Source organism: Magnolia sinica, chromosome 10 (assembly GCF_029962835.1).
Source record: "Magnolia sinica isolate HGM2019 chromosome 10, MsV1, whole genome shotgun sequence".
In the NCBI taxonomy this organism is placed as follows: domain Eukaryota; kingdom Viridiplantae; phylum Streptophyta; class Magnoliopsida; order Magnoliales; family Magnoliaceae; genus Magnolia; species Magnolia sinica.
In genome coordinates, this window is record NC_080582.1 from 3,966,515 (window position 1) to 4,038,603 (window position 72,089).

Sequence of the window (72,089 nt, forward strand, 5' to 3'; positions counted from 1 at the left end):
AGCCAATCCGTTTCCCACATCCATAGAAGCTTTAGGTGGACAACTATGTTTGAAAAAAAAGGCCCACTGAAGAACTTCCATCAAATTACAACAAGAGCTCTCATTTTCTTTTCTTTTGCCTTTTCAATCTCAGGAGATTTCGTTCCATTATCGAAGAGAGATATCACAACCTAAACCACGGGAGCGGATTGCGTAGTAACTCACCACGCTTAGCCTACTGAGTAAACTCTTTGAGGTCCACCATGATTTATATACTCTATCCGCTTCGTCCATCCATTTTAACAGATGATTTTGATACTTCAACACAAAAATGAACCATATTCAATCTTCAAATGGACCACACCACAGGAAAGATTTGAATTGAACGTCTACAATTGAAAATTTCGTAAGGGCCATAGAAGTTTTGGATCAAGCTTATATTTTTGTTTTGCCTTCATCCATGTCTGTATGATCTTATGAACAGGTTGGATTAGAAATAAACGTCACTACGGAGCCTAGAAAGGTTTCAACGGTGGAAATTATTATCCCCACTGTTTCCAGTGGTATGACCCACTTGATCTTTGGATATGCTTCAATTTTCGGCTCAACCCCTTAAATTAGATGGAAAAACATATGGACGGCGTGGATAGACTACATACATTTAAAGTGGGCCTAACTGAGTTTACTCAGTACGATAAGAGCACGTTGAGTAACTCAGTACGCAATCCGATTTCCCAACACATGAAACCTACCAAAATCCGAACTCTTCCAATTACAATCCAAAAAATATCACTCACTACCCTTCCTTCTCTCAATTGAATTCCTTGCGTAGTAACTCAGTACACGCGTACTGAGTAAACTCTGTGGGGTATACCATGATTTATATATTTTATCCACTCTTTCCATCCATTTTACCAGATAATTTTAGGAGTTGAGCCCAAAAAAAAATTCATATATAAATCTCAAATGGACCACACCATGGGAAACAGTGTGAATTGAAAATCTAAAGTTGAAAAAATCTCGAGGGCCACGGAAGTTTTGGATCAAGGTTAAATTTATGTTTTCTCTTTCATCCATGTTTTTGTGATCTTATGAACAGGTTGGATGACAAATAAACGTTACTGTGGGGCCCAGAAAGGTTTCAACGGTGGAAATCATTATTCCCACTGTTTCCTGTGGTATGGTCGATTTCAGCTTTGGATATAGTTCAGTTTTGATCTCAACCCATTAAATGATATGGGAAAACGGATGGACGGTGTGGATAAATCACATACATTCAAGGTGGGCCCAACATAGTTTACTCAGTACGATAAGAGCCTACCGAGTAACTCAGTACGTAATCCGATTTCCTCGGTACGCAGTCCGATTTCATTGGGGGCGCGGATTAGGTACTACCCTCGCCTGTTCCGAGCTCCGAACAGGCGGAGGCTTCGAGGGGCCACCGAGGTGCCATCATGATGTATGACTTTAATCTACACTGTCCATCCATTTTTCATATCAATTTAGAATAATAACCAAAAAAAATAAGGGAGATATAAGGCTAAAGTGGACCACACCACAGGGAGAATCAGTGCTAAGGACATCCACCATTGAAACCTTCTTAAGGCCCACCATGTTATTTATTTTCCATCTAACATGTTGATATGATCTTATAAACATGAATGAAGTGGAAAAACAAATATCATCTTAATCCAATACTTCTGTGGTCCCTAATAAATTTTCAACGGCTAGAATTTAATCAATTATGTGTGGTCCACTTGGTTTTGAATGTTTCCTATTTTTTGTATAATATTCTATAATTATTTGAAAAAATGGATGGATGGTGTGGATGGAATCCATACATCACGCCGGATCCTTGGAGCCCAGCCTCTCCTGAGCTCGTAACATGCAGGGTAGTACCGAATCCCGTTTCATTGACATCTACTCCGACTCCGACTCCGACTGCTAACTGGACGCGGATTTCCTTCGGTCACTGCAGCGGAAACTTAGGTGAGGCCACCTTGATGTTTGTGATAAATCTAACTCATTTATTCATTTTTTAAGCTCATTTTAAGATTTGATGTCAAAAATGAACATGATCCAATACTCAAGTGATCTAAAAACGTGAGGATTTGTGGTGCAGATCCTGTTCAATCTTTATTTCAAGTCTTAAAATGAGCTAAAAAAAACGGATGGACGGCATAGATTTCTCACAAACATCACATTGGCCCCCACCTAGGTCCCTTCTCTCTTTCTCTATCTACTCCCCATCTCACAATCAATATATATACGTAAAAGCTACGATATTTCTTCTGTGTGAAATTCATAAAATCCAATTACATGTTTTTTATTATTACAATGCTTGCCATCTTTTTTATCTTCTTTTTTCCTTCTCTCTCCCTCTCTCTCCTTTCAGATATCATTATCGAGCCTAAAAGCTTCCAACAACTCGATCTAGGCGGTCTGGCTGGGCCAGAGAGCATAGCCTTTGATCCATTGAATCATGATCCTTATACGGGTGTCTCAGACGGTCGAGTTCTTAAATGGCAAGGCGCGGCCCGCGGCTGGATTGAGTTTGCGGTCACTTCACCACGCAGGTAACAATTAACGGTTGTAATTATCAGCAAACGTGTATATTGATGTTGTACTAGATTTTGTACATGTGGGGCCTATGGTTTGATCATTCAAAACTTTCATCTAATAGGCCACATTGAGGATGGGGGATGGCCTGAAAATTGAGTGAATGTTGAAAGATCATACCCGATAAATGGACGATTAAGATAAAGAAAAGAGGTTGAGTCCACTACAAAACCGGAGGTTAAGCTTAACTAACAACCCAACTTGTGGGGTCCATCATGATGTGTGAGTAACATCCAACATCCAATCCGTCCATTGTGTGATCCCCCTCAGGTTGTCCTTGGAAAGAAAAAATTAAGTTGATCCAAAAATCAAGTGGGTCACACTATATGAATGGCATGTGGATGCCCACCATTAAGAACCTTTCAGATTGTGTGTGGGATCCACTGTGTTTTCTTACCTGCTATCTAATCCAGTCGTGAATTAGGTGAATCTAGGGTAACAGCTTAGTCCCTGACCATGGGGCCCAGTCCCTGACCATGGGGCCCACCTTGATGTATGTGTTGTACATCCACACTATCCATCTCTTCTTTTAACTTGTTGTATGGCATAGCAAAAAAATATAGCTGATCCAAATCTCGAGTGGACCACGCCACAGAAAACAGTGATTATTGACCATTAAAAACTTCTTCTTGGGCCCAAAAGTTCGGGATCTAAGCTGACATTTGTGCTTCCGCTTCATTTATGTCTGTGTGACCTTATTAACAAATTGGATGACAAATAAACATTATAATGGGCCCTAGGAAATTTTTTTATCGTGGGCATTCAATGACAACCATTTCATGTGGCGTGATCCACTTGAGAATTGGCTCTACTTCATTTATGGACCATTAGTTAAATGGCTTGGATCTGTATGAGTCGGCCCATTAATACAATCTAGGAACACGAGTGCATTTGTCAAATCCTCGGGCCTAAGATTATATGGTGTCAAAGAGAATTGGGTTCTTACAGGTGGGCCCGTTGTTCTTTGATATGGACCTTTGATTTGATGTTCCCTGGCATGGATGGGCCATGCACGTACTCGTATCAAGGATCATACGCTTTTGTTTTGTTGCAATTAGGAACGAGGAGTGTAACGGCCATGATAATCCTTGGTTAGAAGACATGTGTGGTAGGCCACTGGGCATGCAATTCAGTAAGGCCACCGGCGATTTGTACATTGCGGATGCCTATTATGGGCTCTTTGTGGTGAGGCCCACCGGAGGATTGGCCAACCAGCTAGCCAGTGGGGCCCAAGGGATCCCCTTTCGCTTTACCAACGGTCTGGATATTGACCAGGCAACCGGGATTGTTTATTTCACAGACTCTAGCATGATATTCCCAAGGAGGTACTATTCCATCGCTCATATCAACTATTGTATTTTCTATATCAAGCTTGAAAATTACTTCTTTCTTGCTTAACCGATGTCGGATATCTAAGCATTTATGAGTAGCTAAAGCAATTTCTATAATTTGTTTACCTTCCATAAATGTCCTTACTAAAATTTTGTAAGAACTTGCGAGAAGCTTAATTGGCATCCTCACACCCTCCTTTTTTAGAATAAGAGCAATAAAAGTTGCACTCAGTTCTAAAGCTAGATGGACTACTATGCCGAATATCTAAGTATTATGAGCAATTAAAGTAATTTCTATAATTTGTTTACTTTCCATAAACGTCCTCACTAAAATTTTGTAAAAACCTTCGAGAAGCTTAATTGGCACCCTCACACCCTCCTTCTTTAGAATAACAATAATGAAAGTTGCTCTCAATTCTATAGCTAAATGGACTCTTACAAATTCATTTACAAAGTTCTTCAAAGTCCAACTTCACTGCGTAAAAGAATTTAAAAGAACATAATAGAAAAGTCATCTAAGCTGGCCACTTATAGCTGCCTAGCTCCTTCATTGTCATTGTCGATTTGAATTCTTCCCCCAATATTGGCTTTTTCAAACCATTTCACCTCTTCTTGAGAGATTTTATTGAAATGAAGATTGTTAAGGTGTGAGTGGCTCTAATTAATCTTTTACAAAGAGATTTTTTTTAGAAATTGACAATAGCGATGCTCACACTAGCTTTGTTATGAATCTTGTTTGAAGAAGCTTCGATGCTCACAATTACATGAAAGAATTTTATTATTATTATTATTGTTGTCCCCTTCTTTTAACCATGTAGCTTATGAGTGTTGGTTTTATTTAATTTTTTCATCTCTCAATTTCATATAATATTTGGCCAGGTAGTCTTCCTTGTTGGCCATCTCCTCTTCTAATAAAACAATGCTTTCATCTTTAATATCTAGTTCTTAGATTTTTATTTTTATTTTTCTAAACGTGCTTTGGATTTGGCTTCACACTTTCTAAGACCCCTTTCCTCCAATCTTTAATCTTTTCTTTCAAGAGCTCTAACTTCTAAAATAGATTGAAATTGGCAAAATCTTCTACTGAGAATGATTTCCACCACTCATTTACAAGAAGCAAGAAATTTTTTGTTTGGAGCCATGCTAATTTAAATTGAAATGGGCACGGCCCCTAGTTATCTTCTTATTAAATACCAGGTGAGGGAGGTCTCTTTAATGTACTAGAGGGAACTTCTCTACACAATCCACTCTTTAATATACTAGAGGAAACTTCTCCACCCAATCCAATGACATTAAAAATTTGTCAAGCTTTGATTTGATAGGATTGCCTAATCATTGGTCTATATGAACATCACCATGTACATATAAGGAAATTAAATATTACATTTTTTATGATAAAGCAAGAATATTTGGACAATTTTCTACTATTTTTATATTATTTCTTTATCCCAATAAGATTTTTATAGAGTACCATATACATGGGAGGAAATAGTGAGGAAATTGAATATTACACGGATCTCCAGCTATTGATAACTTCAGTTAGACCATAATTCATCAAACATTTTCTCTTGTAGGGATAACACATTGGTCATTATAAGCGGCGATCGGACAGGAAGATTGTTGAAATACGATCCACGGAGCAAAGAGGTGACGGTGTTGCTTGAAGGTCTTGCCTTTCCAAATGGGGTGTCAATTAGTAATGATAGCACATTCCTCCTCATTGTAGAGACCACCACTCAAAGAATTTTGAGGTTTTGGCTTCAGGGTTCTAAAGCAGGAGCCCTTGAAGTTTTTGCCCAGCTATCAGGATACCCAGATAACATCAAAAGGAACCTTAGAGGAGAATTTTGGGTAGCTATCGCCATTGGTAGTGAGTCCATCAACGATGTGATAGGAATCTGTTTTAATGAGAATGGTGAGATCACGGAGGTATTAAATGATAATTTTGGAATGATCACTTCACCTCTCAGTGAAGTAGAAGAAAACAATGGGAGTTTATGGTTGGGATCTGTGGTCGCTCCCGATGTAGGCATTTACAGGCTTTAGATACTTATATAGTTGATTTGTTAGTAATGTGGTTAATTATAACATTTGTTTATGTTTTCATAAAATTATATTTTGTTCAATTTATTGAAATATTGAACCTATGCTCATGGTTTGAGTTAGTTGCACATTAGACTCTAAAACTCACTAACTTAAAATCAAGTCAAAGTAAGTCGCTCGCTTAAGTTGACTTTTATATTAGAGTTTTGAACTCAAGATCTCTAATTAAGAGAGAAATGTCTTTGACCAACAAGTAAAGCACCAAATAATTACATGTTCTTTCATTATTTATATTGGAGAATGTAGCATATGCGACCCATGTGGAGGGAGGGAGGAAGGAAGATAGAAATTGAGACTGTCATGTGGAACAAACATGCATCAGATCTACGTTGTCTATCAGTGGCCGTCACATTTTCACCATGGACCTGAAATTTCAATAAAATTCAAAAGTAACAAGACCACACTGCAGGGAACATTCCAAAAACCTTTAAATTCACTTGTGCCAACATAAGCATTAGAATGTCTTAGTTTTCGAGGAATATATATGTTAATCCCGGTGTGGAATGGGAGTGAGTCGATTGGATTGCATATAAGCACCACAGTGGACCCCACATGCAATTTGGATTATTTTAATGATGGGATTTCCCATCTTAGTTGTCCTCCATGGTGTGGCCCACTTGAGTTGAATTAACCTGAGTTTTGGAGCCCTAGTCCAAACACACGGTGATGCACTTGTTTGATGGGGTGGATCTCATCCACATGAAGATGTTCCCTCTTGCGTTCACATTGGAAATTGGATAAAGAGAACATAAACAAAAAAACTCCATTAGCTAGCAATGTGGGTGAAATTTGAGCTTTCAGTTGGACAACAGTTACATTTCCAACTTCTTAAAATATTCTACCTTTGATTCAAAAACCTTATCATATTCTTTGAATATTAGAATCCTAAAAATTAACTGTGAGGGTAAAAATGCCCAAACGTTTCTCATGTTTTGTGGAGCATAGATATTTTACCCATATCACTATTTACAATATTTATAAATAATATTAATTTGATTATTAAATAACGAGTCAGAGTCACGTAAAAACCCATTTAAGTCCTCAAGTCAACCCATCGGAGCAACACTAACCGAGTCAACTCCCAACACACAGACACACATACTCCCCCCTCAACTAGCCGATGATTTAGTGTTAGCTATTTGGGGTCCACCACTAACTAGATTCCCAGTTTAGCCCATGGCTTACCATTAACTAACAAGGCCCACCATAAACTAGATTGTGTGTCAGGCGCACCATGGCCTGTATCCAACTTGTTCACAAGGTGAGCCCCACCAAGACAAAGGGATGCCTCAAAAAACCAAGCTGCCACATCTTGAATTTATAGGGTTAGGCACACTTTTACATTGTGTTTTTATGATATGGCTCACTTAAGTATTGCTTAGCTTGATTTTTGGGCATCCCAACTTCATGTTGGGGTGCATTTGATGCACAGTTTGGATGCCATACAAACATTGCAATTGGGCCCACAGACAATTGAAGGCATTTGGTAATTTATCTTCATCAGCAATGGAATGTCGAAAAATAGGCTCTTTTGAACTTAAGCTTTCAAAAAAAAAAAAAAAACAGTTTTAACATCAATCTGAAAATCTAAAATGTCCTGATAAGCATTCATATATTACCAAGTTCACAAACAATTCGAGGGGTATGGTAATTAATCTCCATTGAAGAATAGGTTCTTTTAAACTCATATGAAACATAGAAAAGCAGATTTAACATCCATCCAAATATCCAACATATTTTGATCAGCACTTAAACATTGTGTGATTGCAGTGAAGCTTAATGATAAAGGTGAGATAATAGAGGAATTAGATTATTATTTTTGAAATTATTGTGATGACTTTAGTGAAGTGAAAAAAAAAAAAAAAAAACAAGGGGAGCTTATGGTTATGATCTAAGGGTCATGCATTATGTTGGTATTCAATAGCTAGGATCTATGGTCATGCCTTATGTTGGTGCTTACAAGCTTTAGATATTTATATGTGTTTTTCATGGATGATAGTGGATAACAATATAATTATTTCCCACTAATGAGTATTGAGCACTGGAGGCCCCCTGAAGTTATGGATCAGGCTGATATGTGTGTTTTCCCTTCATCATGGTAGAAATTACCTTGTGAACGGATTAGATGGCATATAAACATCATGGTGGGCCCCAATAACATTTCCATGCTGGGCATTCAATTCCTGCTATATTTTATAGTGTGGCCCATCTAAGTTTTGGATCTACCTCATTTTTGGGATCACATCCTGACATGAGCCGGAGAAATTGATGGATGCAGTGGATGTCACACAAGCATCATGGTAGGCTGGCATTGTGTGCAATCGGTGAAACTGTACACTTGGCAAAATTGTGGGGCCTACTTTGGAGGACGCATACTACTAAATAACACTGATTAGGTGATCTTAACTGTCCAACTGATTTGGACTGTTCACCATTTTTCTCTAGAACCTCCCATTTAATGTCTATGATCAGATAGTTAAGATTGTTGGTTTCTTGTCATTTATTCAATTTATTCCACAGGAAAGAAAAAAAAACATCGTATGGACCGGTAAGATCTTCACTCCAGGCCCAGTGGCCACAAACAGGGTTCCGGGCTAGATTTTGGGAAAGATCATAGCTTGATTATAAAGCCCACAAACAGAAACAATGGACCACCTTACCATTTGCCCAATTGAATATAAGTGGGTCACAACACTTCAATGTTAGGATATGACGGAGGAGCAAATTTTCGGTGCTTCCGTTGGATAGTTAATCATACACATATGATAGTTAGGGCCGGCCAGTCAAGCTCTAGGGCTTGACCTACTTTGGGTTAGATTTAGTCTGGCATATGTGACTGGAGGGCTGAGCTCAGGCCCAAAAGTGAAGCCCATTTTTTAATGGGGTTGGGCCTTAATTGTGTATAAAGGCTCATAAAGCCCAACTTAAGTCATGCTCAACCTAGTCATTTATGGTTTCTAAGAGAATATTCATGACTAACATGGTAGAGCTATGTAGCGGGTCAAGTCGGACCGAGTTAGGGCTGACCCAACTCAATCTGGTTTTGAAACAGACCTTATCTGACCTCGTCCCGACTTAGTACCGAGTCCAACATGCTTGACCCGATCCGAGTCTGGGTCTAGCCTAGACTAATCTGGACCTACTCCAATTCGATCACAAGTACCAAGTTGGGTTGAGTCAACACCAAGCAGGGTTGGGGGCAATGGGTATCCATGGGTTGAATTCACAACTCAAAACCTGGATGTATTTGTCAGAATTGCAGCCTCCAATAGTAACACAGCATTTCATATTCGAAACGTCATATCTGAGTGTTATAAATATATATATATATATATATATATGGTATCCGTGCCGTGACATCACCAAGCTCTGTGGACCCCACCATGATGCGTGTGTTGTATCCATACCATCTATCCATTCGGAGAGATTGTTTTATAGAATGAGAAAAAAAATGAGATAGATATAAAGTTCAAGTGGACCCTACCATAGAAAACAGTGGCTACAGTGACATCCACTGTTCAAAATTTCTTAGGGGCCACAGGAGTTTCCTATCAAGCTTACATTTTTGTTTTCACTTCATCTATCTCTATGTTAACTTATGAATATTCTGGATCTAAAAAATACACGATGGTGGGCCCTATAAATGTTTCAACGGTGGGTGTGACTGATCCCACAGTTTTCTTTGGTGGGTCCACTTGAACTTTAGATCTATCTCATTCTTCTTCTCATGTCATAAAATGATCTCCAAAAATGGTTGGACGGTATGGATACAACACATGCATCATGGTGGGGTCCACATAGCTTGGTTACGTAACTTCAGTGGTGATTTGGCTACTGACGTTGTCCGTATCTAATCCGCGTCAGTGCATCCTACTGCTACCGGAAGGTAGGTGGGGTCCACCCTGATGTTTATGATAAATCTATGTTGCTCATCAGTTTTTCTAGATCATGTTAAGATATGAACCCAACATTTATATAGGCCCTAAGGATGTGATTCATGTAACAGACCAGAGACTGCTAGACGAATGTACATGTTAGGGCTCGCTTTTCAAGTTTTATATATATATATATATATATATATATATATATATATATATATATATATATATATATATATATATATATATATATATATATATATATATTAATTTCAGTCCATCCTAGCAGGAATGACCTCACTAATGATATGGATGACAATTACACATCACGGTGGACCCATTGAGGTTTCAATGGTAGGAATTCCTCTATCCACTTTTTCCAGTCGTGCAGTCCACATGAGTTTTGTATCCGATCTCATTTTTGGCCCATGTTCTAAGATGATATGGAAAAACAGATGAACAGGATAGACTTATCACAAACATAACGGTGTACCCACCTAGCTTCCCATCGAAGGAAGTTTCTAGTGACGGCTTCAGCCGTCCATTGGAAACGGACACCTAAATCGCTGCCTAGGAAAGTGGATTAGGGGATTAGGTACTAATCCCGCCCATCCCTGGCTAGGAACAGGCATGGGCTCTGAGGGGCCACGGTGATCTATGAGTTTCATCCACATCGTCCATCTGTTTTTTATATTATTTTAGGATGAATTTCCAAAAAAACAAGCAAATCTAAGGCTCGGGTGGATCACACTAGTGGAAGCAGTCGGTGATAATGACATACCAATTGAAAAAGTTGGGAGAGACGTCCAATCCTGATTTCTACAAAGCCCACCCTGATGAGAATGTAAAATCTACTCTAACCATTAGCTACCCCACTAAATGATAGGCCTTGTACCCAAAATTCAGGCCCATATGTAATTCAAGTGGGCTACACCAAGAGAAAGAGTTTAGAGGGTAAGCTTTTTATCTATACTTTTTTCATTTGTGTGGTCCACGTGAACAAGGGATGGGGCTGGTCTTTTTTGCATTGGGTTTAACATGCAGTGACTCACCTAATGATTGGGTGGATTTCACATTAATTCTACAATGGAGCTCACCCAAACAAATAACTTCTTTTCATCCATTATATGAAAAAAATTATTAACATTAATTGCTTATTAAATGATACGGCTAGTTGGACTAATTTCAATCGTCCAACTAGTTGTGTTTGCATTTATCACATATGTGTGTGTGTGTGTGAACAACTATGACACAAAACAAATGAACAAGGTCAACCGACAGTGTAAGCTGATTAATGAAAAATGAACAACCATTGCAGTATGAACCTTGCTCGGAGAATGCTCGGAGGATGAGAGACTGTCAATTCTGGGTCGGCCGTCTCCCAGCATCCGTAGGCCTAGAACCACTTATCCCTCCAGTGCTTATTGGAGGAGGGAGGATTGGTTATCAAGGCTCCACCGGTATTTCGCCAAGCCAAAAAATAATACCAGCCAGGCTAAAAGTGTGTTCAGCTTTACTTGATACAAGTGGAAGAATTCATTCACTAATAGCTCAGGCTGTTCTAACTCAACCCATAAGACTGCACAGCCGAACAAATCCATCCACCCATTCGAAGTCAGTTGTCCCGAGGCCAAGCCAAGGCAGGACAAAAGACACTGAACAATTCCTTGGATGGGGAATCATAGGCCGCATTGTAGGGCGACCTGAAAAATCGCTACTGCCCTTTTAGGAGGTCGGTCCAGGAGTTCGTCCGCCAAAGGGAGCCTAAGAATCACAGACTCAGGGATGTGATACCAGCGCCTGATCCGGACTAGCTCCTCCTCAGATAGGGTTGAAGGCACTGGCCCCTTCGAATCCTCCTCGCCATCGGGTTCCCCTGCTCCATCCCCATCAACTGGGTTGCACGCTTTAGCGACTTGCTCAGTCGTCGAGGGTGCGTTCACTTCCCTTGCTCCAAGCACCGTCTCACGCCTGGGAGACAAATTCAATGCCCCAGCAGTGGGCGTCGGTCTCTGCGTCGAGGATTGCTCCAACGATCTCTTTGACGATGAATACCGAAAAGCGGCATTTGCCATCACCACCAGTGGCGAAGGTGGGTTCAACATTACTCTAAGGCGACTGCTCGCCCCACTTTCACCACTGGAAATCCCCTCCCGCGAGCTCAGAGCCAGACATGATGATCGAATAGAAAAAGGAAAGGATGAGGGGGAAAGGAGGCTCACCAGAGTTGCAATTGACGAAATTTCAACTGGATTGCGGCAAGCACAGTTGTCAGAACGCACACAAAAAATCGAGAAAGCAGAAAGGGGGAGAAGATGAAATGTAAAAGAGATGAGCCCTAACCGTTAGGGCTCCCCGTAAATAATCGAGCCACGTGTCAATCATTTAAAGCACTCATCAATTCTGCAACGTACAACGCCCCATCAGCTACCTTGACTCGACACGTGGCGTGACCCGAAGCTCCACTAGACCCTAATATCAAGTACGACGCCACGTGTCGCAACCTCGTTGGATTGTCACTAAAGTGACGGCTTAACACCTCACGTGACCTCGAGCCACGAGACGACATGTCATGCTTATAGACTGACAATGCTTCGACTACTGTGTTGGCCATCATACCTGGCATTAATGACAACGTGACTCAACTTATTTCATGCATAACCCGACCTAGTTGCGACCGAGCTTGCTTTTCGAACCTCCGTTCAAAAAGCAAGGGGGGCTCATTGTTGGGTAAAAATCTATAATTTCGTAAGTCGGCTTATGGAATGGACCAACTCTACTGAGCTAGCACGGGCCTATGGGAATCCGAGCCTGACTAGGCCTCCACGTCCAGAAGCAGAACTATCTCTAAGGAGGCCAATGCAATTATAAGGACACACAAAGAACTTACAAGCTCACACAAGTGGTTGAAATACCGACCTAATTTATAGGTTAGCTAAAGGATGGTTATAGAACGCCTATTAATTAGCCACGTGTCGATTACGAATCAACCATAACTCGGTCATATATCAATCACAGACCGGCCATAGCTCGGTCATAGATCAATCACAGATCAATCACAGACCGGCCATAGCTTGGTCATAGATCGGCCATAAATTGACAAAACCTTTGGCGGGGTCAAAAGGTCTCAACACCCAAATGAAGGGAACGCGAGCCTTCTGACTTGTCTAACGGTCGAAAATGGTGAATACCGATCTATCGATCAAGACAGTATTATTCATTCCCAACTCAACACCCGCCTTGAGATCCGACCTAAAACAGAACTACAGGTTCAAAGGATCATCTTAAGACTTAAAGATATCTCCCGATATCTTCGGAAGATAAGATCAAATCCCGATAGTCGTGGAAACCTACAATCTCTAGAAGATCCTGGATCATATCAGATCTCTAAAATATCAAGAAAGGACTCCCATGGCGAGGGATCCTCTCTCCTATAAATATATGAACATTTTCCACCGTTGGAGATACGTTCACAAAAAAACCCTAGTATTCAACTGGTCTCTTTTCTGAAGACCCTTCAAAGACCTCAAGTCTGACTTAGGCATTGGAGAGTCCTCTGTACAAGACAAGGCTTCCTTTGTCTCTCACCTTTGCCTGTGCAGGTACAAAAAAGGTGCGCTACGGAGGGTCTATTAGAAAACTGCATCAACAATACCATTTCCAAGCACACACACCATTATTTGCCAGTGAAATTCACTCCAACTAGTAGATGTGTAATCCAATATTACACCCATGGCAAAAATAAAATAAAATCAAGTTAACTTGTGATTCACATGGGCCGTACCAAAGGAAATGATTGGGAGAGAGATGAGACATCCACCGTTGATTTTTAACAATGTTCAATGTGAAGATTAGCTGAAATTCACTCTTTCCATTAGATGCAATAAAAAACATTTAAACCTGGCCCCAAGAATCAAGACAATCAGCGACTATGGCAGACGAAAACATCAATGGAAATAATTACTTTTAAGGTTGGTAGGCATCACTTGTACTTGTTTTCCATTTACATGATCCCCTTAAACTACAGATAGAGCTGCTTTTCTTTGCCACAAATGGTGATTGGTTAGATTTTGAAAATTTTCCAATTTTGTTAGGTTGGCTTCCACCGGTTCCCTAAACTTTTTACCTACATCCATCTCGTTAAAGAGCTTTTTGTTAAATATGAAAAGTCAAAGAATATTCTTAACGTGCACTCTAAGGATTTTTGGGTTAGGGCTTCCTCAAGCGGAAATGGTGTGATACGCTTTAACCGTACAATTTTCTCATAAACGTGGGGTGTGGATTGGGTTCTACCCGACCTACCCAGAGATGGATGGCTCGGAAGGGGCTCTGTGAGGCCACCGTAATGTATTTGTTTTATCCACGCTATCCATCCATTTTTATTAATCATTTTAGGACATGAACCCATCAGGGGCGGCTCAACATTTTTGGGGCCTTAGGCAAGTCATGAAAATGAGGCTTAGTATTTAATTTTTTTTTGAGAATTTAATTAGCAATAAAGTAGTAGTTGTGGTCCTAGGTTTTAGGAAAAGAATTTATTGGGAATGATGCTATTATTTTGAAAAGAGACAATAGAGTTAGACTCTTATTATTGATAGTGCTAGCATCTAGGATTCATTTTTTATTTTCAATTTCAAATTTGTAAACTAATTTTTAGATGTTCCTATTTTGTAGGCATTTCAATAAGTTTTATTTTAAAAATTTTAGAATTTTTTTTTTCTTCTTAATTTTAATTTTGCTATAAATAGGACCTTCATAATTAAGAAATTTTAATTTTGTTATAATATAGGGCGTTCATAATTAGGAGGACTTACCCGATTGCCTCACTTGCCTACCCCTTTCAGCCGGCCCTGGAACCCATAAAGAAAGCAAATTGAAGGCTTGAGTGGACCACATCATAGAAAGCAGTCTTGACAATGATGCTTACTGCTGAAAGCTTCCTATGGCCCACCATCATATTTATTTTTTATCCATTCTGTTCACAAGGACATCCATATATGGATGAAGGGTAAAAATAAATATTAGCTTGATTTGTGGTCCTTCCGTGGAAGTATCATTTTTCAAAAAACAAAAAAACTTGTATGGCTCCCAAGAATGGTAGTTTTCAACCTTAGGTGTTCAATCCCGCCGTTTCCCCGTGAGGATTAGCTACTGACAGGTTGGGTAGAGAGGCTTTCCACCGAAGTGACATCACTAGGTTATGTGGGCCCAACCATGATGTATGTTTTGTATTCACACCATCTATCATTTGGAGAGATCATGTTAGGGCATGATCTAAAGAATGAGTTAGATCAAAATCTCAAGTGGACCCACCATAGAAAATAGTAACGGAGAGAGTGACTCCCACCATTAAAAAGTTCTAAGGGGCTACAAAAGTTTCCGATCAAGTTGGTATTCGTGTTTTTCCTTCTTTTAAGTATGCTTTAACACATGAACAGGTTAGATCTCAAAAAAACATCATGGTGGACCTTTGGTAGGTTTCAACGGTGGGCGTCACTCTCCCCACTGTTTTCAGTGGTGGGTCCACTCCAACCTTGGATCTGCATCAATCTTTTGTTCATACCCTAAAATGATCTCTACAAATATATGAACGGTGTGAATACAAAACATACATCATAATGGGGCCCACATAACTTGGTGACGTCACTTCAATAGCGAGTCTCCCTACTCAACCTGGCCTAGCTAATATGCGTCCACTATTTACATAATGCGGATTAGCTAATGACTGGTTCATTAGCAATCTCCCTACTGAAGTGATGTCAGCAGGTTTTGTGGGCCCCACACAATGTGGATTAGCTAATGACTGGTTCATTAGCAATCTCCCTGCTGAAGTGATGTCAGCAAGTTTTGTAGGCCCCACCATTTTAGGACAGTAGGCCCCACCATTTTAGGACATGAGCTAAAAATTAAGTCAGATCCAAAGCTCAAGTGGACCCTACCATAAAAAATAGTGATGATTGAACGCTTGCCATTAAAAACTTCCTGGGGCCACAAAAGTTTTTGATCAAGCCCATATTTGTGTTTTCCCTTAGTACATGTCTGTCTTGGCTTGTAAGCATGTTTGACTTCAAATAAACTTCATGGTAGCCCAGAAAGGAATCAACGGTGGGCTTCTCTATTTCCTATGGTGGGTTTACTTGATCTTTGGATCTACATCATTTTTTTTTGCTCATACCTTAAAATGATCTCTTCAAATGAATGTACAACAGGGATATAACACATAGATCATGGTGAGCCCCACAAAACCAGGTGACGTCACTTGGGTGTGGTCTACTCAAGCCTTCGATGTGCTTCCTTCCCGGGCTCATACCCTACCATGATCCGTTAAGATGGATGGACAAAGTGAATAAAACACATACATGAAATTATGGGGCCCACCATGAAGTTTGTGAGAAATTTGTCCTGTCCATCAGTTTTATGAGTTCATTTTAGGACCTCAGACGAAAAATGAGTGGCATCCGAGATTCTAAGTCGGTGGGCAGGGAAATTCCTACTGCCATGCTTATGTTTCATAAAATCATTTCTACTGAGATGAACTGCAAACACAAATATTAACATGATTCAAAACTTCTGGGGCCCGTGAATATTTCAACTGTAGAACATCAATCTTCATGTTTACGGGAAACGGATTGGCTACTTCCCATTCCACCAGCCCCGTGGCTGATAGTCGGTGCTAAGTGGGCTACACCATGATGTATGTGTTTCATCCATTTCATTCATCTATATTTAAAGATAATTATAGGGCTTCATCCAAAAAATTTAGAGGGATATTAATCTCATGTGGACCACACCATAGGAAAACAATAGTGATTGGATATCCACCATTAAAATCCTCCTGAGCCTCACTGTACTGTTTAATTGACATTCAAACTATTGATTAGGTCATAAAGGTCTAGATGAAGGAAAAAACAAACATCAGCTTGATCTAAAACTTTTATGCCCCCAACAAGTTTTTAACGGTTGATGCTCATTCAACACTGTTTCCTGCAATGTGGTCCACTTGAGATTGAGATATAATCATTTTTGGTATCATACTATAAAATGATCTGGAAAAATAGATGGACGGCATGGATGAAAAAAGTACATCATGATGGACGGCACATTTTTGGCTCCATGTTCTAAAATGATTTTAAAAAACTGATGTAAAGAGTGTATTACTCACAAACATCGTGGTGGCCCCACCTAGGTTTAGCACAGGAACTTCCCGCGGAAGCCTTTCTAGAATTCCGCGTCCCGCATAAGCCCTGCCAGAACCGTCCATCTTACTGAAGTTCCTAGATCTCGCCCATGTAAAGTTGTAGCGTGCGTTGCGAGTAACATGTGGATGTGGTCTCTACACGCCTCACATGTGGAAAAAAAAACAAACACGTGTGGTAGAACATAAACGCTCAAACGCGCAAATAAGGTGAGGGTAGCCACCTAGGTGTTACCCGGGCAACACGTCAGTGGTTGTTACCCTAACCGTGTGGGGCCCACTTCAATGAATATGTTTTATATCTACGCTGTAAATCCATTTAAAAAAATCATTTTAGTACTTTATATCAAACATCAAGCAGATCAAAATCTCACCTGGACCACACCACCATAATCAACGGTGATTAACCATTAAAAGCTTCTTGTAGGCCAGAAAACTTTGAATGAAGTCGATCTTTGTATTTTCCCTTCATATAGTTCTGTTTCACCTTATCAACAGGTTAGATGTCAAACAAACATTACGGTGAGCTTTAGTAAGTTTTTAATGGTGCAGATTCAATCACCACTGTTTCTTGTGATGTGGTCCACCTGAGATTTGAATCTATTTAATTTTTTAGAAAACCCTCTAAAATGATCTAAAAACATAGATGGAAGGCATAGATATACAACATATCATCAAGGTGGGCCCACAGACAGGGTAACACCTGCTTACGTGTTACCCGAGCAACACCTAATCCGCTTCCACTATTTATATTCCATCCCAAGCCGATCTTATCGGGAGCGGATTGTTTCTGTTTCTGCCTCCGTCTGGACGGACCGTGTCAAGGGGACGCGGATTGCGTCCTACCCCCGCGGCTCTGTGGGGCCCACCGTGATGTAAGTGTTTTATCCAAGCCGTTAATCGCTTTTATCATATCATTTTAAGATATTTTTGTAAAATTAAAGCAGGTCCACAGCTCCAGTGGACCACACCAGAGGAATCTAATGTGATAATGACACCCACCGTTGAAACCTTTCTAAGGGCCACCTTGATTTTTTTTTAATTATCATCCACCGTATTAATAAGGTTATGTAGACGTGGATGAAGTGAAAAAACAAATATTAGCTTGATCTGAAACTTCTCCATCTCCCAAGAAGTTTTTAATGGTGGACATTAAATCCCCACTTTGTGGTCCACTTAAGCCCTGTACCTTGCTCATTATGTAATTGATACCTTAAAATGATCTGAGAAAAACGATTAACGGCTTGGATAAAACACTTACATCACGGTGGGCCCCACAGAGCCCTGCCCGCCCGGAGGTAGGACGCAATCCGCGACGGTGTCAAGGCGTTTTATCCGCTCCGTCCATCCATAACCCACAAGCTCAGGTGGACCATTTCACAGAGAGCGGGTGATGATAACTCTCACCATTGAAACCTTGCTAGGCCCACCGTAACGTTTATCTTCTAGACATCCAAGCCGTCCAACCATTTTGACGGCTCATTTTAAGGCATGATTTAAAAAATGAAGCAGATCCAAATCTCAGTTGGACAATACTACAGTAAATAGTGGTGATCGACCGTTAAAAACTTCTAATGGGCTATAAAAGTTTTGGATCAAGCTGATATTTATATGGGCCCTTCATCCAGGTCTTTGTGACCTTATTTAACGGTTGGATGACAAATAAACAGTTCGGTGGCCTCAAAAATCTTTTAATGGTGGAGGTTCAATCATCAATGTTTCTTCTGATGTGGTCCACCTGAGAATTGAATCTGGTTCATTTTCAATATCATGCCTTAAAATGAGCTGTCTGAACGGATGGACAGCGTCGATATAAGATACATAAATCAAGGTGGGCCCCACAGTTAGTGATCCACCCTAGTCGGTGGATGGGGCGACCTGTCTCGACCGTTGGAATCTAAGTGGGGCTCCGTAATGTTTTTGAGAAATCCACTCCGTTCATCCGTTTTTCCAGCTCCTCTCGGGATGTACGAAAAATTGAGGTCGATAAAAAACTCAAGTGGACCACAAAACAGAAATATTGGGGATTGGGCGCCCACCGTTGAAACTTTCGTAGGATAAAAAATTCTCTACCGGGATAATATTTTTGTATTTTCAGTTCATCCCTGTGGAAACTGACCTCACGAACGGTTTAGATGGCATATAAACATCAAGGTGTACCATAAAAAGAATTCAACGGTAGGCATTTCAGTCAACTTTTTCTCTCGGCGTGGCCCGATTGAGTTTTAGATCCACCTCATTTTCAGTTTCATGACCTAACATAAGCTGAAAAAACGGATAGACCGGTTAGATTTCTTACAAACATCATGGTGGGCCCCACCTAGCTTCAAACCGGTATCGCAGGCCGCCATATACGTAAATAGAATCTGGACCGTTGGCCATTTACTCAAACGCACATTTATCTTGTACAACCGTAGCGTTCCTGCTGATCGCCTAAGCCAGATTTCCAACGAGCGGTTACGATCTCACACACGTGAGGCGAATGCAGTGCAGTACTCTGCATTCCTCAATCTCTCCTCCGTCAGACGAGAAAGAGCCTGCGTTAATCTGGCGTTTTTCAAGGAGAGCTCACACCGAAGCTTCGGTGTATGCGAGAAGGACAATCCCTTCTCCTTTCCTATTCCTAAAATCCTCCCCAACAAATACACACAGATACCTTCAAATTCCCGCTCTTTTCTTCCCCAAACAGGAAAATATCACCCCCAAATCTTGCCATTTCACCCCTTCTTTCAATCTCATCTGCAATAGCTGTGGTCCCTCTACATGCTTGTATGTTTCTCTTTCTCTCTATCTGTATACGCGTGTGTGATTTTACTGTCTGATTCGATTTGATTTATGGTTTTATGATTGAAATTTGGATTTTCTTTTAGAAGATTGATGGTTTTTGCGATTCGAATAAAAATTAAAAATTAAAAGAAGGAAGCAGTCAAGGGAAGATCTTATTTATGTGCAGCAGTGGGCGAGATTTGATTATCCCATGTCGCTGCTGCACAAAGAGAATTTGGGTGTTTGGAGTGATAGTCTGGGATCTGGGCCGTTCGTTTTTGCGGGCCTTGATGTAAATTTGCAATGGAGGGAAAATCCCACTGATTGGCAGAGTACGGATTGATGGTAGAAAATGGTAATGCCAACAGCTGGCATTGAGCCGGGACCGTCCATTAATTGGATGTGGATTAGCTGCCACCCTGGATCCAGCTAGGTGGGTGCGACCTTGACCGTGGGGCCCACTTCGATGTATGCGTTGTATATCCACGCCGATCATCTGTTTTGCCAGCTTATTTTAGGGCATTGTCCCAAAAATGAAGCAGATACAAATCTCAGGTGGACCACACCACAGGAAACAGTGGTCATTGAAGGTCCACCATTAAAAACTTCCTAGGGTCCACAGTTATCTTTATTTGCCATCCAGCCTGTTGATAAGGTCTGGATAAATGGAAACCACAAATAGCAGGTTGATCCAAAACTTTTGTGGCCCCCAAGAAGCTTTTAATGGTAGGAATTCAATCCCTATATGTGGTCCACCTGAGATTTGTATCTGCTTCTTTTTTGGGACCATGCCATAAAATAAGCTGGCAAACGGATGGATGGCGTGGAATACAACTCATACATTGAGGTGGGTCCTACAGTCAGGGTTGCACCCACCCTGTTGGATCCAGGGTCACAGCTAATCCTCATTCCCACTAATTGATTTTTGTAGGATAGTCTAATCTGTGCAGTTTCTGGAAAAAATGACCTGTCCATGGTGGGACCCATCCTATGAATGAGACAAGTGGATCATTGTAACAACTTCGTCCTAATTTTTGTTCGGTAGGCAAATTTGGATGCATAGCACATTGGTCCCTGATCTGAATGTTAGTGAAGCGGGTCCCACCAGACTGTCCACGATTGGAAAATCTCACTGATCTTAGCCATCCAATAGGTAGGCCACTAGCAGTGGTCTCACCAATCCGATGTTAATAATCATCCAGCTTGTTGTGAGCAGTGCTCTGTTGAATGCGGCACCGCTTAATGAACAATCCGGATCATGGGCCATTGTGTCAAATGTCCAGTTCAAGTGCAGTGTGCCAGATAAGGAAAGCGGTATGCTGCAATTGGCTTAGATTCCACTGGGTCGAGCTGCTAAATTCCACACTTTGTTATTGTGAAGCCTAATGCATTCTGTTTCTCTACAAGCAGATACCATAGCTTTGAAATAAGATTGAAATAGACATACGGGTCTTTACAGTATTTTGCTCAAAGAAACTGAGGTACAGCCAATTGCCGGATAGAAGCATTGAACTTTCTCTAATTCTGTGGGAACTCTTCGGCTTTGAAATTGGCACATGAGCCTTGGAATATTTGCTTAAAGAAACTGAGATACAGACAATTGCTGGATAGAAGCATTGAACTTTCTCTAATTTTGCTGGAACTCGTCTGCTTTGCTTGTTTGAAAGTGGTAACAATGGACCCCTCAATCATGAAGCTTCTTGAGGACGATGAGGTTAATGATCTTGCAATGTTCTTTCTTATTTTTACTTGTCATTTTTTACACCTGCCCTTATCTCTTCTCATGCATTACCCATTTTGGGATTTCAAACAGGATGAAAGCACATACTCTGGGGCAGATGTGGATGCATTTACAGCTGCCTTAAACAGAGACATAGGAGGGGACACATCAAATTCTCAGCTTGCTGATTCAGATTCTGGTAAGATTGCATGTTTTCTCTCTGTCTTTATGCACTTAGCGTGCATTTTTCGGTGCACTATAAAATAGTATTGCAGTTATTTGTCTAATAAAATGGATAAACCAAATTGTAATTTTCCTTTGTTTGCATTCATACTGGTGAGGATACGGGGTCCTAATTGCAATTGCATTACTTTCAAGTTGGACATTAAAGTTATGTAAATGCAAATTGAGGGCTTGCTCATTGCATACACTAGGAAATTGTTCTTGCCACATACATTGATGACATTATCCTTACCGGGGAGAGTGAAGGTGAGACATTCCAAGTGAAGTGTTTTATAGCATTTGAGATTAAGGATCTTGGATCACTCAAGTATATCAGTTGGAATATGAAGATGCCATGTGGTGACCAATTGTAGAAAGAATGTTAGTTTTCTCAATTTCTTCTTAATTAAACTGAATGTTAGATATATAATTTGCTTGTTCATCAAAATGCATCTGTATGTATCTAATTCTGTTTGGGCCTCCTCTCTAAGGGTTAATCATATAGCAACCTTGATTGCGTGGCATTAGTAATTTGCTACACAGGACCGAAACGAACAGGGGCTTTTGTTTTTGGGGAGCTAAACTGTATGATTTTGTGATCTAATTAATTTAAAAACTGAGCTGTAGGATAAACTCAGCTGTTGTTGTGTGGCCATATTTATTTAGGGATTTCACTTGGTTTTTTTTTTTCTTTCCTGCTTGCAATTATTTTGCATTGGTTTCCATTAATAATCTTCTTGCATGCATATTTCCTGTATTTGGTACAGTGTTTTAAATAGCTATTACGCTACGAGACTCAATAAAATAGCTTAAGTCACATGTAGCCTGCGCTACATGATAATTTGCATATGCTGCACGCTACGTAGCTCACATTACAAGTTATTTTTTCACTACAATATTAAAATCATTTAATGTTTTCAAACATTTGTTACATTTTTAAAAAAAATAGAAATTTGTTAATCTTTTCAATGCTTTTAGTAAAATAATATAAGTAACAATATTAAATCAGTTTCGTTGCTCTTTCTTTACCTTTATACTTAATTATTGCCCTTTCCTATTACTATAGGCTTTGTTTGATTGGACCAAATATCATGATTTTTTGTAAATTTCATTATTCATCAGCCTAATTTGGTGGAAAATATCATGAAATTGGTACAACCAAGCACGACCTTCATTAAAAGTCTAGAAGTAGCATGTAGCTTACGCCTCATGCTTCAAAGGGGTGAACGCTCACCTATACGCTATACACTATTTAAAACACTGGTATAATGTCATGTTATCCTGTATGGTTTCTATTAGCAAAAATGTTCTGCTATTGTCTTTACGTTATCAAGATTTGCTGATTCTTCTTTATGACATGGGCCTGGCCCGCCTTTTGCCTACTCCATAGGCATGTTGGCCCATGGAAGCAACCCAACAGCTAATCAGTTAATCGGACCACAGCAAACTTCCAATCAAGAAGAAAATCTAACTCACCAACATCACCCAAAGGAAGAACATCATCATTTGCCACCACAGGGGCAACATACATCTGAAACGGAGCAGATTCCACATGGGTCTACAGCCGAGAACCAGCACCAACAAAATGTTCACTCAACGGAAAACGATCAGCTGCCATTGCAGCAGAAACAGTCCCAGGACGATCAGCAACATCGTCAGACAGAACAAAATAATAATGTACAGATTTCTGAACAAATTCCTGTTCAGCGCCTAGAACAGGATAAGTTTCAGCAGTCCGAGATCCAACACCAACTTTCGAAACTACCACAGTTGAATAAACCGGCACAAGCAGCAGATAGAGCAAATAATCCAATGGTGCAGAACAGGTCACCTATTAACATATCAATAGGCATGTTGATTCCAGTCTTATGTTCTCACCTTGACAAAGATAGAGCTATGCAGCTTCAAACAATTTTTACCAAATTGAGGGTAAGTTTTTAACCTAGACAGTGCTTGAATTCTGTCTTGGTGATCCAAAGACAGTAAATGTTGCATGCAGACGATATTTGGACCATGGATTAGGTGGGTCTTATGATGGAGGGTTCTTAGCTCGAAAATGAGCAGAAAAGGCAAACGTTAGAAACAGTCTTCAGTTAAGGGACAATACTCTGCTATTCGATAGGTTATGACTGTCCTTTAAGTGTGGTTGAGTTGTGGATCATCCACTGTAGGGCCCACCTGATGGACAGTCTGGTTCTTGTACACTTGTGGCGAGTGCACAATTCTTCGATGTCTGATACAGAACTCTGTGTGCATGATGAATACACAATACTTCCACATGTTTATTTATCATATACATACGCCATACTAAATGTCCAAAAATGAACTGATTAGTTTCTTTATGAGGTTGGCCTGTTCGTGGCTTATCCGGAATGTGCACTTCCAACATTTTTGTGACCAGCAAAACGAAGTCGGCAAAGAGGACTTTCTGAGAGTCGTAAGAAATATTGTGGGGGACCAGATGCTCAGACAGGCAGCTGACCAAGTACAGATGCAGGTAAGTAGATTGTGGAACTACTGTAAACTTACGTACTTAGTAAGTCCTGATGTATCCGGACACTTGTGTACTTCTAATCAGTCCTGATAGGTCATTCAGTCTCCTACTTTTTAATCTGTCCGTACAAGTGGGCCCATGGCTTAGTGCACTTCGGCCAGTGGCCTTCTAATAGATGGTTACATGACAACACTGGCCTGGGAAATGATCAAATATCTGTTGGCTAGGATTTTTGAATCTGGAATACAAATGGGGCACCCTCCATCTGCGATGGGCACCTCAGTTCAACATTCTGGATCATTGACCATGGCTCCACATGTTTGGATTGGGATCAACATGGAACTATACATGCCCTGATGCATAGTTCCTCTTATAATGAACTTACTAAAGTTAGCACTTCCTTGTTTAGTATAAACAAAAGCTTCAAGCCGAAGCTGCGCAGAACTCACAGACGAATCGTCACCAATATCAGTTACGGTCTAAAGCTTCTCCCCAGCAGCAGACCACACCATCTTCTAGTTCTCAACAGTTCATCAAACCCCAATCATTTCCTACCCAACATCAGAACCAGTCTCAGATTCCATCTTCAGCAGTCCCTATTAAGACGGAAGCATGCTTTCCAATCCCAGAGAACAGTGGCCAGAAGTCTAGAGAGATGGAACATCAGATACCTTCTGCCAACATGAAAGCAGTTAGTCAGGAAAGAGACCTTTCTGCAGTTTCACTACAAGCCATTAACAAGCAGCCGCAGCAGCCGCAACAATTGCATCTTCCGCCAACATCTTTTCCAATGTATGGGGGAGCGATCAGTAACTTTAGTTCACATGCATATTCTGGGCCATCTGTCAGTTCTGCTGCAACTTCTATTAAAACCCAAAATCAAGATTCACAAATGAGGAAGGTCCCACATCTCCAAGGCATGGTTTCAACTCAACCTGGGGCTACTCAGCCCATGAACCTAATGAACATGCCCAAGTATGAGCAACAAAATACAATGAATGACCCCAAGAGGCTGCACAGTGGACCTATTTCTCATTTGACAGGCCATTCAGGATTGCAGCAGAATCCAATGGTGTGGCAATCGTCATTCAACAAAGAGCAGCAAAGTAGCGGTTTATCTTCAATGCCTTTTCAAAGACAGGAAACAGCTGATCACATGGCTAATCAGCAGCACAAGACTCAATTGTCAGCTCCTCTGAGCTCATCTTCTTTTGGCATGGGACGGATGGACCAAGTTAACCCTGGTCCCGGCCCTCCCAAGGATGAAAATATTGAGAAGCAGCCGGGTAGAATGGGTTTTCCTACCGCTTCAAGCATGATAATGAAGCATCCGATTTCAAGTTCTATGGCAACACAACTGGAACCAACTCAGGTATTCTTTAACAATCTATACTTAGATTGCACATACAAAACTTAGATTGGTTACATTGGGAGGGCATTTGTTGATTGAAGTCTATTTTCATACAAGGACTAGGAACTTCGATATGTCAAAAGAATTAAGTGGGCAGTTCTATTAATTATATTCATCGAAATTTGAAAGAAAGTCTATTTTCATCAGAAGACATTTGCTTTTAAAGCTGTTTAGTTGGCTTCTTTACAAGTTGTTCTTGAATAGGATTGAGAGAGAGAGGGGACTGGAATCCTCTCACACCCATAACCTCTCTGTTTTATAATTAGGACTTCAATAATAAAAGCAAAAGTACAAAAATGCCTCTCCATACTTAAGCTATTACAGAATCAAAGCCCATGGACCTAAACTCTATCTTAACACATTTCAGCCCAATAATAATGAGAAACAACACGGGATCATCGCAGTCCACCAATGCTAGTAAATCCATGATGGCCACTTTATTCAAACCTGGGAAATCTGAGCACTGAGGCTTCTTCTGTCGGACAATCAGAGATGAGAATGGCACTTCATATTTTTATATACACAATCTGGGAAATGGCAAGGTATGAAGGAAGCCCCCACTAGTCACGTTTGGCATTATGGCACTCCCCTGAAGATAGTGGCTTTTGGTTCACTAGCAAGCAGGAATAGAATCGTGACTGTCGATAACCTCCAAAGGAGAGCTATGACCATCTCAAATATTTGTCTTATGTGCATGCCTTTGGCTGAATCTGTGAATCATCTCCTTAACCAGTGTCCTTTCGCCTCTTCATTGTGGTCGGTCGTCCTTAGGGGCTTCAACCTTGCTTGGTCCATGCCTTTTGACATTGGGGACCTCCAAATGGTGCGGCACAGCGTGTCTTTTCGAAAGGATCACAGACCTGACGGTGCCTTTCTCTCTTGGCAGTATTATGGTCGATTTGGGGGGAGAAAAACAATAGATGTTTTTGTAACGAGAGTACCGGGTTGGTGCAGGTAGCTTGTATTGCCTCTTCTCTTGTTAAGGAGTGGGCTGTAAACCTGGGGTACTCGTGATTTGTTATTTGTTTTGTTCTTCCTGTTTGTTGTTTTGGTGCTATCTCAGCGCCTTCTTTCAATCAAAGTTCTCTGTTGCCTTTCAAAAAAAACAGAGCCGGGACACTATAGGATCAGAGTTCCCAGGTGCACAAAACTCATTTGGGCCAACTCTGAGATGATAAATAAGAGGACCCAAGATTGTTCATATGGCTAGGGAGTAAGGACTTGGATCGTTTTGTCAAATAACCAATGTGAGACTAAACACACAATACAACAAAATACCATAAACATAACTCAATACATGAACAACATAAAGATACGATTTCAAACATGAACACAACAAACAAACTTAGAAGGTTGTTGATTATTATTATTTTTTTATAACAACTCGGGCATCAACATAGTTGAGTTGGGAAAACTGAAGTGAGCTGTGAAAGCCTTGGGATTTGAAACTGAGCTGAAGTATCAACTGAGTTCAATGAACATGCCAAATTTTGGGTTTAGTGGTTGGCTCATTGATTTTTTTTAACTCTCTCCAGATATTATTAGAATTATAGAAATACATGTCTAGATATTGGGTGAAAACACTGGTATGCCTGGATAATTATGCATTCATCTAAGCCTTCATTGTATCTCTATAACCAGACATACAGATTAGTTGAGTTTTTAGAAGAAGCCCAGAAATGATCACAAGTATGCCTGGATATCTAAATTCTTTCATGCCTAGATATGCTTGGGCATGGACTCTGGTAATGTTAGTTTGGAATTTGACGTGGATATCAAATATTCAAAATAAACCATGCAGCAGCAGCAGCACAAATACTTCGGCTCACTAACATTGGCCAGCTATCATAAATTCAAGAAAGCAAGGGGAGTTTAGGCTGATAAAGTTGTCTTGGGCCCTATGTATTGGTCATATTTCTTATGATTAAAATAATCATCATCATCTTTGCCTTATCCCAACTAATTGCTGTCGGCTACACAAATCATACTCCACCATTCCACTCTATCAAGGACCATATCCTTAGTTATTCACAAGGCTTTTATACTACTTCCACCCACGTCACATCAAAAGTAAAGTTTAATATCACAGTATTACATGCTTATCATTTTGGATTTACCTTTTTTTTTTTTTTTTTCAGTTTTTTTATGAATTATCATCATCCTTGACTACTCTCAACTAACATCATTTCTTTGGTTTTGTATAATTAGACACGGTCTCAGATCCCATCTGCAACCACACCGGCTGGGTCTGGATCTAATGCAAGGACACCTCCTAAGAAATCATCCGTTGGTCAGAAGAAACCACTTGAAGCACTTGGCACTCCCTCACCCCTTTCAAGGTGAAATTCATACTTTCAGCAGGTGCAGCTTGATGATATTCCTACTTGTTTCAGTGTTGACTCTTGTTTCGTACTCACAATCAAGAGCCCTTCTAAGTGCACTTTTCTGGTACACCCTGCCCACATGTGCTAACTTGGCATACTTATGCAAGATCCAAGCTGCTCATCAGGTGGGACCCCTACCGTATAGATCCTAGCCTGAAAATCAGACGAGTCTGCTTATCGGGTGTGCCACTTTTACAGAAGAAATGAATGGTTAGAAGGAATTGACCAGCAGTCCATATTCAGCATCCCTTGTGACCCAACTGATGACAGACCAAGCCTAGATTTGACAGACCAGGCCTAGAGTTTTGACACAGGCATCTACACATTGGAGCCTGCCTGATGAGAGGCTTAGATGTTGCACATGTGCCAAGTTGTCACATGTGATCTCTGATTACCAGATAAGTGCAATCAAGCGAGTGCATTTCACATTTCTCGCATTTATTTGGTTGAAAAGGATCCAATGGTCTTGCTCATATCTAAGTTAGTTATCAAGAGCTCCAACTTTCTACATGCCATTGTGTGCCATCACAGCCGTTACGGGGCCATAATGACTATTACGTAAAGGTAATGGTGGCAACCGTTACACGTTATGGGGTTCCTGTATTGTTACCATTACAGAATACCTTGGTACATACAGCGCACATGTACAATATCTGGGACACGTTCATTTGATGTCATACCATGAATGGGTTGCAAGTGATAAAACATACTGGTGGCCCGGATGATCCTAGTCAGTGTTGAAGGATTATGATGATAAGCTGTGGACGGCGAGCAAAAAAGAATAGAACTCCAACCAAGAGTTGACATCATAGTGGGTTGATTTCCTCCAAGCGGTAGCTAGAATCATCTGACCATTGTGCTTTTTGGGTTATGCCCCATATCCTTTGTTGGGCCCAACAGATTAATGGTGTGGATCTTGTGGATGTGCCACTTGTTCAGAATTAGAGTGCTTGATGACTATTTGGTATTAGTGTTTAGCACCGGATCCTTTCACTTATTTGCATTTAGTAAAGCTTTTTGTCTAACTAGTCTGTGTGATGCCACAGTAAGAAACAAAAGGCATCATCTGGTGCTCTTCTGGATCAAAGCATCGAACAACTCAATGATGTTACTGCTGTCAGTGGAGTTAACCTGAAGGTATGTATTATTTTAGATGCCATATGAAGTGTTCACTCGCTGTATACATCTACATTTAGGTCAATTCAAAATTTTTAGATCTCTAGCAAAATCAATGTACCAGGTTAATTTCAAAACTCATGGTGCTATTGATCTTCTGTTTTGAAACAGGAAGAGGAAGAACAGCTCTTGTCTGCACCAAAGGAGGAAAGTCGAGCTTCAGAGGCCAGTCGAAGGGTTGTACAAGAGGAGGAAGAAAGGCTGATTTTGCAGAAGGGCCCTCTTCAAAAGAAAATAGCAGAAATCAGTTATAATCTCTTCTTCTTGAACAATTGTGCTTTCCATCTTGTTAGAGATTTTTCTCTAACTCTAGGTGCTATCAGGCAAGCTGCACCTCAGTAAAGTGCAGCAACTCATGTATAAATACATGGTTATACATGAACATACATTCTGGACCATCCAAATAGTGGGCCCGATTGTGTATGGAGCCTAGCCTGAAAATCAGACTGACTGGGCAATCTTAACTGTTGGATTTTACTCCGTCAGTTATGACCACTGACTATTTACTTTTTATCTGTCTTTTGATGACCATTTTAGTGGTTATGATTATCTGATTGGTGTGATTTTCATTCCATACTCCTTCCACAATGGGGCCCATGATTTGGATGATGCTGATTGATGTGCATGCTACATGTTCGTCTGGATGTTTCTGTGCCTGAATGGAGCTGTAGGTTGCCTGATTTTACATTCTCTCAGAAATAAAAGGAGAAAATCAGTGTCATGCTTGAATAGGTTGACTTCTGTTGTCCGTGGCAGTGTCCAAATGTGGTGTCAAGAGTATAGGTAATGATGTGGAGCGTTGCCTTTCATTGGTGAGATACTAGCACCAGGCTTCCTCTTTTTCCATGGTGATTTTGGTTAGACACGTTTTCATGGAACTGAATTTACAGTGTGTGGAGGAGCGAATGCGTGGGTTGATAGGTAATCTGATAAGAATATCAAAACAGGTACAAATAAACATTATAGATATATCATTCACATTGTTTCTTTCTTTTTCTTTTCCTTTATCCTTTTCTTTTTCTTCTGGGGAATGGAAATATATATCACACTACTTAGAGCTGTTTATTATCTGATATTCCTGATTTCAATTGAAACTGTTTGTAGAGGGTTGATGTTGAAAAGCCAAGACACCGGATTTTTATCACCTCAGATGTTCGACGGCAAATTCTGATGATGAATCGGAAGGCTAAGGAAGATTGGGACAAAAAGCAGGCTGAAGAAGCTGAAAAGCTCCGAAAAAATAACGAAGTGGGTATCTCAAGGATCATGTTATTCTTTAAGAAGATTTGTCATTCTATTGCATTGAAGTTCTCAAATCACAAGCAGGCTTTCCGTATGTTCATGCTTTCATTTTCTCCTCATATGTGTGCCTCAGCTCAACAAGCTTTACAGATCTCCCTCCCCCCCTCCCTCTCTCTCTCTCTCTTAGTAGAAGAAGAAGAAGAATATGTCATCTATTTGTTACTGCCCTCATACAGGGATGATAATTTTGCTTACCCTTCATCTTTTTTATAGGTAACTAGAATATTCTGAAAGAAAATGCCTTTTTTTCTCCAATTTTACACACAACATTTAAGTAGGAAGGTAGTGTGTTGGCCAAAAAATAAATAAAAATCAATTGGGAAATGCTTAAACACTCACCCAGTAACTATAGCTCTAATCAAGTAAAATGTTTGACCAAGGGGATATCGTGCCAATCGATCTTCTAAACTGCTTGTATTGGCTTGTTCACCATTCAGTTTTTTTGTGCCATTTGAACTGGATGAAGTGACCTAACTAGTGACCATCTTTTTTGGGTATTTTATTTTTACATGAATCTTTTCTTACTTCTCTAATATATTATGGGACGGTAAGTTGTTTATTCTTCTTTATAATCCAAAGTGGCAATTCTGGGAATCATATCAAATATCTAAATGGCAATGCATGGTGTTGTTCATACGGTCATCCTAGAGGCTTGCATGTATGGCCATACGGTCGCACGTGTGGGTCGTTGGCTAGGGTTTTAGGGTCCTAAATGGTTGGGTTCGGTTGGGGTTGAAGTTGGACGATGAAAAGTTGAAGAAAAAAGATGATTTGGATGATTTTGGATAGGAATGAAAGAAGAGATATGGAGTTTTTGGGAAAATACATCTTTATGGATAGGAATGAAGAGAGAAGGAAGATGATAGATGCAAGCCTCGCACCTCCACTGAATGGGAAATGGAATCACATCACACCTAAGCTCCAAATCACACGGAATATTCTTCAAATCATATGAAGAAGAGAAAACATAGTTTTTTTTTTTTTCTTTCTTCAAAATAATGGCATTAGGGCTCCACACACCCCCATTTCTCTTTTATAGTCTCGGAAAAGATTTTTTACAAAAAGATACTCTAAGATAAGATTCTCAACATAAAGACGCTTAATAAATTAAAAGTTGTTCCTTCCTCCCTAATCTCAACACAAATATAAACTATACTAAAAATAATGAAGTATGTAAACAATCTAAACAACTAAACTATTTTGTGGCCCAAGGGGTTCCATGATCAACATATCCGATGATGATGATCCAATGGTCCAATCATTGTGTCTACTTGATCCAACGGTCCGATGTGTCCATCAAGCTCCTATATGCAGCCCACGTGCATCTTCCTAGTGTGAGGTCTTTAAAGATGCATGAACATGATCGTGGGGTCTTCAACGTAGCTAGGAACGTGAATTGGGCCAAGTGGGCCTCATGTAATGGTCGTCTAGCCATAAGGAGACTGGCTCAGCCCTCCTTCGGTATGGTGTCCTCATAAAAAAACTTGGCCAAGTTCTTTTCAACGATCCATTTGTTTCGTTTACTTGAGACCAGGACATCCGTAAAAAGTGGGATCTAACTGATGGACACCTTGGATCCCACACTTATATTGCATCTAGCACATGTGTTGACGACACAACAAAACTTCACTGTATGATCCTTGTCCTCATCTCATCATAACACCAGTAGAAATGTGATGTAGTCACCTTCCCAATTTTCAAATCCTTGGTATCGGTAGAGTACCTGTGCTTCCATTTCTAAATTAGTAAGCAATCTTGATAGGGACATCACACGCGCGCGCACACACCCCCCACCCCACACGCACGTATGCAAGGAGGAGGAGGGCCCCACCATCGATCTGGATCGATGACAACGTCCAGGGAGGGCCTCCTAGTTATAGTGCTGCATTTTTGTTCGTTGGAGTGGACCGGATAGTCGTGTGAATCCCACCACGAGTTCTCATGATCGTGGCCCACTGTTCTAATTAATCTAGTACTTTGAGTTTTTCTTATTATTGTTATTAAGAATCTCATGGACGGTTTAAATTGCTTTGATAAATTGTTATTTTTTATTACTTCGTCTCCAAGTAATAGGTTGTGCATGTGGCTCGAGTTTTGGGGTATAGGGTTTTATTATAAATAGGCACCCCTTGTAGTCTTTTTTTCTCATTGAAGATTAATAAAATTTCTGCGTTTTTGTGCTCCTCTAAATTCCTGAGTTGTGGAAATTCAATTGGGTGTGAAACCCTCCCTTCCTCGAAGGGCTGATTACCGTGGTGTGAAGCCACACCTATCTCGATTCGCCCCCACCTTCTACCATCCATATTTCTCCTCCTACAATCATTTACGCTTCAAATTCATCATCTATTGCAGCCGTTTTTCTCTTTACAACAGATTTTCAAAATCTGGCCCTACAGGAGGGCTGAAACTTCGGCGGAGCACTACGCAAAGATCGTGCATCGGATCAGGCTGAAATTTGGAGGTTTCGTGGCCCACCCCTGGTTGACCAGGGCCAAGCTGGCTGTTTTTCGATTTATGGGCCCCACACACATGCGGGACACCTCCAGCGCACGTGCGTCTGAGCCTTCACCGCCGTCCATGCGTACGGTGTTTCTCTGGTTCGTCTCTCTCCTCTCTTTCACCCCAAATCCCTAACCCTAACCCTAAATCACTCAAATCTCCAATTTTATGCCATTTCTTCTACCTTAGGGTTCCACGAACTGAAATCTATGAATCCCTTGAATTGGAGAATTATTTCTGTGCATGTGTGGATGAATTTATCCTCCTTTGATTATTGTTTGGTGTATAATTTTGATTGATCCAACCCTAGATTGTGTAGGCCTGGGCTTGCATAGATTCCCCTTGATTGAATGCTTGAACTTTTGTGTGGGATATGGAATTTTGCGTAATCGTTTCTAAACTAATGTGATCTAAAGCCTGAAAATCTTGCACATCATATTTGAATTTCATGTCCTGCATAAAAATAACAATTAATCAAAGCAATCTAAACCGTTCATGAGATTCCTAATAACAATAATAAATAAAACCCATTCTGTCGTCTACGTGATCATGCAAATTCAACATTTCCTCTCTGAGTGGGCCTGCTTTTCACCAAACTTCAGCTACCCTTCCCTTCTCACCGGCATCCATCTCAATGCCATGTAGATGCGTTTGTTTTTCCTCCTTTTCTGTTGGGCTTTCTTTTGTTTTTGTGATTTGTTTTTCTTTTCCTGTTTTTGCTATGTGTTTTCCTTTTTTGGTTTCTTTTTGTTTCTTTGGTTGTTCTCAGTCCGCTATCTCAGCGGTCTGTTTTCTTCCTCTTCTTTTTTTTTTTAAATGAATTTTCGTTACCTTAAAAAAAAAAAATAATAAACAAAACCCGAAGTACTAGATTAATTAGAATAGTGGATCACGATTATGAGAACCCATGGTGGGATTCACATGACTATCGGGTCCACTCCAACGAAAACAAAACGCAGCACTCTAACTAGGAGGCCCTTCCTGGACGTCGTCATCGATCTAGATCGATGGTGGGGCCCTCCTTACGTATGTGCGTAGGGGGCGTGCATGTGCGCGTGATGTCCCCATCAACTCTCCCCGGCTGCGAAGATTTCACTACTGGCGAAACAAAACTCTTGAACCGCCCCAAGATGTCAAGATCAAGTATCTGAAGCTCATCCTCAGTGAGCCACGTACTGTCTGAAGCTAGGCGTGACTTCCACTTAACCAGGTACTTTTGAAACCAGCGGTCCGACGTTGATATTATCTGATGGTCTAGAATATCCTCTATTTCCTCTTTGGGTGTGGGAAGATTAGGTATGGGAGGTAGAGGCTGAGAAGAATGGTCGGGAAGAGGCCATGGATCAAGGGACAGGTCTGGGAAATTAGGATGGTTAGGCGAAGGGCCGGACAAAGTATCAGTGGTCTCCAGAAAAGTAACTAGATTCTCCACATTGAATGTGGAACTAATTTTTATGGAAGATGGAAGATCTATCGCATACGCATTGAGACCGTTTTGTTTTATAATTTTAAAGGGTCTAGTGCTATGCGCATGTAATTTGCGAACGGCTCTCTGAGGATACCGCTCGGGCCTAATGCGGACCATCACAGAGTTCCCTACGTTGAATTCCTTGAACGCTTATTCTGGTCTGCAGAAAATGTATAATGTTCATTACTAGTAATAATCTTTCGCTTGATTTATTGATACAATGAATGAATGTGATGCACAAAGGATTCTGCAGACTCTAATGGCCTATGGGACAATGACTAGGGGTGTACATCGAGTCGAGCTGGCCTCAGCTCGACTCGGCTCAAACAGTGGCTAACCTCAGCTTGAACTCGGCTAGGCTCGATCCTCGAGCCTGACTAGCCAGCTCGTCTTGGTTCGGTCAGCAGCTCGGGCCGAGTTCGAGCCAAGATCGGGCCGAGTTCACCATTGAGGCATTTCCACAAACACCTGAACTGCAACTTCAAAATCCTACTGTTTTACAAACAGAGGCGATGGTTTTACATGTATTTTCTCAAACACCTTCTAAGTAACATAAAAACAAAAAAAATAATAATTTAAAAATAGAGAAAAAAGGTATTTGTTTCATGTATATACCTTCCTTGCCACCAGCTAAACCTTCCTTGCCACCTTGCCACCAGCCAAACCTTCCTTACCACCAGCCACATTTCGTTGAGTCATTTTATCAAACAGTTGGTGAGCAACATCAATGACAAAGTAACCGAGTCACCGAACTAGTTTGATCCGAGTTGGATTCGAGCTGGATTCGATCCGAGTCGAGTCGAGCTGGGGCCTGCTCGAACTCGGCTCGAACTCATTTTCAAGCTCAAAAAATCAGCTCGACTCGGCTCGAACTCAGCTTCGAACCGAGTCGAATCGAGCTTTTTCGAGTCAAGTCGAGCGAGCTAACTGAGCCAGCTCGGTTCGTGTACACCCCTAACAATGACATAGGGACAAGACCCGATAGTCATGTAAATCCCACCATGGGTTCTCATGATCGTGGCCCACTATTCTAATTAATCTAGTACTTTGACTTTTGCTTATTATTGTTATTAGGAATCTCATGAACGGTTTAAATTGCTTTGATTAGTTGTTATTTTTTATTACTTCGTCTCCAAGTAATAGATTGCGCACATGGCACGAGTTTTGGGGTGTAGGGTTTTATTATAAATACGCATCCCTTGTAGTATTTTTTTATTTTTTTTCTCATTAAAGATTAATAAAATTTCTGCGTTTTTCTGCTCCTCTAAATTCCCGAGTTGTGGAGATTCAATTGGGTGTGAAACCCTCCCTTCCTCGAAGGGTTGACTACCGTGGTGCGAAGCCACACCTATCCCGATTCGCCCCTACCTCTGCCATCCATATTTCTTTTCTCCTACAATCATCTACGCTTCAAATCCATCCTCTATTGCAGTCGTTTTTCTCTTTACAACAAATTTCTAGAATCTGACCCTGCAGAAGGGCTGAAACTTTTGCAGAACACCACGCATAGACCGTGCATCGGATCAGGCTGAAATTTGGGATTTTGTGGCCCACCCCTGGCCGACTAGGGCCAAGCTGGCTGTTTTCCGATTTGTGGGCCTCGCACACGTGCGGGACACCTCTAGCGCACGTGCTTCTTGGCCTTCACCGCTGTCCACGTGTGTGACGCTTCTTTGGTTCGTCTCTCTCTCCTCTTTCACCCCTCTTTCACCCCAAATCCCTAACCCTAACCCTAAATCACTCAAATTCCCAATTTTATGCCCTTTCTTCAACCTTAGGGTTCCCCAAACTGAAATCTGTGAACCCCTTGAATTGGGGAATTATTTCTGTGCATGTGTGGATGAATTTACCCTCATTTGATTATTGTTTAGTCTATAATTTTGATTGATTCAACCCTAGCTTGTGTAGGCTTGGGCCTGCATAGATTTCCCCTGATTGAATGCTTGAACTTTTGTGTGGGACATGTAATTTTGCGTAATTGTTTTTGAACTAATGTGATCTAAAGCCTGAAAATCTTGCACATCATATTTGAATTTCAAGTCTTGCATGAAATCTCTAATGAGCTTTACTTGTTTTATCCCCCCAGCAAGGTTCAAAATGTCAGTACAGGAACACATATGAGTCAACTCCAAAACCTATTCCTGTTGGTATATATTCGTCCAATAAACACTACAGGTCAGTCATATTGTGCATCTTGACTAATTTAGCCCTTTGTCAGTGATGTGTGACATATGAAAATTGCATCATGTTTTTTTGCCTACCCGATACATATTGGCCAATACAATACATATCCATCCAATAATTTGAGCCTTCACCCCTGGTGTTCAAGTTGGCTGATAACCTTCAATATTGCAAACTACAATGTCCAATAGGCTTCTAATTACACATCTTCAAAAGAATGTGGGGCCTATGTAATGGAGGTGTTTGTTGCTCTAGGGCATGTCGTTCTAGGTACTCATTTAGATGCTCCAATTGGAAAAGAACCCAGCAGTTCTAACAATGACTTAGGAGCAGCCTTGTTCAAAAGCATGCCTTATGCATTAGTCACATTGTCGTGTCTGTGAGTGGAAACCAAAACCATTCTCTAGCATTTTTTTTTTGTTGTCCTTGTCTGGTATTTGATCCTGCATAGCTACCATCTAAAAGCTAAGGGAATTCTTGCTGTAATAGTGTAAAATAGCATGATGCTTGTGAGGTCTAATTAGATCTCCTCCCCATTTTTCTTCCTTTATAAAATGTGTTATGATTTCTAAAGATATATTTCTGTGATCTTCTCATCACTTTGGGGCCCCTGCTGCAATATCCCTATTTTCCTATGATTCATGAATACTTAAAGACTTTTTTTTTTCCCCCACAAAGTTATCTGTATAACGGCAAACATAACTTGGATCTTTATTTGAATATGGGTGAATGCAGACCGAGGGAAATCTGGGAGCTGAGGTGGACAAGGACAAGGATAAGGACAAGGATGAAGGTCGTTTAAAGGCACCCAAGGTATCGTAGATGAAAATGAATAGATTTTAATGGCAAAAGTCTCAAGCATCCTTTTTTACTTCGGTTATCTAGTAGTATAAAGGTTGTACATTGTATAAGACCTGCTCAATTTATGGTTATATAGTAGTCTTAAGGTTGTACATTGTATAATACCTGCTCTGACTGCTAAAAACATCCTTTTTTAACTTCCAGTTATATAATAGTATAAAGGTTGTACATTGTATAACCCAAAATAAAAAGGATGGGTTTATTTTGCAGATAGTGGGTGCTGATAGCACTTTGCTTTTTTTCTTCTTTTCTAAACACTAACCTACCCATGAAGCCAAACAAAGAGGAAGATGATAAAATGCGGACAACAGCTGCGAACGTTGCTGCCCGAGCTGCTGTTGGAGGAGATGACATGCTGTCAAAATGGCAATTGATGGCGGAACAAGCCCGGCTGAAGCGTGAAGGGATACAGGATGGGGCATCTAGTGGCTCACCAGGTAAAGATCCGAGCCGCAGGCCTTTATCAGCCTCTGGAAAGACTTCTAGGGACAACCAAGAAGTTGAAAACAAAGGTCCTTCTGCTGGTTCTGTATCAGGTAGTTATGATGCTTATATTTTTCCATTAAAATTTTCTGATTTTACCAAATAAAAAAGTTGCCTTTGTCAACTTGGCTCGAGGGCGATGGTTGAGCTGTGATGTTGAGAGATCCAGCAGATTAGATATGGCATGTCGCAATTCAGCTTTGGCCATTGCTATAAGGGATGCTTTACAGAAGTTAGCATTGTCCCCGCTATACACATGGAGGACATGTATGAAGATTTGGGCTGTTGATCTGGTGGATTTCCACATGGGTGAGGCACAGTTCTAATCACCACACAGAAGGGCCACTTGAACAATACAGATGTTTTGTGCATGTCATGGAACTCCATGCAGCATGTGCAGTGCAATAGTGTTACCTGTGGATTTTATATAGCAGTCTTTGAGCGATTTATTATTAGACCTTTGCTAAGCCCTACGTGCCCACGCATGTGCCATCATGCCACAATAGGTCCAAGTTCCAAACTATCCATCAGAATGGCACTGCTATATTGATGCCCTAATCCAATAATCAGGTTGATCCACTGGTCAGGTGGGCCACAGTTTGCAAAACAAATGTATGGCACTGATGAACTTGGCTGATTTTTTTAACCCATCTACCTGTTTCCGCTATTGGGGCCCGCATGTTGATTGGACCAGATTTTATTTTTGGGAAAACATGTATAAGGTTGGACCAACCTGATGGATGGATTAGATCTCCCACGCATGTACCGTGTTGGTGTATGTGTTGTATGTAGACAAGTGTCAACTTAGGAAAGCTCTTGTTGTTAAAGGTATTGGTTTTTGTCTGAGTTGTTATGTAGGTGCCATAAGGAAGTTTGGGAGGAACCAGGTAATCATGCCACAGACAAAAGTGGCACGCAGCATCTCTATTAAGGACGTGGTTGCAGTCCTGGAAAGGGAGCCACAGATGTCGAGGTCGACTTTGATCTATCGCTTGTACGAGAGAATGCATGGCAATGCTGTGCCAGAATGATCTGGTGAAACAGCAGAGTATGTGGTAGGCATCTTTATCCCTGGTTACCAAGAGGAATCATATAGTGCTGATGCATGACCTTTGGTATGCTGATCTGGACCATTAACTTAATGGGCCCTACTGTGGATGGACCTCACCTTGAAAGCTCTTCCAAATTGAAAGATCCTAGACCATCAATTGGGGATCTACAAATAGACAGCCAAGAAAAAAAAAAATGCAGCAACGGTCTGAAAGAAAGGAGGCAAAAATTGCATGGCTAGGATCTTTAAATGTGGAAGAAATCTGGGGAAACCCCTTCCAGCGGGACTCATTTACCCAATGGTGATCACTGGTCTTTGTGCTTCACGGGGCATTAGGACCTTTGAATTCCTCAGTTACTGAATGCCCTACCTACAGCAGGTTAAGGCTATTTCTATCTTGATTTGGAGGCTTGCTAAGAACAAAATCATGTATGCCCTGCTCATCTACATGCTGTTACATGTGCCTATATATATATATATAGATGAGGAGCGGCATATAGTTGCGTGGCCTTGATTTTATTTGAATTAGTAATTGGAGAGGCTTCCACGGTCATTCTGTTAAAATGTCTGGTTTCAGTTGTACAATAATTACTTGAGAAAGTCACCACGCGACCAATCTTCAAGTGTAGGGCCCACTGATGGCTGTAGTAATCTGCTGGTGGCCAACTGCTTTACATGTTTCTTCCACGTCCAAGTGAGTTGAGACTCATTTCTGTGAAGACCATCCCCGATGCCGATATTCACGCATCGAAAGCATGATCTGAATCTCAGCAGGGAGCAAGCTGTCAAATGCTTCGATGCAAAAATGTTGCTCCTGAAACTCTTCCTACTCCAGACTGGAGTCCGAGTTGTCAGGCCTTCAGAGGAAGGGATGAGAAAGGAAGTGCAAATGGTTCACAGGTACTGGATACCATGTTGTAGATGAATTCAATCTATATTTGGAGGTATGATTCTTCTATTCCTAGGCAATGTAATTCCAATGTTGAAATTCATGTATTGAGAGGTGATTAGTAAATAAACTGGGTTTGTTGTAACTCTGACCGACTTCATCCATCTGGATACATGTAAAGTCGTGTAACGGCTAGTTGTCTTGCACATGCTATGCAGGTCATGCAATGTAGGACTTAAGCGCCTGGGATTGGTAATTGTGGAAGATGTGCAGGGTTTATGATGGTTGGTGACATGTGTAGCATTATGGCACATATATGGTGCTGGGATTGGTAATTGTGGAAGATGTGCAGGGTTTATGATGGTTGGTGACATGTGTAGCATTATGGCACATATATGGTGCTTGTCAAGCACCTGGGACGGGAAATGGTGGAAGATGTGGGGAGATTATGATCATTAGTGATGCGTGTAGCATTGTGGCACGTGTATCAACCATCACATGCCAGAGTATATATAAATACCAAATAAATCTCTCTTCTTCTTTTTTTTTTCTTTTCATTAAATGAAAACGAATAAGGGCGACGTGAAACCATGCCATGCGATGGGCACTTGATTCGGTATTAACCCCTCCATTACCAAGTCGGTGGCGGAAAAGCTTTGTGAGCCCTACCATGATGTGCGTGTTTTATCCAGTCTATTTATTTTATTGTTTAGGGGATGAGACCAAATATTAAGCAGATCCAAAGCTCCAGTCGACCACACCACGGGAAACAGTTGAGATTGAACGTCTGCCATTGAAAACTTCTTGGGGCCATAACAATTTTAGATCAAGCTGACATTTGTGTTTTCCCTTTTTAATTCAGGTTTACTTGATATTATGAACAAGTTGGATGGCAAATAAACATTGCAATGGCACTCAAGAGGTCTTCAACAATAAGTGTTCAATCCTCACTATTTCCAATGGTGTCGTCCACTAAAGTCTTGTAAGAACATCGGTCCACGCAGGTGTTCATGTATAAGTATAAAGGGTCGTTTGAGATGCCTGTAATTTTTTGGTTGTAAACACGTTATACTTGAAAAGAGTTTCAGGTGTAATCAGTTTACATGTTATTCTGTTTGGCTTTTAAGTGGTAATTTGTTTACGGGTAAATAGATTGTGTGTTTGATTAGCATGTGAAGTGTTAACAAGTGAATAAAGTAAGTATTCATACCAGAGAGCTTGGGTGGTGAACCTTCCAAATTCTACAAAAATCACATAAGAAAGATTTGATTTTTTTTAGGGCCTCGAGAGGGCGTTAAAGCATGCACACACTAAATGGATTAGACGTCTTCCACCCATCATAGTGGGCTACAAATGCAATCTAGAAGTTTTTAATGGTGGATGTCCCATCCTTCCCTCATTTGGTTCATTTGATAATGGACGAACTGTTTTTTTAGGGCCACGGGAGAGCATCAAGGGAAGTACATGATGGATGGATTGGATGTACCATACATATTAAGGTAGGCCCTACATATCATGAGTGTATATTAACCATTGTGTTCTAATATGTATAACACATTTTTGGCAGTAAAGACTTTACCTATAATCTGAAACATGACTTTTTATTAGATTTCATATTACAAGTTGTAATTTGTTTACAGCTAGTAAAGCATTTACAAGCACATACATGCATCCAAACAACCCCTTTAATCAAATTGCGTGTAATCCCATTACAAGACTTTACAGGCGTCATGCTTTACTGGCACATACATGCATCCAAACAACCCCTTTAATCAAATTGCGTGTAATCCCATTACAAGACTTTACAGGCATCCAAACGACCCCTAAGATTCGGCAACCACCATAGCCTCCTCATACACAACTCTGAGGAAGCAAGATATTAGTATCTTGAATTCGGATCGTTTGCTCGTGGCAAGCAGAGATTTCATGCTTTCCAACATTGTGATTGGTCCATGTCTTTAGCACTACTGCATTTAATGCAGGCTATAATGATGTGGCTCAATTGCAACAGAGTACGATAAGTAAATTTGTAAACACTAGCTTTGAATCCAACCCTTGCTATAGCCCCTGTTTTTTGTGACATAAGTCAAGCTTGAATCTATCTCATTTTTGGGCTCATTATCTAAAATGAGTTAATGGATGGTCGATATGTTCAGGGGTGTACACAAATCAAGCTAGCTCAGTCAACTCGCTCGACTTGGCTTGAAAAAGCTCGAATCGGCTCGTTCAAAGCTGAATTCGATTTGAGTCAAGCCAGTTTTTACAACTTGAAAATGAGTTCGAGCTGGCCCCAGCTCGACTCTACTCGGTTCGATATGTAGCTCGAACCCAGCTCAACTTGGATTGAATTGGTTAGGTAGATATAAAAAGTTAAAAAAACCCTAGCATCTACCCCATTTTGTTTGAAAAAAGAACCCACTCATTGCCCGATTAGCTCCCTGCCTCCCTCTCTCTCTGCTCGTTCAGTCGTCTTGCCCGTCCAGCTCCTTACTGCCTCAATTTTTCTGCTCGTCCAGTCGTCCCACCCGACAAACAACGACCCACCAATCCTAGCTCTCCTCTCTCTATGTTCATCCAGTCGTCCCGCCCAACCAACAGCGACCCGCCAACCCTAGCTCTCCCTCTCTCTCTCTGCCTCTTTTTCTCTATGCTTGTCCAGTCGTCCTGCCCGACCAACAGCGACCCGCCAACCCTAGCTCTCCCTCTCTCTCTGCCTCTTTCTCTCTATGCTCGTCCAGTCGTCTCACCCAAACTCGGCTCGAAAAGTCGAACTCGAACTCTGACTCGAAAGCTCAAGCTCAAACTTGGCTCGAATTGGTCTGGTCTGCTGACCGAGCTGAGTTGAGCTGGAGATACTGGCTTCGTCACCGAGCCAAGCCAAGCTCGAGCTGGGCCTGCCGGGTTACCAAGCCGAGTCAAGCGGAGACCAGCTCCACTCGGTTTGACTCGATGTACACCCCTAGGTATGTTTAAAACACATCACGTACATCATAACCCCATCCGATCCACGTGATGCATACTGCGGTTGTACGTGAACTTTCCCAATCCGAGTACAAGTGGTGTATACAGCGGCCCAGAGAAGTTTTTAACGGTGGGTAGTCAATCACCGCTGTTTCCTGCGATGTGGTCCACCTAAGATTTGGATCTGCTTCAATTTTAGCATCATGCCCTAAAATGAGCTGTCAAAACGTATGGACGGCGTGGATATAAGTCACACACACATCACGGTGGGCCCCACAGTCACGGATCCACCGAAGCCGGAGCCGAAGCTGCTCCCTCTTTACTCTGCCTGGTGTTTACGTTTACGACGGGAGCGCTAACGGCGCAAGATAGCTAGATCCCTTCGCCGTTGCGAAAAAATCATGTGCCTCCCGACGTTCGCTCGCCGTTCTTCTAATCTTCTCGAAGTCCTTTCCATCATTCGACATTTCAGCTCTTCAAATTACTATTTTTCTTTCCACCCTGAACAAACGACGAAATTACGAAGAAACCACAACCCTGATATCTTGAATTTCGATCCTCGACCAATCAATGTAAAAATAACTAGCCTCTGTAGATGCCGTAAAATCAAAGAAGCGCGGAAACTGTTTGATGAAATGCCCCAGCGAGATGCCTTTTCTTATGCTTCGATGATCACCGTTTATCTCAAGAATGGCGATCTCCAGAAAGCCGAAAAGCTCTTCCAAGAGATGCCCGAAAGGAATGTTGTAGCCCAGTCGGCGATGATCGACGGCTACGCGAAAGCAGGCTGGATAGATGAGGCTCGACGGGTTTTTGACGAAATGCCGGAGAGGAATGTGTTCTCATGGACGAGTTTGATTTCTGGGTATTTGAGAATTGGGCAAGTTTGTGAAGCTCGTTGGCTTTTCAATCAAATGCCCATAAAGAACGTCCATTCGTGGACGGCGATGGTTTTGGGCTATGCTCGGAATGGTTTGATTGCCGAAGCACGGGAAATTTTTGATCAAATGCCGGAGAAGAATGTTGTTTCTTGGACCAGTATGATCAAATCTTACGTAGATAATGGTATGGTGGATGACGCTCGTAAGCTGTTCGATGAGATGCCCCACCGAAATTTATACTCATGGAATACAATGATTTTGGGTTGTTTAGATGACGGGCAAACAGCCCAAGCTATCCAATTGTTTGAATTAATGCCTCAGAGGAATGTGATTTCTTGGACGACCATGGTTACAGGTCTGTCTCGGAACGGATCAATAGAAATTGCACGAGAATTCTTCGATCGAATGCCACAAAAGGACATCGCAGCATGGAATGCAATGATCACGGCATGTGCAGATGATGGACGCATGATCGAAGCGAGCGAGCTTTTTAATTCAATGCCTGAAAGGAATGTGGTAACTTGGAATGCGATGATCGATGGGTATGCAAAAAATGGGCCTGAGAAGGAAGCGATGATTCACTTGGTTCATATGCTTCGCTCGAGCAATAGGCCAAATGAAACTACATTCACTAGCGTATTAACTGCTTGCGAGGGTGGAAGCGAAGTAACGCAAGCTCATGCACACGTTATACTGCTCGGCTTCGAGTCTGATACTTCACTAACTAATGCACTGATCACAATGTATTCTAGGAGTGGGGATGTTGGCTCAGCCCAGTTCGCTTTTGAGAGGCTCATGGGCAAGGACATTGTGTCATGGACGGCTATGATCTTAGCATACTCTAACCATGGGTGTGGCAACCGCACACTGTGTATCTTTGCACGTATGCTGCGGGCCGGGGCTGAGCCCGATGGGGTCACATTCATTGGCGTCCTATCAGCTTGTAGCCGTGCAGGCCTTGTCAAGAAGGGTAAACTGATCTTCAGCTCAATGAGTCGAGCCTACGGCTTAGAGCCGAAGGCCGAGCACTACTCTTGCCTGGTCGACCTTTTGGGCCGAGCAGGCCTCGTCGATGAGGCAAAGACTGTAGTCAGTCGAATGCCACCCAGTGAGCGGGATGGGGCTGTTTTAGGGGCATTGCTCGGCGCGTGCAAGCTGCATGGGGACGTCGAGGCAGCAGCCCAAGTAGGCGAGGAGCTGATCAAGCTCGAGCCCGGCGGCTCAGGTGCATACATGCTGCTGGCCAACGTGCATGCCGGGCGTGGGAAGTGGGATGATATGGCACTTGTGAGGAAGAAAATGAAGGAGAGGAAGGTGAGAAAAGTTCCTGGTTTTAGTCAAATTGAAGTTAAGAATAGATATCATGTGTTTTTTGTGGGGGATAGGGCTCACCCTCAGGTGAAAGAAATATATGAAATGTTAGAACAAGTGCTGCTACCACAAATGAAGGATAGGAGATACTTGCAAATGGTCCCATCTTTTACTTTTAAGAATTGAAGGGAAAATTGTAGTAATTCACACTAATACAACTCAATTTTGCACTATTAAATACCTAGTGTCCAGCTTTTATATATTTTTGTTATGGACCTTATGGTCAACGAAATAAACTAATTAAAATTTCAACAATTTAGTCTTTGTTAAGATCCCAAGGGTTTAATAGCATAGCTTGACATTTTGTCTTTTGACATATTAGTTAGGTTTTTAACATTTGGTATCAGAGCCACCACCATGTAGATTGGGCAACCTGGACCAAAGTGAAAGTCATGACATAGAGAGGGCTATTTAGACAACTAGAATGCAACTGCCATAAATGGGCTACCATGTAGATTAGGCAACATAGATTAGAGTAAAAGCCGCCATGAAGTAAAGAGGGCTATCTGGACAATTAGAGTGCAACTGCTATAAATGGGTTACCATATGGACTGGGAAATTTAGATCAGATTGAATGCTGTCATGACGTGGAGAGGGCTATCTAGACAACTAGAGTGCAACTGCCATAAATGGGCTACCATGTGGACCGAGTAACCTAAACTGAAGTGAAAGCTGCCACGACGTGGAGAGTGCTATCTAGACAACTAGAGTGCAACCGCCGGAAATGGGCTACTGCAGATGTTATGATCTCAGGGGTTTAATAGCTTAGCCTCACGCGTTCCATAAACCACCTTGGGGCTTTTGGCTTATTGGTTAGGTTCTTAACAGTCTCCTAAATGAATTTAGGGCCCGTTTCATTTTTCCAAATTCAGGGTAAATTTACCCTGTAAATAGCCAATTATTACCATGTCACCTGTTTGAAAATAAGAGGGTTTTCCCTCTTTGAAAAATGGTCCAAAATGACTGGCATAAATTTGTGGGCCCCACCTTCATGTATATGACATATCCGCATCGTCCATCTGTTTTACTGTAACATTTTGAGGCATGAATCGAAAAATTAGAAAAATCCAACATTCAAGTGGCCCGCACCGAAGTAAACAGTGGCTCCAAGAAGTTTTTAACGGTAAGTGTTTGATTACATTCTGTAGTGTGGTCCACTTGAACTTTGAATCTGCCTCATTTTTTGGCTCATACCTTAAATTCAGTTGGCATGATGGATGGACGGTGTGGATAATCCACATACATCATGGTGGGCCCCCCATATATTTGGCAGCCTCCTCCATTTTTGTGTTGAAAAAAGTAAGAGTCAAATCAACATAGGCAAAGATGAAGCTAATTCCCCAAGCAAATAATTATAACCCATTTCCACTGCATTTACCTGAGAAAATCAAACATGCCAGGTCAGGTGGGTTACTCAACTCTACATTGTGGGCCCGTGAATATGTTACTTTTTTAAATTAATTTTTTAGTTAATTATATTAATTATTTAAAAATCATGAAAATTTCATGTTCTAGTGTGAAAATGTCTTCACAAGGTTGTTAATGAATAGGGTCTAGGCTAGATGCAGCATTATCCATACTCATACCTATGTCAGCCCTGAAATGAACACCTATAGACACATCTACCTATTAAGGTGTTGACTACTCATTAGGGCATTGGATATCAATTTTTATATAGAAATTAAAATAAAACAATAATAAAAAATCCTACCACCATTTAACTCAAAAGATTAAATTTTATAGCAGAAAAAAAAAAAAAAAAAAAATTCGTTCAATTTTTTTTTTTAAAAAAGAGCATAATTTTCATTTAAAAATGGTGGAATGGGTGCTTTGATCGGAGGATAGGCCGGGCCTAGCCTAGACGGTTATCTTGTGGTCTGGGCCATTCTGGTGTTAGCTGACACTCTTCAGGCCCATATCAGCCCAATAACACGCCTGACCACCGTTATTACTCACTTGTCATGTGTATGATACGCATCCACCTCATCAGCATGCGTATAAGACACATTAAGGTTGATCCAGGCCGTTGAAGTCGTGGGCCTCAGGGGATGGAGAATAGCGGATATTGCATAGATTGACGGATCATAGCTTATCTGAATCAGCGCGTTGAATCTGGCCCACTGGATATTATCTTTTTAAGCATATTTTATTGATCAACGGTCAGGATTTGCATTCATGCATGCGATGTGCACCGTGGATGAGTTGATACCGTCTAGAGAATGGTAGCAAAGGCATCCCTTACCACAATACTAGAGAGAATTTCTAAAGCAATTTGTACAATCTAATTAGATGAGGTGATTCACGACGCACGTATCTCGATCAGAGCCATACATCAGGTGGGCCACGCATATAGGAGAATGATGGATGGCTATAAATTATTACCAATGTTCCATGTTGAACACGTCACCAATTTGATTAGTGTACTCCTCGCCTGATTTATCAGCCAGGACATGTTCATGGTGGGCCCCACCTGAGAACCCATTTACCAAATGAGCTAAGACATCCACTTGAACCCAACCCATGAACCATTCATTACCTTATGGCCTGACCCAATCCACTTAAAAATTCATCAAACCTAAGCCTAACCTGACCCGACCCATTTAACTCCATTTGGATTGGCCTTGTCAACAAGACGGACCCACCACGAGTAGACACAAAGGTAAGAATATTAATTCTTTCAGTTTTTGGGCCGAGTAGGTTGAGTCATCAAGGCTTTCCATTGATAAGATATAAGTTGGATAGATTCTGGCATCAATGAAAATGCACCATTTACGCATGTTAAGCTCGGTTATCACGGAGCCAGCTTTTAGACATGGACTGGGTATTACCCTTAGAGGTGTACACAAGTCGATCTAAGTTGAGCTTGGCACAACTCGGCTTGGCTCGGCTCGGCTCAGTCCTTGAGCCTGACGAGCCAACTCGGCTTGGTTCGATCAGCAGCTCGAGCCAATTCGAATCGAGTTTGAGCCAAGATCGAGCCGAGTTCGCATGTGCTGCATTTTCACAAATACATTGACTACATATAAAATATCGACAGCGGTTTTACAGGTATTTCATCAAACACTTTCTAGGTAACATCAAAATTAAGACAAAGTGGTATTTGTTTGAGAAATATACTTTTCTTGCCACCAGTCGACACTTCATTGAGTCATTTCATCAAACACCTGGTGAGCAACATTAATGTTAAATTAATCGAGTCATCGAACTGGTTTGATCCGAGTTCGATTCAAGTTGGGTTTGATCCGAGTCGAGTCAAGTTCGGGCAAGCTCAAACTTGGTTTGAAATTTTTTCCCGTTAAAAAAAATCAACTCAAGAGTTTCGAGCTAAGCCGAATCGAGCCTTCTCGAGTCGAGTCGGGTCGGGGAGCTAACTCAGTTCCTGTATAGCCCATTTACCCTGTCTGTCCGTATATAGGGACGGACAAGGGCTTAGGCCACCACAATGTGTGGGGTTTATGCACGCCGTTCATTCATTTTTTTTTTTTTAATTAATTAAAATACAATCTAAAAATGTGGTAGATCCAAGACTCAAGTGACCCGGGAGTAAACACCTTACTTTTTGTGGACCACAGAAAATTTGGATCAAGATGATATTTTTGTCATCTTTCCATTCATGTCCATGTGACCTTATGAATAGGTTGGATGGAAATGAACTGTGTCACAGTGGGTCCTGAGAAGGTTTCAATGGTGGGTGTTATTATCATACCTCTTGTAGTGTGGTCCACTTGAGCACTGGATCTACCTCATTTTTTCTATTGTATACTAAAATGATACGGTGAAATGAATAGACGGTGTGGATAGAACCCATACATCACAATGACCCCGATGGAGCTCCTACCCATTCTTATCCGGAATGGGAGAGGCTAGTACCCAATCCGCATCCTTTTCCTACACACACATGGTTCTGTTTTTATTGGCAGACAGGATGTGTGGTGGCACCTGTTGGATGCAGTCCACGTCCAAAAGGAAGTGGGCCAAATAAAAACTGGCTAAATACCAACCATTGGATGTTTTCATCATCATTTTTGAAATGTCTTCTCTTTGTCAAGACATGCTGAGAAATTCTTTCGATCCTGAGATCCCCCAAGTCAGGTCGATATCTAAGGTGGGCCATGTCCGATCAAGTGGTTGATTTTGACAAGGCAGCCAGTGTGGGCCACTCAATGGCATCTGAAGTCTAACCTAATTTTGACGGGTACTGCCTTCACAAGGAAGGTGCGACCGCGGATCCACCCACGTGGGTGCTGTCCTGACCATAGGCCCCACTTGATGAATTTATTGTATATCCACGCCGTCCATTCGTTTCTCCAGATTATTGTATGGAATTTAACAAAAAATGAAGTACATAAAAATCCCAAGTGGACCACACCACAAGAAAAAGTGGTCATTGAAAACCCACCATTAAAAACTTCCTAGAGTCCACCGTAATGTTTATTTTCCATCCAACCTGTTGATAAGGTTTCACAGACATGGATGAAGGGAAATTCATGAATAGAAGATCGACCAAAAACTTATGTGGCTCCAAGAAGTTTTTAATGGTAGGAATTCAATCCATACTTTGTGGTCCACCTAAATTATGTATCTGGTTCATTTTTTGGAAATCACCTAAAATGAGCTGAAAAACTAATGGACAGTGTGGATATACAACACGTACATCTAGATGGGCCCCACGGTCCGGGCCGCACCCAAGAGACTGAATCTGGGGTCGCACCGAATCCGCGTTCCATCGCAAAGGGATGAGATTAAAGCAACATTTAAGACCATCGGTCCATTCCCATACATGTATTTTATTTATTTAAAAAAAGATCGGATACAACGGGAAGGGATTGCAAGTTAGGTACAGCCATATTTTTCTGCCAACTCTTTATATCTGTATAATATCTTATCCGTTCAAAACGTCCAAAGCACTATGATAATTTTCTGATGGAAATATCAATCTGATCTACTATTTTGATGGGCCACACCAGTATAATAAATCTTCCCATCAGATGTCCGTTGATCTTGCTTATATCTACTGCTCTATGTTCAGGTATGCCTGATTTTAATAGGAAGTGATGATAATGGTGTGCACATGTATTGTACGTACAGGATATTGACACGTTGGAATGAAAAAAAATGGTTGTATCATAACTCATGCTGTATCAGATCATTTCTCCTTTATTATACTCATGAAAGTTGCTGAAATGTCATCAATGTATTGATTGATTATGATTATTTGGTTGGTATAATACACAATTATAATGCTTAATGTGGACCACATTATGTGATTTATTATATGGATTTGCTAATATAATTATCGGCTGTGATCGCTCCCCCACCATTTTTTAAATGGTGGTGACGGTTCTGATGCACACGTGTCATACATGTATATGATCTGCACCGTCCAATTGTTGGATGGATAGCATTGATCCAATTACATTAATCATCTGATTTCCCCCGTTGAATTTTATACCCACAATTTATGATTTATATGTTGATGTCACCATCAGTATATGTTCCGTCCAATTTGTGCCATGGACGGTCTAGATCAAAGTAAATGTGTGTCAGGTGTGTGAGTCGCTATCTTTTAAAAATAGTGGTGAACTATCACCTTTAGTCTTGTCTTACATCATACGGAAGCTGATATGGATATCCACGCCACGAGTGATAGATACACCCTTTGTTTACTACTCATAGTATGACGATGTAACAACTTCGTGCTTTTTATTACCAAAAGTAGAAAAAGAGGGTGTATCTATCAACAAGACTGAACTATATACTGACGCCATTAGTACACATACGCAATCAAAAGGGCCTAGGTTTCGGTAGTGATCCCTCCGGGGCCGACGTCGGTGCTGTAAAAGCTTTGTGGGCCCCACATTTGTGTTTTTGTTTAATCCAAACCGTCCATACCTTTTGGAAGATCATTCTACAACATGATGCTGAAAATAGAACAGATTCAAATTTCATAACTACTACAATAGAGAAAACAGTGGAGATTTAACGTCTACCATTAAAACTTCCTAGGGCCACTGTAACTTTTATTTTCCATCCAACCTTTTGATTATGTCAAAAATACCTGGATGAAGGAAAAATACAAATATCAGCTTAATCTAAAACTTTTTTGGCTCCCAAGAAGTTTTTAATGGTGTACATTCAATATCTACTGTTTTCTGTGGTGTGGTCCACCTGATATATATATCGTGTTCTATTTTTGTATAATATTCTAAAATAAACTGAAATAATGGATGGACGGCGTGGATAAAATAAATAAATCATGGTGGGTGCCACAGAACTTTTACAGCACCGACATTGGTACCAGAGGGGTCACTACCGAATCCGAGTCCGAATTATATGATGGTGTACCGCGCATCTTTGAACAGTATACGCGAGTTTCAAATTCTGAAAGGGGGGACCATTTGTAGATAATCAGTACCGTTGATCTGCTAAATCCTATGTTCCAGATATAAATTTCGTAGATAAAAATATAATTAAACCTTTCAGTTGATTGTGGACCGTTGTTTCTGCTTCACTTCTCATATGTCTAAGTTTAGATTGTATTGTAAGTAATAATTTTGATATGTAACATATCCACACTGGCTAACAACAGATAAACGGTCTGGATTACCGAAACATAGGCCTCACTAGCAAAAATGAAGAAGCGTGTACACTGTTCAAAGATGCGGTCTATCTACCATATGGGTTCTTTAAGATAGATAATGATGTGTGGTTGATTGTTAGTCAAAGAAAGCACTAAAACAAGGGATTTCCTTTTAATCTACCACAAAATCCAGATAGAACCAACCAAAGGTGGGGCCCACCTGACATTTTGTAGCCATCTGACAAGTGGAATGCAATGGATGGAAGAAATGCATTTTGGCGCCAACTCATCGGTGCTTTTTTTGTGGTGTGGAGAGAAAAGCAAGCAACATCAAAGCAATGATGAGAGTGACTTCAAATTCAAATTTAACGGTCGTTTTTCGACTTTCAGAAAAAGACATTTCATGGTCTCTCTCTTCTTCTTCTTTTTTTTCTTTATTTCTTTTTTTTTTTTTTTTTTGGACCTTTTTCTTTTCAGTTTTTACCGTTTACCAGTTTGACCCTTTTTCTTTAGACAAGAACTTTGATACTCTGGCACAGTGTGTTGGATGATACGCTGGCACTTAGGAATTGCATATTATGGGTCCTAGTTAAGATGTATCATGAACCCAAATTTTGCATTATTTGATTACCTCACCAGCGGATAGATGGACATTTATTGGACGGTTAAAAATAGCTGGCACTTAGGAATTGCATATTATGGGTCCTAGTTAAGATGTATCATGAACCCAAATTTTGGATTATTTGATTACCTGACCAGCGGATAGATGGACATTTATTGGACGGTTAAAAATAAAAATTATCTAAGAAAAAGTGTCCAGGAATTAGAGGCTGGGATTGTTCAAGAAATCTGGTTTTGGGACTGTCAGTTACTGGGTCCACAATTTAGAGGGTTTATTATTATTATTTTTTATTTAATATGTATGATGCATGTGTAAATTCTGAGTGACTGCGTATCAAGAGTCTACGCTGCCAGAGTATCAAACAATTCCCCTTTTTCTTTTGTTCAGTTCTTTTTGCCTCTGTCGCGTCACAGGATTCCGTATGTGTCACAGCTCACTGGGGTCCACGTACTGAGATGTACGAATATCTGAACCGTCTATGTTGTGAACTCCACGTTACATGGGAGACTGTATTAAACGTGCTCTGAAAGTAAAACTCTGGACATCACTATCCGTAGATGAATTTAAAACAATGAAAAGGAAATTTCAATGGATTTCACTCAACTCTTAAAAGATAGATGGTTCAGATCACAGGACCATCTCAGGACGTGGGTCTCAAGCGGTGGTGACATACTCTCGATTATGAGTCGCGACAGAGGGAAATGATCTCCGACACCACTCACTGGCAGAGATTGTAATTTCATGGAAATTCCGAGTACTCGGCAAATACTCGGCAATTAAGGACAGGTACTTCAAGGAGTACCTTTGATCGGAGTTCCTGCAACCTCCGTAGGTTGGCCCACCTTTGGCACAGAAGAAAATAATCCGATGTTATGAGAACTGTTGGTGGGCCCTACTGGAGCCCTATTTCCGATTATTGGAACGATGAAGGTTGGCATTGAACCACAGATCCGATTAATTGGACTGCCAGGATTGTCTGATTTGTCACCTTCCTCGCCACGGACTCTCGGTGGAAAGGGGATTATGTTTCAGTCCAGGGGTGTACATCGAGTCAAACCGAGTCAAGCTGGCCTTAGCTCGACTCGGCTCGACCACTGGCTGACCTCAGCTTGAACTCGCGGCTGAGTCCTCAAGCTTGACTGGCCAACTCGGCTCGGTTCAGCCAGCAGCTCATGCCAGCTTGGAACGAGTTCGAGCCAAGATCGAGCCAATTTCACCATTAAGACATTTTCACAAATACCTGGATTGCACGTCCAAAATCCCTTCGTATGTAAAACAGAAACAATAATTTTATAGGTATTTTATCAAATCCTTTCTCTGCAACATAAAAATCAAGAAAAAAAAAGTATTTATTTCATGTACATACCTTCCTTACCATCAGCCACACTTCATTGAGTCATTTTATCAAACACTTGGTGAGCAACATCAATGACAAAGTAACCGAGTCACCAAACTGGTTCGATCTAAGTTCGATTAAGCTGGATTCGATCGAGTCGAGTTAAGTTAGGGCATGCTCGAACTCGGCTTGAACTCATTTTCGAGCTCAAAAATCAATTCAACTTGGCTCAAACTCAACTTCGAACCGAGACGAATTGAGCTTTTTCAAGTTGATTTGAGTGAGCTAACCGAGCTAGTGTACACACATAGGTTTTACGCAGATAACATGTTAATGGGTGTTTTCTGACCATGTGTCCTACCTTGATGTGTGTATTGTATATCCATGCTGTCCATCAGTTTTTTCAGCTCATTTAAGTACATGGTCCAAAAAACGAAGCAGATCCAAATCTCAAGTGAACCACATGGTGGGGATTGAATACCACCGTTAAAACTTCCTTGAGACTATAAAAGTTTTGGATCAAGCTGATATGTGCATTTTCCCTCCATTCATATCAGTGTGGCCTTATTAACTGGTTGGATGAAAAAATAAATATTACGGTGGGCCTGAGGAAGTTTTTAATGGTGGGCGTTCAATGACTATTTTTCCTATAGGGTGGTCCACTTGAGATTTGGATATGCATAATTTTAGAGTCCATGCTCTAAAACGAGCTAGAAAAACTAATGGACGGTGTGGATATACAGCACATACATCAGAGTGGGCCATCTTGATCTGTGTATTCTGTTTATTCCTATCATTTTAAGGCATGATCCCAAGAATGAAGAAGATCCGATTACCAGTGATGATTGACCATAAATGAGCCACAAAAGTTTTAGATCAAGCTGATATTAATTAACTAATTATTTATTTATTTATTGCTTCATCCAGGATTATGTAACGTTATCAACAGATATGATGGCAAATAAAAAATTAGGGAAACAAGGAAACGTTAAGGTGCGCCCTATGAAGTTTTAATGGTAGGGTGTTCAATCACACTGTTTCTCCTAGAGTATGGTCCACCTGATAATTAAATCTTCTTGATTTTTGAGATCATGCCGTAAAATTATCCCCCAAAACAGATAAACGGTGTGGATACAGAATACACACATCAAGGTGGGCCCCACAGTAAGGGCCACACCATCTTGGGTGAGGCCGGGGTCTTACCCTCTCTGCTCCCCAAAATCCGCTGCCTCGATCCATGGTGGTCCAGTCAGTCAATGGTGTCGCATGCCAGTGGGCGGTCATATGATGGCGAGATCCCAACTATTAGTTTTCAGGTAGTCCTGCGGCCTACTAAACTAGTATGAGGAAATAGTAGGTGCACCGTACACAGAAACTGGAGTTATATATAATCCGCCATCTTTGTCTTTGCACAGTACACGCGGTTTCAGTTTTGGAAAGTTGAGCCAATGGTTCGGTAATCCAAACCGTTGGTTTGTTGCATCGCACCACCATAGATTGAGAATGCCATAAAAATCGCCTACGAGACAACCTAGTCTTTATATCTGATGCATATAAATAGACGGTTGAGAGCCAAAATACAAAACTAGTGAACATTCATCTAAAAACAGTCCCAAGATCTGGAGATTGATGGGTCACCGTCCATCCAGACGCAAGGGATCAGTGAAACGTGTGTGCCTCACCTATTAAAATTGAAAACCTACGTCTAATATTCTACGACACGTGTCACTCGTGTCACGTAATTTCCTCGGCAGACAGGTACATACCACCCACCATATGATTAGGAAGAAAAATCAGTAGTCAAGACGATGTACAAAGTATTGTATAATCCATTGGTTAGCTCATTTTATTTTATTTTTATTTTTATTCCAAAAGGTGGCCATTTTGATATGTTGATTAATAGAAATAATCATGTATAGCCATTGTATGTTAAATTTCACATGCATCCCACTATTTTTCACCAACATCTCACTCTGTAGAACATCTGAACCGTGAAAAAGGTGGGGCCGGAATGGGGATCACCATGAGGGAGAAATCAAGTTTATAAATTCATTAGGTGGGCCATGCTCTTGAAATAAAAGAACAGCCAATGGTCTGAGTTGAAATTAAAGTGTGGCCCATCTAATGAGTGGATCAGTCTAATTTTCACGTATGTTAATCTACATGGTGAACCCCACCTTATGGACGGGTCCGATGTTGATAGAACGTGATATTTTGGCTGAAAAGAGGTGGTTGTACATGATGGATTTTCTTGATCGATTAGCACTTAATCAAATGGATTTGGTGGTTTGTGGAGCATATTTAAGGTAGGGGTTACGACTCAAGGGTCAGAACGATGTGGTTAGAGGTTCGATCTAGCTAACCTACCTACAATTGTATTTTATAAATAGTAGTACTGCTATTTAATATGTGTTTCAAGCTATTCTCACCGTACACGTGGCAGACCTGTATGGTGATTGGGAGTGTCGTTGATTTTGTTTTAAAAATATTGATTTTAATAAAATATATTTCAAATACTAAAATAATATATAATATATAAAAGTTGTTTTGAAAAACACTTTTCTGTGGGTTTTTGGGAATAGTCCCACGTGAAAAAGAGAAGAGAAAAAACTGTGGTTTATATAAAGGATGTGGAGTATTATAATATTTACCTATCTAGTCTGTAGACTATGGACCTTGCGTGTACACACTGGAACACCTGGGCACGGGCACGGGCTCGGGCTCGGTCTCGAACTTAGTCTCGGATTCAGTCTCGGGCACAGGCTCAGTGCGAGGGCGTGGGCATGTGAGGCAGTGTGGCTGTAGAGTCGCTAGTGGTGCACTTTGCACTTCGCACGTTTGCATCGTGTCGTAGAGGGTCGTTTCTTCGCGACCTTGAGCGAGACGTGTGCGAGTCGCGACTAAGTGGCTATAGCTGGTGGCTGGTTAGCAGAGAGACTAAAGAACTGAGAGAGAAATCTCTCAGTATAAATAGAGAGACTAAAAAGAGTTGTTGCAGTAGAAACTTTAACAACTGAGCCATTGGTGCAGGGTCCAGCTGTAACTGCTGCATGGTTAGCCCAACAGTTAGAAAACGGCTAGCTGTTGTCTCACAACAGTCAGCATGCAACAGCTTAATGGCCCATGCACAACAGTTAGAAAACGGCCAAAAAACAGCTAGTTCCAACAGCCAAAAATGGCTTAATGGAATTTAAGTCTCTGGACCATAACCCCCCAGCCACCATAGCCTATAAAAGGAGGACCTGGATGGGTTTTCAAACCATCTAAACTCACTCCAGCAAACCCATACGAAGTAAGACAGCCAGCCCCTCTCCACTCATATATTCAAGCAACGTAGCAAGGCTTAAACCTTAACAAGAAGAACAGACCAGCGGTGTGGTCTAAGACGGTTCAACTGAACCAGTGGCTGAAGATTTGAATTAACATGTGCAGAAGTCGAAACCACTTTTTCTCTTCTTTTCTTCTTCTCTTGGAATTTTTCTTTTCTACTGTAATACTGCCAGAAAGTGAGTAATTGAGTTCCATTTGGTGGGCCTTCGTGTTTACTGAATGCAGACCCACACCAGGCTCGTCGTATCCTAGAAGTTATTTGCCTGCAACCTATCAGCATACTCAATTCACTTGAGTAGGGGCAAATAACGCTTTAAGGACAGCGTTTCAGACGTGCTTCAGCCTTTCCTGATTTCTGATTATTTTGCAATTTTCGGTTTCCACATTATACAGAAATACATTAATCTGTATAATTTCCAACAATCTTAAAGCGTTATTTTGTAATGGAAGCCGACAGTGTTTCATCCATCAAGTTGATGAATCAGGACTTGATACGTCTTAATTGGTTCGATGGAACCAATTTTACGAGGTGGCAAGACAAGCTAAAATTTCTTCTGATGGCGCTAAAGATCTATTAAATATTATATTCAAATTTGCAAGCACTACCTGAAGCATCTGACAATGACACACCAGACCAGGTAACTGCCCGCACCAAAAGAGCCGAAGACGAACTCTTGTGTCGAGGACACATTCTGAACGCTCTCTCCGACCGCCTGTACGATCTATACCAACAGACGTCATTAGCAAAGGAGATCTGTGCCGCTATGGAATTCAAATATAAGGCTGAAGAAGAAGGTACCAACAAGTTTCTTATTGCCAGGTATTTTGACTTCAGCATGGTAGATAATAAACCGCTGCTACCCCAAATTCAAGAACTGCAGTTAATAGTAAACAAAATCAAAGCAATAAAAATCGATCTTCCTAAATCATTCCAGTCGGGGCTATAATCGCCAAACTGCCACCGATGTGGAAAGACTATAGAAAGAAGTTGCTGCATAAAACCGAGGACTACACACTTGAACAAATCCAGAAACACCTCAGGATTGACGAAGAATCCCGTAACCGTGATAAAAAGAATAATAACAGGAATATCTCGTCCAAGGTACATGCTGTAGAAAATACTAATAGCAAACATCCCGAGAAGGACGATTCCCTGAAACCTATTAAAGAAAAATTCAAGAACAACACCCAAAAGAAGAACGAAAAGTTTAAGGGTCCATGCCATGTCTATGGAAAAATCGGGCACTATGCTCGAGTATGCCGCTATCGCAAATCTAAAAAAGAAACAAGTGTAGTAGAAGAAGGCGATATCGTGGCTATGATCACTAAGGTGAATACTATCCAAGGCAAAGTTCCAGGTTGGTGGTATGATACTGCCGCTACAGTATATGTGTGCTATTACAAATCAGCCTTTAAAACCTATGAGGAATTAACCGATAGTCAAGAAGTCCAAATGGGTAATGAAGTCCGATTAAAGGTCGTCGGCAAAAGAACTGTCGAAGTGATATTCACCTCTGGAAAGAAATTGATTCTCAATAATGTACTGCACGTCCCAAACATGAGGCGAAACTTAGTTTCTGGGGATCTTCTGGGAAAACCAGGCATACGGGTGGTGTATGAGTTAGGTAAACTGATTCTGTCCAAAAATGGAAATTTTATCGGAAATGGATATGCTTGTAATGGAATGGTTAAGTTTTCTCTGAATAAAGTAGCACTTCTGTGTATATGGTTGAATCCGCTGGACTGTGGCATGATAGACTAGCCCATATAGGGTATAGTACCTTGAAGTTCATGGCTAAGAATGGTTTAATCTTATATATAGATAATGAAACCGATAAATGTGACGTGTGCATAAGATCAAAAATGATGAAGAAATCTTTTCCAAGTGTTGAAAGATCGTCTCAAGTATTAGATCTTGTACACAGTGATATCTGTGAGTTAAACGGCATTCTTACTCGTGGAGGTAAACGGTATTTCATTACCTTTATAGATGATTGCTCTAGGTATGTGTATGTGTACCTATTAAAGAGCAAAGATGAAACATTGAACATGTTTAAAATATATAAAGAAGAAGTAAAAAATCAACTAACAAAGAAGATAAAAATTATCCGTAACGATAGAGGAGGAGAATACTTCTCAAATTATTTCAATAACTTCTGTGAAAAACATGGACTAATATATCAATGTACTACGTCATACACACCTCAACAAAATGGAATAGCTGAAAGGAAGAATAGAACATTAGTAGAGATGGTCAACTCAATGCTGATAAGAGCAAAGTTGCCACTAAGTCTATGGAGTGAGGCACTGCTTGCAGCATGCCATATAATAAACAGAATTCCGTCTAAAAAATATAAAATATCTCCATATGAAACATGGAGAGGTAGAAAACCTAACCTAGGATATCTAAAAGTGTGGGGGTGTCTTGCATATTGCAGAACTCCTGATCCAAAAAGAACTAAGTTAGGACCAAGAGCTATTAAGTGCGCCTTCGTAGGGTATGCACAAAATAGTAAAGCTTATAGACTTCTAGACATAGAGTCTAATACAATAATAGAATCAAGAGATGTTGAGTTCTTTGAGAACTCACTATCCTTGGAGTTAAAGGATAATGAAATCCAAACTCCTAATAGAGAACCAGATAGCACAGCTCCACAGATGGTGGAAGCTCCTATTGAGCCTCTTAGAAGTGAAAGGACAAGAATAGAGAAGAGTCTAGGAGATGACTATATAGACTCACAACGTGTCATTTTCTATCTTGTAGAAGGAGATATAAGAAGAATACCTATAGTAATGACTATAAAAGATAACCCTAAAACATATAAAGAAGTTATATCTTCTAGAGACTTAGCTTTCTGGAAAGAAGATATTAATGATGAAATGGAATCTATAACGTCAAATCAAATATGGGAACTAGTTAACTTGCCTCTAAGTTCTAGACCCATAAGTTGCAAGTGGGTATTTAATAAGAAATATCACACTGATGGGACTATCCAAACCTTTAAAGTTCGACTAGTAGCTAAGGGTTTCAGACAAAAAGAATGGATAGATTATTTTGACACATATTCTCCTGTAGCTAGGATAGCATCCATCAGGATATTATTTAAGCTAACTTCCATATATCATCTCCACATCCATCAAATGGATGTAAAGACTGCATTCCTGAATGGTGACCTCAACGAGGAGGTATACATGGAACAACCTAAAGGATTTGATCTACCAGAAAATAAAAATAAAGTGTATAGATTAATTAAATCTTTGTATGGATTAAAACAAGCACCAAAACAATGGCATGAGAGAAATCGGGGGTCGTGCATATACTCAACTCCCGAGTTCCCGAGGTCACTTATAGCCAATTTTCATAATATGTGATCCAATCTAAATGCGCAGCCTGGAATCTCATGGTACATGAAGTACATCCACATAAGTCCACTGAAATGAAAGAGACTGAATACAAATATATATATATATATATACATGTCCAAAAGAATACATGGGTCGCATAAGATGCTACCCAACAAAATCGTAAAGAATAGTAAGTCCAAAAAGGAATAAAACTGAGCCCCTGCTCAGCGATCCAATCCCGCCTCTCAAGCTGGCGGAGAACCGTCCATCAACTGGAAGTAGGACAGCTCGTCCTCCTCCTCGAAGCTCGCCTCACCAGGCTCCTCAAGCCTTGAGTCACCTGCATCTATGAACGGGTCTGGTTGGTGTTTTAAAACACCGTCCCAGAGTGGGAGTGAGTGATCAACTCAGTGGGTGCTATTAGTCTTAAGTTATCACAGGCATCAATTATAATATGATCTTAATGAAAAGCAGACAATCACATACGTCTAAGTAATCTTATTAATGCGCATGTATGCAGCATGACATGATGCATGCCCTCACCACAACACTCCCTCGTGCGACACCATCTAACGATCGCCAATGCCAACACTCCCTCAGTGCGACCTCGACTGCCGAGTCGCCACCCTAACTAGTGCGATGCAATGATCGTGTTAGCCGTGTGATTAGTTAGGTCCATTCATCCAGTAGATTTGAGAATCTGGTACACCCCACGTATTAATGCCCTAAACGGGTTGCGAGGCCAAGACCCCCCAATGCGTGAGGCCGAGACCTCGCGGTCCGTGATCCCGTCGGGTTCCTCATCCCCGACTTCAAGCACATGAGGAGTGCCATGAGAAAGGGATCGCTCGCGGTCACTACGGGGAGGCGCGGTACCCCAGCATAGGCCGACAGCTCGGACACAGTGTCCCATTCCACCATGCCCGGCTCACGAGGCTGTGGACCAAATTTCAATTGGGTTATTGATGGGCTACAACAGTTGTAAGGTGTTCCAGGTTCCATACAAGTGTGAACTAGCAGGGTTAACAATCAAGGTTGGTCAGACAGTATGCTAGACCACCCGAGTCGGGCAAGCATGAGGCGAGTGACATCGGGCACAAAGGACCCATGTAGTCGAACTACAGCCACCCACACACACCCGCCCAAACGCATGGGTCTAGCCATAGCATAGTCCAACCGATAGGACTACCGTCACTTCTCAAATTCCTGACCAACCCAAGAATAGGAATAGAGACTCATAGCATGCCAACTACAAAAGTAACATTAAGCATATTCAACGCCATGTTCTCATATTGCTCAACATACAATTCAAATTTCTCTAACAAGCAAACTATTAACATCATGAATAAAGTGTATGTGTGTGGTGTGGTTTGGTGAGGAAGTTAACACTTCCTCCAACTTAAGAAATCACATGCACAAGGGTAATGAATCATACATCCTATGAAGCAACAACACATAGGAAAATCAAACATGGCATGAACATATAATAATCCATACACAAAATCATGTGAGAAACAAGAACAATCATCATAAGAGTCAAACCTACAATTCCATACTATTGCAACAAACATACAATTCCTAGGGTTCCTCTAGTTATCCTAATATGGCATCCAAGCAATCAAAATCATTAATCTCATACTAGAATTGGTGCTAGGCCACCTAAGATCAATAGTCCGCACCTATGGATCGTTGAGATCTTAGAAATGACCTAGGAATGAGGGCTTTTGGGGTTGAACGGCCGGAATCCCTAAAGCAAGCATTTGTATGTTAGAATCCATGCTAATCTCTCCTCAATACATGGATTTCAAGAAAAAGGGGTGAGGGATTTTACCTAGACGATCAACGGAGCGAATGTGTGGTTGTGGTGGAGGGTTTTCTTGGAGAAGAGGTGGAGAGTTGCAAGGTTGAGCTCCCTTGGGCCCCACCATCAACAACACCCTCCTTCACTCTCTTCTTCCTCTCTCTTTCTCCTCCTTTCTCCTCTTTCTCTTCTCCTTTTTCTCTCTTCTCTCTTTCCTTCTCTAGGGCAAAATCGTATGGGGAGAGAGAGAGCCCAAATGAGGCCCTTTTATAATGCCAGATTTGGTGGAAATGGCCCCAAGTGTTGGGTTTTTACTATACTAGACCTATGGGAGGGTCTTTTCAAGATCTAGGGCCCACTATAGGGTATACATATTGATATACACCGTAGGATAGTTAGCCCTAATGATGATCTACGTATGAACATGATCGGCCCGCCATTTGGATGCGCCGATCGACAGATATGATTAGAAGTCTGTTCAACGGTCACCGATGGTCGATCGGGGCCGCGACTATACGGATATGAGCAGGGAAATATCCTTACTCCATGTGTAAAGTTTGGTCGCAAACCGACGGTCCGAAATCCTCAACTTTGCATAAGAGTGGACGACTCAATTCACTTAAGTTCCAACTCTTTCCTTTAGGGTATTTGCACTTCTCATGCACTCGTCCTTCAGCTCAAGTTAACTGGTTCTGGACCGTACCCAGGTTCGATTCCCGTGATAGACGTCAAGCCCAATGAGACGGACGTTATTCTATAGTTTTGGAACTAGTGGTCCACCAACGAGCGGTCTATAGCTTGTTTGGATAACCGGAGCAGTTTTGGTGGCCCTCCGACCATGATACTTATTGGATAGGTGCTCCATGGCCCGATGAAGGGCTATGCAAAATTTGGGAATGATTAGATATGGGGTTTGGTCGCACGGGTCTGATTCGCGATCAACGGTCACCGCGCCACGATCAGGTCCCAGAGTTGGTGGACAGGTGTAGGAAAATTCATTAGACCTCCACCGTGAATGTGGAAGAGATCCGAAGATTGGATAGCCTGGTATCTAGGTTTCATTTGCAAGCACTAGATTTCGGTCCTAGCATTGGTGGGGTGCATTCAGTCAGTGTCAGATCCCACTTCTAGGTGTCCGCTGGGTCCATGGTCCGCGATGGTCCCCTAGCCCAATGAGATCTATGCTTTCCTAAATTTTTATAATTTTCTGACTTTCCCGTGTCACGGTATAGCCCGCACGGGCTGTCGCTAGGTGTAAGCAGCCATCTGGCTTGGAGGCCCGCACCAGGTTCTATCAGGACCCGTCTGGCCTAATCAATTGGAAAAATCTTGGTCTAATATATTTGTGATACCTCACTGCGAGTAGCTTAAACGAACGGTCTTGTGACAAATCCTACGTAGACGCCCCAGGACACTGTTCTGGTTGGGCGGGACGTTACACTACACCTGATGTTCAAGTGATCGGGCGGATTAATTAGTTTTCTACGGCTGATTAATCGGACTAGTGCGGTTCTTTACTGGTACCACCCCTGTATACACTAACATTGAGTCCTTATGGTTAATAAGTAATGTTATAAATTAATTTTAAAAAAATTAAGGGAATTTTGGAAATCCAAAAGCGGTGAAAATTCAGGATGTTATAAAAGCAGTGGCATGAGAAGTTTGATTCTAAAATACTATCTCATGGTTTCATGCATAATGTAGTTGACAAATGCATATATTCTAAAGTAGATGGTAGTTATATCATTATTATTTGTCTGTATGTTGATGACATGTTAATAATAAGTAATGACATGGAAGGTATGATTGAAACAAAGAGGTTTCTATCTTCCGTATTTAAAATGAAGGATCTTGGAAAAGTTGATATCATTCTAAGTATCAAAGTTAAAAAATATTATGTGGGTTATGCTTTGTGTCAATCTCATTATATTGAGAAGATACTAAATAAGTTTAACCATCTAAATATAAAAGAAGCAAAGACCCTATTTGATCCAAGTATCAAGCTAAAAAAAAATACTGAAAGAACAGTTGCACAATTAGAATATGCGAGTGCGATAGGGAGTCTTATGTATGCTATGCAATGCATTAGACCTGATATCGCATATGCTGTGAGTAAACTTAGTAGATTTACTAGTAACCCCAGTACTGAACACTGCAATGTAATTAGTAGAGTCATTGGTTACTTAAAAGCAACCAAAGACTTATGACTATTTTATTCAGATTTTCTTTCCGTATTGGAAAGATATACCGATGCGAGCTGGATATCGAGTGCAGGGGACAACAAGTCTACTACAGCGTGGGTATTCACCCTGGGAGGTGCAGCTGTATCTTGGGGATCCAAGAAACAGGCTTGCATAACGTACTCGATTATGGAGTCCGAATTTATAGCCCTGGCTGCAACAGGCAAAGAAGCTAAGTGGCTAAGGGATCTTCTATTAGAAATCTCTCTCTGTGTAAAGCCTATATCGGCTGTGTCACTACATTATGGTAGTGAAGCCATATTAGCTAGAGCCTATAGCGGTACTTATAATGGTAAGTCTAGACATATCAGTCTTCGATATGATTACGTCAGAAAATTGATTCGAGATTGAATCATTATTATTTCTAATGTGAAATCAAACAACAACCTGACAGATCCTTTTACTAGACATCTACCGAGAGAGGTAATAAAGGCTACATCTAGAGGGATGTGGTTGAAACTCTTCAACCAAAGTTCCACCAGTGATGGTAACCCAACCTAAAGTCATAAAATCTTTAATTTTGGGTTTAATGAGTAAGAACAAGTCACTGATATGTGGAAAGTTTTCAGCACTAAATTTTATAACCTCATTTATAATAGATAAGTGCTGAGCATAATAACCTAACAGATCCTTTCACTAAACCTCTACCGAGAGAAGTAGTAAAGGCTACATCTAGAGGGATGAGGTTGAAACTCTTCAACCAAAGTTCTACCTGTGATGGTAACCCAACCTAAAGTCAGAAAATCTCTAATTTTAGGTTTAATGGGTAAGAACAAGTCACTGATATGTGAAAAATTTTCAGCACTAAATTATAAAACTTCATCCATAATAGATAAGTACTAAGCGTTACGATAGAAGGTTGAGTCTTAGGACTCTTAATGAAATCCAGTCTATAAGGACAAGTATCTTATAGTAACGGAGACACTGGAAGGATTTCACCTATATGAACATAGAGATGGTGCCGTCTCTCATGAGAGTTAGGAGTTTTCTCCCGGGATCGTTCACGAATTAGGATAAGCACATGGCCATTAAATGTGCTGAGCAAAATTGTGGGAACTCTAACAAACACATAGCGAATATGTGTGTGGTATTTTCAATTCTGTTATCTAGGAATAACTGGTTTAAAGCTGCGGCTACCAGTCATTTCGACAGAGTTTTGAAATACTTACACTAAGGAAAGATTAAAATCGAAAAATATCTTTTTTTATGCTTATAAGAAAATTATTCTGGTAGTGTTGTTTAACCGAGAAAATAATTTTATAAAATCAACTAGGGGATTGTTGCAAAAATATTGATTTTAATAAAATATATTTCAAATACTAAAATAATATATAATATATAAAAGTTGTTTTAAAAAACACTTTTCTGTGGATTTTTGGGAATAGTCCCACATGGAAAAGAGAAGAAAAAAACTATGATTTATATGAAGGATGTGAAGTATTATAATATTTACCTACCTAGTCCGTGGACTATGGACCTTGCGTGTTCCAGTGCGTACCTGCGCTCGAGCTCGGACACAGGCACTGGCTCGAGCTCGGGCTCAGGCTCGGGCTCGGACTCGGTCTCAGGCACAGGCTCGGTGCGAGGGCGTGGGCATGTGAGGCAGTGTGGCTGTAGAGGCGCTAGTGGCGCACTTTGCACTTCGCACGTCCGCATGGGGTCGCTCTTTCGCGACCTTGAGCGAACCGGAGCGAGACGTGTGCAGGTCGCGGTGCGACTAAGTGGCCCATGCACAATAGTCAGAAAACGGACATAAAACGGCTAGTTTTCCAACAGTCAGAAATGGCTTAATGGAATTTAAGTCTCTGGACCATAACCCCCTAGCCACCATAACTTATAAAAGGAGGACCTGGATGGGTTTCCAAACCATCTCAACTCACTCCAGCAAACTCATACGAACTGAGACAGCCAACCCCTCTCCACTCAAATATTCTAGTGTTTTCCAGCAACATAGTAAGGCTTAAACCTTAGCTTGAAGAACAGACCAACGAGGTGGTCTAGAACGGTTCAACTGAACCAATGGCTGAAGACTTGACCAGTGCAGTGGTCTAAATCACATAATTTTCTTCTCTTTCTTTCTTCTGGGATTTTTTCTTTTATTGTATTTCTGTCAAACTGAGTGTAACAGAGTTCCAATAGGTGGGCCTTCGTGTTTGCTGAACGCAGACCCACACCAGGCTCATCGTATCCTAGAAGCGGTTTACCTGTAACCTATCAGCATACTCAATTCACTTGAGTAGGGGCAAATAACGCTTTAAGGATAGTGTTTCAGACGTGCTTCAGCCTGTCCTGATTTCTAATTATTTTGCAATTTTCGGTTTCCACATTATACAGAAATACATTAATCTGTATAATTTCCAACAAATTTGGTGGTCCACCATGTGGGTGGGCTACTGGCGAAAAAATCACATTGAGTAGACATTCCATGCACTGATTTAATGCATGTCATGGTCCGATCTCTTGATTTTTAAAATATGGACAGTTTAGTTGGTGGCCCACCAAATCAATAGTCACGAGTGTCATATTTACAGTAGAATAAACGTGAGGAGAAAAAACAAGAGTAAAAGGGTAGGCTAATGGCCTAATATGCAGGTAGGCGCGTGTATAAAGTTGCCTTGCAATTCCGTCCTTATTTTAGAGGCTTGCGTGTCATAAACGTGTAGCAATCCAGGCCGTTGGTTTAGTGGGCCACTACGTGGACAGGACTTATTTTAGGAGTGGAAAGGACTGGATGTCATCCGATCAGAGATCTGCAAAAGGAACGGTTAGATCAGCTGTCGAAATTTAACAAGTAAAGTCATGCCTGGATGGTTATAGATCACTACGAATTTTGACACGTAACCCATCCACATAAGGCCCACCAAATCAACGGTGCTGATCACCAGAGTCTATTTTCTTTGGGGCTGGACCCCACCGAGAGAATTGATTGAAAAATGAGCGAGGATAATGAATGGGTTCCATCATGATGTCCAACAGTAAGCATTTAATTCCCACTGTTTTCTATATTGTGGTCCACCGCAGAAATGCCAGAGCCTCATTTTTGGGCTCATGCTCTAAAATGAGCTGCTAAAAAAGATGGATGGCATGGATAAGCTACATATATTACGGTGGGCCCGACATTTTTTCGCATCCTTTTCATGTTGACATTGAGAATACTCGTGAAATTATATGGGTAAATAATTATTATTTATTTGAAACCATTTATCAAGGTAAATTTAAATTTTTTTTAAAAAAAACCCTCCTTTGGAAAAACCACTTAATATCCAAACCAGCTGATCATATGCTTATAATACAACAAGTTGCTTTGGTAATGAGTAATGTGTGCCTCTAATCCACTCTATCTATTATCAGTTTTAGTAGCTCATGTTCATAACATATACAAAGCTCAGGTAGGCCACATCTCATGAAAAAATCGTAGCAATGACGTCCACAGTTGAATCTTTATTGGAGCTTCCATAGTTGTTTATTTGTCATCCAATCCGTTCATAAGATCATACAAGTATGGAGAAAGGTGAAACACAAAATATCTATGGCTCCCAAAAAACCTCCAACAGTAGGCATTTAATTCCCACTGTTTTCTATATTGTGGTCCACTTCAGATATGGTACAGCCTCAATTTTGGGTTCATAACGTAAAATGAGCTGCTAAAAAAGATGGATGGCTTGGATAAGCTACATATATCACGGTGGGCCCCACAGTTTTTAACATCCCTTCCATGTTGACATTGAGAATGGTCTTGGAATTACGTGGGTAAACAATTATTATTTATTTGAAACCATTTATCAAAGTAAATTATAAATAAAATAATTTTTTTTATAAATTTAAAAATAAAAAATAAATAAATAAACACCTCCTTTGGAAAAACTACTTAAGATCCAAACCAGCTGGTCATATGCTTATAATACAACAAGTTGCTTTGTATGTGGGATCATTGAAGCACCAATTAATCTCGACTGTTCATTCAGTGCATATGATATTCAGGGAGTGAAGATGCATGAATGCCAACAATACTCAGCAAGGTGAAGATGCATGAATCACAACAATACTCAGCAATTAATCACATCAATCACATGTTCTTAGCCATAATTGAAGAAACATCCAATAAAGAAAAATAAGCAGAATCGTCTTCCCAAAATGACCATCCTTGGATTGCTTTTGACTCCAAAGACGCATGCATGCGCGTTGGTCAGATGCTTCCAACCATTCCATCTATGGCTTGTAAAATAGACAGTTGTAACAGAAATATGCAACGGTCAAAAGGAAAAGGTTGTCCATTTATCTTGCGGATTCCCTGTTAATGCCTTCCAGTGGAAGTTCCTGCAATGGGTTGCTAGGTGGGGCCCACCATGATGTTTGTGAGAAATCCACCCCATTCATTCTTTTTGTGAGATTATTTTAATACATTTTAATAAAAATGAAGTGGTTCCAAAATTCAAGTGGGTCACACGAGAGGAAAATTTGGGAAAGAAATGACTACAGTTGAAACCTTCGTGAGTTCTATCTTGATGTTTATATGTCATCTAAACCGTTTATAAGCTTATTACCACTGGGATGAATTGAAAAACGAAAAAAACTTAGCTGATATAAAACTTTTGTGGTCATACGAATGATTATACAGTGGTCATTGAATTCCCACTGTTTTCTCTCGTGTGGCCCACTTGAGTTTTGGGTCTGCCTCAGTTTTTGTCCAATGTCCTAAAATGAGCTCCCAAAATGGATAAATGGAGTGGATTTCTCACAAACGTCGCGGTGGGCCCCACCATGCTTTGGCAGGAAATCCTCATCCCTGATATTTGCACAATAGCCTACCAATAATGGACTTGAATGAATGGGCAGCCTGACGTGGCCAAAGTGATTGGTTGTCGTGTATTCCTTGTTTGGACGGCTCGGCAGGAATTAGATTCGGAAATCTCCACTCTCTAAAAATGCATTTGCGGATGCAGTTTTTGAAAATTCATTTTAACTTAAATGGTGTTTGGATGTGAATGGATGTTTCTTTATTTTTTCTTATGATAGTTTGTACATTAACCATAGTTGTGCAACCAGTCACACCATATAAGTTGAACAAATCACTACTTTACTTTTAACTATTCATTTGATAATCATCTATTGGAAGGTTATTAGTTAGAAAGTATGAATTTTGAAATAGGCACCATGAAAATTAAATATGGCCCACTATTTTAATGGTCTAAATGGCAAAGCATGAGTGCAGAATTTGCATAGTCTAAATGGTCAGGCTTGAGTGTGACTTTTGACAAGAATAAGTCATCAAATCATCTTGTCTAAAGTGGTGGTGAACCAACACAGGATGAGTCACCCCATATGATAGTTCATCACAATTTAAAATTTGTGGTTACTCTTCAACCATTGACATGACATAGTTGTAGGATAAAGTAGACATTGAGGATTAGCCATCAATGTTATTTTAGTACACAATTCTTCACAACGTGCCCTTTAATTCTGATGGTTTGGATTGCCTTACAATACTGCCATACATGAGGAGGAGGAGTTTTTAAACTAGTCATCTTTTGGGTATTATAAGCACTATTCAAATTCAAATGTGGATTCTCACATATTTCATTTTGAGAGGTCTGCTTGGATAGTAAGTGAAAATTTTATGCTTATGGGAATGATGAACACTGTATATCTTGTGTTAAAGAGCTTAACTGAAAAACCCTAATAACTGCTACGTAGAATCAACAAAAAATTTTGGCAATCCAAACAATGCCTTTGAAAGTTGTTTCTATCCATAGGGCCCACATTGATGCTTATTTGTCGTGTAAACTACTCATAAGGTTACAAAGACATGGAGAAAGCAACAACACAAATATCAACTTAATCAAAAACTTATCAGGCTCCTAACAAATTTTCAACAGAAGGCATTTAATTTTCACTGTTTCCCATGGTGTAGTCCACATGAACTTTGGATATGCGTCATTTGTCAGCTAAGTCATGAGCTGGGTGAAGGGATGGACAATGTAGATAAGTCACATACATCACGGTGGCCCCACAATTTTTACCTTTTTCACCTCAAGTTTAGAGTTAAAAAAAGTTAGCCTATCATTATCAAATGGGGATTGTTGTTGTAATTACAAATGTAAATAATCATTATCCATTTACAAGTATTTACACTAAGAAATTAAAAATCAAACACCTTCCAAAATCCACATTTCAACAACTCTCTTGGAAACTACCATTGAACAATTATTATGATTTCCTTTCTTTTTCCTTGGCTTTCGCCTTTCCATATGTGCCTTAAATGTATCCAAACATGCCCCTACGTGGAATCCAATGAAGAAAAAATTAATAAGTATCTAATGATAATTTTCATGAGAACTATCCAAATATGGATTTTCATTTTAATCTATTGATATCAATTGAAAATCTCATATTCTACTTATAGAACGTACATAATTTCTTGTGCCTAGATTCCAAAATATGAAAAATTATAATAATTGCATAGAGGAATTCATTCTTTTTTCTTTTTTTTTTTACTATCAAAATAACATAATTCATCACATTGAAGGAAAACCATTTTTTACAATATATTATATAATGTAGAGAATTTTAAAATAACTTACATTTTGCACATTTTATTAGAGATTACTGGAAGGTTCTAGATTCTCTAGAGAGTTCTATAAGCCAGAGAGCATGGAAGAGTTGAAAAAGATTATAAACAAATTTTGACCATTGGATGAATGAAACATTGCACCATCCTAGCCATTGATGTGAAGGGCCTAGAAAGATAGGTCTACATAAAAAGAGGAAATCTTCATTCAGAAATCAACTCCTCAATGCAGCAGTCGTACAGTTTTTCCCATTTGTTCTCTTGGTGTTCTCTTTTTTCTAATTTGGTTCTTGAAAATTTCTTGATTTGGTGTTTTTTGGGAGATTTTTAAATTCTAAGGTTTCTCTTGAGAAATTATCAGAAATTTTTTGTTTTAAAAAAAATTAAAATACTTATTATATATAATTAATAAATCATTTTACATTTTAAATATATGACTATATAATGAAGAACTTGACTTCTAAAAAAATTATGTTAAGATCAAGACAATGTAACAATAAAATTACAAAAATTAAGAACTATCAATATTTTATATTGTTTAATTGATCTTTCTCTATAACATGGCATGATTTAAAGGGCTTATTCATCATAGTGTGCATAGGAAAGGGTTCTATGGAGGCATAGCAAGTCCATGTCCCTATACTTAATTAGAAAAGGAGAATCTTTAGTACTCTAGAATATATGATGTTTGAAATATGGTCATTGAGAGGTGCTATACAGGTAAGCCACACTAATTAAGCTACCTAATTGTAGGCTTGAATTTAAATGGTTAATATAACTAAAAGTTAAAAGGGTTTGAGTTTATTAACATGTGATTGGTTATGGATGGCTGAAATAAAAAAGGGATAAAAATAACCATGCCAATTTGAGTTTTGATTGCTTGACGGGGGTATGAATAGCCTGGAAATCATGGTTCCAGTCTGTAGCCTCTAATGTAAACAAATGAAAATCCTTCCATCAGAGGGTGGACCTGCAAATCATATTGGGCTTCCGTTGATAAAATAATTGTTGAAATTAATGCTATGGAAAAACATAAATAAAA

At 40.6% G+C, this 72,089-nt stretch overlaps 3 protein-coding genes across 13 annotated transcripts; all 3 read left to right on the forward strand.

The window, feature by feature from the left end:
• Positions 1-2,316: 2,316 nt before the first annotated feature.
• LOC131257624 (protein STRICTOSIDINE SYNTHASE-LIKE 10-like) lies at positions 2,317-6,773 on the forward strand. Its single transcript, XM_058258403.1, has 3 exons — positions 2,317-2,555; positions 3,657-3,923; positions 5,504-6,773. The coding sequence occupies exons 1-3, from the start codon at positions 2,317-2,319 to the stop codon at positions 5,973-5,975; spliced, it is 978 nt and encodes a 325-aa protein (XP_058114386.1). The 3' UTR covers positions 5,976-6,773.
• Positions 6,774-19,540: 12,767 nt separating this feature from the next.
• Positions 19,541-40,558, forward strand: LOC131257804 (transcription initiation factor TFIID subunit 4b-like). Of its 11 annotated transcripts, none has more exons than XR_009177639.1 (18): positions 19,548-19,874; positions 21,282-21,585; positions 21,685-21,790; positions 23,204-23,742; positions 24,215-24,310; positions 24,717-25,679; positions 27,927-28,057; positions 29,149-29,239; positions 29,390-29,525; positions 30,035-30,090; positions 30,169-30,225; positions 30,383-30,526; positions 37,464-37,541; positions 37,864-38,125; positions 38,931-39,127; positions 39,701-40,067; positions 40,231-40,343; positions 40,423-40,558. XR_009177639.1 is itself a non-coding variant. In XM_058258712.1 (16 exons), the coding sequence occupies exons 2-15, from the start codon at positions 21,547-21,549 to the stop codon at positions 39,101-39,103; spliced, it is 2,871 nt and encodes a 956-aa protein (XP_058114695.1). In that variant the 5' UTR covers positions 19,547-19,874; positions 21,282-21,546; the 3' UTR covers positions 39,104-39,127; positions 39,753-40,157. The 11 variants fall into 11 exon arrangements, 8 of the variants coding, with proteins under 8 accessions (XP_058114697.1, XP_058114695.1, XP_058114694.1 ...); XR_009177640.1 differs by having other exon boundaries at positions 39,701-40,023; XR_009177641.1 differs by lacking the exon at positions 39,701-40,067 and having other exon boundaries at positions 19,547-19,874.
• Positions 40,559-43,006: 2,448 nt separating this feature from the next.
• LOC131257805 (pentatricopeptide repeat-containing protein At4g02750-like) lies at positions 43,007-45,423 on the forward strand. Its single transcript, XM_058258717.1, has one exon. The coding sequence runs from the start codon at positions 43,375-43,377 to the stop codon at positions 45,349-45,351; it is 1,977 nt and encodes a 658-aa protein (XP_058114700.1). The 5' UTR covers positions 43,007-43,374; the 3' UTR covers positions 45,352-45,423.
• The last annotated feature ends 26,666 nt before the right edge of the window (positions 45,424-72,089 follow it).

Coding starts and splice junctions, on each gene's coding strand:
- LOC131257624 (XM_058258403.1), top strand. CDS start 2,317: ATGCTTGCCATCTTTTTTATCTTCTTTTTTCCTTCTCTCTCCCTCTCT. Junction 2,556..3,656: donor GCGGTCACTTCACCACGCAG/GTAACAATTAAC, acceptor TGTTGCAATTAG/GAACGAGGAGTGTAACGGCC. Junction 3,924..5,503: donor AGCATGATATTCCCAAGGAG/GTACTATTCCAT, acceptor TTTCTCTTGTAG/GGATAACACATTGGTCATTA.
- LOC131257804 (XM_058258712.1), top strand. CDS start 21,547: ATGGACCCCTCAATCATGAAGCTTCTTGAGGACGATGAG. Junction 24,311..24,716: donor CTGACCAAGTACAGATGCAG/GTAAGTAGATTG, acceptor TTCCTTGTTTAG/TATAAACAAAAGCTTCAAGC. Junction 37,542..37,863: donor GTCGTTTAAAGGCACCCAAG/GTATCGTAGATG, acceptor CTACCCATGAAG/CCAAACAAAGAGGAAGATGA.
- LOC131257805 (XM_058258717.1), top strand. CDS start 43,375: ATGTGCCTCCCGACGTTCGCTCGCCGTTCTTCTAATCTTCTCGAAGTC.